This window comes from Salvelinus sp. IW2-2015, linkage group LG18 (genome assembly GCF_002910315.2).
Source record: "Salvelinus sp. IW2-2015 linkage group LG18, ASM291031v2, whole genome shotgun sequence".
NCBI lineage: Eukaryota > Metazoa > Chordata > Actinopteri > Salmoniformes > Salmonidae > Salvelinus > Salvelinus sp. IW2-2015.
This window is the reverse complement of record NC_036858.1, coordinates 68,136,748-68,207,581: the sequence shown is the minus strand read 5'-3', so window position 1 is coordinate 68,207,581 and position 70,834 is coordinate 68,136,748. Positions and strand designations below refer to the sequence as shown.

General features: G+C 40.6%; 5 protein-coding genes and 3 long non-coding RNA genes across 13 annotated transcripts; 5 read left to right on the top strand and 3 right to left on the bottom strand.

Moving 5' to 3' along the window:
* Positions 1–13,179: 13,179 nt before the first annotated feature.
* LOC139029189 (uncharacterized) lies at positions 13,180–15,264 on the top strand. Of its 2 annotated transcripts, none has more exons than XR_011481486.1 (3): positions 13,180–14,447; positions 14,758–14,813; positions 15,172–15,264. It is a non-coding gene; the product is annotated as an uncharacterized lncRNA (long non-coding RNA). The 2 variants fall into 2 exon arrangements; XR_011481485.1 differs by lacking the exon at positions 13,180–14,447 and adding an exon at positions 14,530–14,553 and having other exon boundaries at positions 14,708–14,813.
* Positions 15,265–15,275: 11 nt separating this feature from the next.
* On the bottom strand, positions 15,276–21,037 carry LOC111978793 (rho-related GTP-binding protein RhoU). Its single transcript, XM_024009035.2, has 3 exons — positions 20,388–21,037; positions 19,953–20,011; positions 15,276–16,540 (listed from the first exon to the last, which is right to left on the bottom strand). The coding sequence occupies exons 1-3, from the start codon at positions 20,635–20,637 to the stop codon at positions 16,085–16,087; spliced, it is 765 nt and encodes a 254-aa protein (XP_023864803.1). The 5' UTR covers positions 20,638–21,037; the 3' UTR covers positions 15,276–16,084.
* A 1,271-nt stretch (positions 21,038–22,308) lies between these two features.
* On the top strand, positions 22,309–26,415 carry pdcd2 (programmed cell death 2). The gene is made up of 6 exons (XM_024009031.2): positions 22,309–22,691; positions 24,322–24,561; positions 24,667–24,807; positions 24,974–25,074; positions 25,539–25,652; positions 25,933–26,415. The coding sequence occupies exons 1-6, from the start codon at positions 22,403–22,405 to the stop codon at positions 26,089–26,091; spliced, it is 1,044 nt and encodes a 347-aa protein (XP_023864799.1). The 5' UTR covers positions 22,309–22,402; the 3' UTR covers positions 26,092–26,415.
* On the bottom strand, positions 26,262–35,304 carry tbp (TATA box binding protein). Of its 2 annotated transcripts, none has more exons than XM_024009032.2 (8): positions 34,724–35,304; positions 34,048–34,255; positions 33,614–33,939; positions 33,341–33,428; positions 29,702–29,793; positions 29,448–29,615; positions 29,176–29,270; positions 26,262–27,587 (listed from the first exon to the last, which is right to left on the bottom strand). In XM_024009032.2, exons 2-8 carry the CDS (start codon positions 34,096–34,098, stop codon positions 27,508–27,510), a joined length of 900 nt encoding a protein of 299 aa, XP_023864800.1. In that variant the 5' UTR covers positions 34,099–34,255; positions 34,724–35,304; the 3' UTR covers positions 26,262–27,507. The 2 variants fall into 2 exon arrangements, with proteins under 2 accessions (XP_023864800.1, XP_023864801.1); XM_024009033.2 differs by having other exon boundaries at positions 34,048–34,159.
* Positions 35,305–39,776: 4,472 nt separating this feature from the next.
* LOC111978239 (proteasome subunit beta type-1) lies at positions 39,777–41,978 on the bottom strand. Its single transcript, XM_024008188.2, has 6 exons — positions 41,756–41,978; positions 41,259–41,366; positions 40,859–40,940; positions 40,584–40,713; positions 40,334–40,440; positions 39,777–40,089 (listed from the first exon to the last, which is right to left on the bottom strand). Exons 1-6 carry the CDS (start codon positions 41,854–41,856, stop codon positions 39,904–39,906), a joined length of 714 nt encoding a protein of 237 aa, XP_023863956.1. The 5' UTR covers positions 41,857–41,978; the 3' UTR covers positions 39,777–39,903.
* A 450-nt stretch (positions 41,979–42,428) lies between these two features.
* On the top strand, positions 42,429–45,316 carry LOC111978240 (uncharacterized). Of its 3 annotated transcripts, none has more exons than XR_002879127.2 (3): positions 42,429–42,589; positions 44,835–45,003; positions 45,111–45,253. It is a non-coding gene; the product is annotated as an uncharacterized lncRNA (long non-coding RNA). The 3 variants fall into 3 exon arrangements; XR_002879125.2 differs by lacking the exon at positions 42,429–42,589 and adding an exon at positions 42,598–42,882 and having other exon boundaries at positions 45,111–45,316; XR_002879124.2 differs by lacking the exon at positions 42,429–42,589 and adding an exon at positions 43,611–43,837.
* A 174-nt stretch (positions 45,317–45,490) lies between these two features.
* Positions 45,491–47,963, top strand: LOC139029188 (uncharacterized). The gene is made up of 4 exons (XR_011481484.1): positions 45,491–45,600; positions 46,474–46,665; positions 46,987–47,146; positions 47,625–47,963. It is a non-coding gene; the product is annotated as an uncharacterized lncRNA (long non-coding RNA).
* Positions 47,964–50,329: 2,366 nt separating this feature from the next.
* LOC111978243 (PHD finger protein 10) lies at positions 50,330–68,506 on the top strand. 2 transcript variants are annotated; one of them, XM_024008190.2, is made up of 12 exons: positions 50,332–50,495; positions 57,177–57,283; positions 57,597–57,727; positions 57,988–58,071; positions 58,222–58,346; positions 61,611–61,760; positions 62,470–62,579; positions 62,680–62,824; positions 63,000–63,143; positions 67,182–67,290; positions 67,475–67,663; positions 68,245–68,506. In XM_024008190.2, the coding sequence occupies exons 1-12, from the start codon at positions 50,427–50,429 to the stop codon at positions 68,340–68,342; spliced, it is 1,461 nt and encodes a 486-aa protein (XP_023863958.1). In that variant the 5' UTR covers positions 50,332–50,426; the 3' UTR covers positions 68,343–68,506. The 2 variants fall into 2 exon arrangements, with proteins under 2 accessions (XP_070304765.1, XP_023863958.1); XM_070448664.1 differs by lacking the exon at positions 57,988–58,071 and having other exon boundaries at positions 50,330–50,495.
* Positions 68,507–70,834: the final 2,328 nt, after the last annotated feature.

Here is a 70,834-nt window from a genome sequence, read left to right as displayed (position 1 = left end):
TTTATGACCTGCAGAAAAATCTAAGTATTTTCATGTGAAACTATTGTTGAAAATATGTGTTTGGAACACTTTACCACGTGATCGCATTGTAGTTTCTGTTATCAAAATCTGTTTGCTTTAACATGTTGTCAAATATTATCACATTTAACTGTGTAATTTATTTGTATTGACAAATGTACAAAAGAATGCTACTTTGACTAAAAGTTTCAAGTTCACTCAATAAGTCATTAAATCCAAACGTTGTAGTTTCTCTTATTATACTAGTTGGAAACTTTAGATGAAGTTAAACTCAACATGAAATTCAAATTGGACTTGACTCAAGGTAGCAGGGGTAACAATATTTTTTACAGTTGTGATCTGTTCTAATACAAAAACATTTGTGATTTCTCCATTTATGATGTAAGTGTAAACAATGACTTAACAATGCAATTTGTTAAGACTGATCATGAGACAACCTAGGGGCTAACAGTGAGTTTTGAATGAGTATGAATATTCACTGGCAATGAAGAACATTCAACTTGTGGGATTCCCCTTGTTTTAAAAATTCCCTTTAGCAAAACAGACAGACTGTTGCACAACTGATTCCAGAATATAATCCACAGACATATGTATTATACAATTCAAGTGGTTTTGACTGAGATGTAGATGGTTTCAGTAAAACCATACAATTCATTTGACATGTTCCTCCCTCTCCTAAATTCAATCACATTTGACAAATATCCCTTTCAAACAGAGATGAAAACCGGCCAACTTTAGCATTCCCTCCAACTTTTTGCCAACTTTTCTTATATCTGATAAGGTATTGCGACAACAAAGCCTGTACTTTTATTTCAGCCAACCGAACCTATTCATGATTATGGTAATGCATTTTAAAAGACCTGCTAAACCCCTCAGTATAAACATTGGCCTTTTAATCTTATTGTCTTTGTACATGTAATCTGTTACTCCCCAACCCGTCATACAGAGGGGGGTTGTTCGCACCAGAGGCCTGTCTAATGCACACTGGTGACAAGCATATCTGTCTTCCAACAAGATGGAGCAGAAACTTCCCTTTATTGTGTCAAATCACATGCTGTGACAGCAGCAGTGCTCTCTGCTCTTTCCCTACAACATTTATCTGGTAGAAGAGGGTATCTGTGTGTTTATAATCAGTCTAGTGCATGGTGATACACCCCTGGGCTCACCTCAATGCATCATCATCACAACTGAGACTCTCTAATTCCATTTAAAGTGGGTTAATGAAGTCTTAACGTTGTTTATAGTTACATAAAAGAGATGCCCCAGCAGGTTTTTCACCCCACAGGTCATATTGGATCAATGTTCATAAAACCGGGAGGTGTAAAGGGTTTTTGAAAATGTATATTGAATAAAAATGTTGTCGAATAAATGTAGACACACAGATTTACAGCAGAAACATGAAATAGACAACTAGAATAAAAAATCCAGGTTGGATTTGATTGGTCCACCAGGTTCGAGGCATCTCTTTATTTTGCTGTAACAAACTACCACCAGATAATAATTTTCCAAATTAGAGGGGAAAGACAGTGGAATGACTGTATTAGCCACCTCATTGCAGATAACAGATTGGGTCCTGTGAACAGTGTTGGAAACATGCTGCTGCAGCCCCCAGACACTGTCTGTGTCCAGGTCAGCAGCCGCCCCTGCCGCCCAACCGTGGCCCCATCACAGTTCTCCTGGTTAGGTCATTGCACTATCTATGACAGAGAAAACAGCTGCCTGCAGCTCCCTTCCCCTGACACTGTGCTGGGCAAAATCACCAAAATAGAGGAACTGGGTGCAGCCCATGGAAAACAATGATACTTGTGCCAACTCATAGGAATTGAAAAATTCATGGTTTTAGAGGGTCAAAATTCCAGTAAATGTTGCCAGTGACGTGGAAATTGTTAAATGGTATTGCTTTAGTAAATGTCTGTTTCTGTGTGCATCCGTATACAAACCATACTTACAGTGCCTTCGGAAAGTATTCAGACCCCTTGACTTTTTCCACATTTTGTTAGGTTACAGGCCTTATTCAAAAATGTATTAAATATTTATATCCCTCATCAATCTACACACAATACCCCATAAGTTTGCTAATTTATTAAAAAATTAAAACAGAAAAATGATGTGGCCCAGCTAGAGCCCGGACTTTAAACCTGATCAAACATCTTAGGAGAGACCTGGAAAATAGCTGATGCAGCAAACGCTCCTCATCCAACCTGACAGAGCTTTGAGAGGATCTGCAGAGAAGAATGGGAGAAACTCCCCAAATACAGGTGTGCCAAGATTGTAGAGTCTTACCCAAGATGACTCGGGGCTGTAATAGCTGCCAAAGGCGCTTCAACAAAATACTGAGTAAAGTGTCTGAATACTTATGTAAATAAGGTATTTTTTTTTTATAAATTAGTGAAAAATTATTATCAACCTGTTTTTCACTTTGTCATATGGGTATTTGTGTGGAGATGCTGAGGATATTTTATTTAAATTAATTTATTAAAAGAATGGCTGTAACGTAACAAAATTGTGGAAAAGTCAACAGATATAAAAACTTTTCGAAGGCACGTATCTGCATGGAAAATATCGAAATGATGCATATACATTTCAGTGTGTTTTATTGACCCCAGTACTAATGTGCTTTGAGTAATCCATTGATTCAAAAAAAAATCATACTTCATTTCTTAGTGGTCAGGCCCAGATTATCAGGTTTGATCCTTTGATCTGACGTTGATCACATCAGTTCATTGAATGTGTTCAAATGGAACTAACCGGTATAGAAAACTGAACTAAACATGTTGATGTCAGGCATCTCCAGGAGGTTGTAACGTATTCCTCCCAATCTTGGGGTCAAAATTCAGCTTAACCTGTAAATCAACTCACATTGTTCCATCATGTCTTAACCCCTTTACAATGCCTGCCTTTCATCAGCACAAGATCAGTCACTCAATACCAGGTCATCAGATCCCAACTGACAGTTTATTGGAGCTCAGTGGCTTAAAGTATTAGCCAGTAAGACATGGGGCAACCGATTGTAAACACTTGCTGGTCTATGGGGTAAACGGATCAGATAGAGTTTAAGACAAAACACCTCAGTCTCAGTCAGCATTATACTGTAATTCAATGTGTTTAATGCAGTTTGGGATTTCATTACACCAATGTTCCTAGCAGTGTGTGAGATTGTGTCAAACTCTCTCCAATAATCTTTCATTTAAATTAATTTCCTGCTGAAATATGGAGATATGGTCATCTTATGTCGTGGAAAAACTATATTCATAGGATGCAAATAGGATTGCCTATTTTATCTCATCTTGTTTGTTTGCTGCAGAGCCTATTCTTTGAGGATGTGAGAGCCATAAGCTATGAGTTACCAGGAGGAGAATGTAGGTGTTGTTTTTTCCTCAAAAGCCTTGCCTGTTGTCTCGTTGCGTTCAGCTCACAAATTTGGGAAAAACAAGACAAAGGTTCTGGTCCAGTGCCATGACTTGACTCTGGTCATGCATGACTGGTTCTGGCCAAGTGCCATGACTGACTGGTTCTGGCCAAGCGCAATGAATCTGACTGTGTTCTGGTCCAGTGCCATGACTCTGACTGGTTCTTGCCCATTGCCATGACTCTGACTAGGTTCTTGCCCATTGCCATGACTCTGACTGTTTCTGCCCATTGCCATGACTCGACTGGTTCTTGCCATTCCATGACTCTGACAGTGGCATAGAGGAGGGGTGGAGGGGCGCGACCTGATGGTGGCTACATCTGGTTCTAGGCCACAACTTAATAAAAACACCAGAGGGAGGCTGTTTTTTCCCTCCCTCTTCCCCTCTCTTAATATCATTTTTTGTCTTCTTTCCCAGCAGCACGTTGTGTCCACCACACTCTGCTGCTTTACCAATTTCAAAAGGATGAATATGTCAGAAATCCTCACCTCATTTTTCTGGGAAGATATAATATAACAAGCGTACAGAAGTTCTATTTGGATGACTGCTGAGACAGTGTGACAAGAGGACAGGTTTAAGATAAAGTACAGTGGTAGTGACATCTTAAAGCAAGGTACGCTGTTGAAAAAGGGTTTGGACACTTTCCAACTGTTCCGCCAACACAGTAAATATGCACACGTCACACAGAAATAAACAAACCTCTCGTCTATGTAATCATCCCATCCAAGAAAAACAACATTTGATGTTCCCCACAGTTGCTGCAACCTGGTCTCAGAGCATTTCATATCATTTTGTATTAAATCCGAGACACTACATTTAGTATGATATGATATGTTTCGTATAGTATGTATTAATTTGTGGATGTCCATACTTCCATTTCGACAATATGTTACAATTGAAATTCCTACAATATGTTATGAATTTTGCAAACGTACAATATGTCACGAATTTGCTAAACATTATGATATATTACGAATTCCAATTTGTGGCTAACGTTAACTAGGTCTATAGGTTGCTAACGCTAGCTAGCTAGGGGTTAGGACTAGGGTTAGGGTTAAGGCTTAGGGTTAAGGTTAGGAGTTAGGTTAAAGGGGTAAGTTGGAGGTTAAGGGAAGGTTAGCTAAATGCAAATCAAATCAAATTATTTATATAGCCCTTCGTTACATCAGCTGATATCTCAAAGTGCTTGTACATAAACCCAGCCTAAAACCCCAAACAGCAAGCATGCAATGCTTCTGACTTAGACAAACTAACTCTGGTTTACTGGTATGATAATTAAGCTCTGACTAGCCAACCAAACCCCTGGTTACTGTATGATAATTAAGTTCTGACTAGACAAACCAACCCTGGTTACTGTATGATAATTAGCTCTGACTAGACAAACCAACCCCTGGTTACTGTATGATAATTAGTTCTGACTAGGACAAACCAACCACTGGTTACTGTATGAAATTAGTTTCTGACTAGACAACCAAACTGCTGGTTACTGTATGATAATAGTTCTGACTAGACAAACTAACTGGTGGTTACTGTATGACAATAGTTCTACTAGACAAACCAATTCCTGGTTACTGTATGATAATTAGTTCTGACTAGACAAACAACTGCTGGTTACTGTATTGATAATTAGTTGACTAGGCAAACCAACCCCTGGTTACGTGGATATGATAATTAGGGCTCAGTTTAACGGACCATTTACCCCTTTTGATTTGATGTGACTGACTGATCAGTCTGTGAAGGTCCGCTGGGTTTTAAAGTAAAGCATCTGGACATTGAAAAGAGAGAGGAGTTCTAGCCTCAAATCAGCTGGTTGCAGTCATTTTGACTTTGCCAATACATTACTTTGTTGCACAGAGCATGGTTTTCAAGAAAGCAGTGATCAATCTTAAAACGGCACTAATAATTGTGCTGACTGGGGAACCTGATATGGTTCCAATCAGAGACAGCTGTTTATCGTTGTCTCTGATTGGGGATCATATTAAGGTAGCCATTTCCCGTTTGTGTTGTGGGATCTTGTTCATGTTTAGTTGCTTGTCTGCACTATTCGTATAGCTTCACGTTTTCATTCAGTGTTTGTTGTATTGTTAGGTGAGTTTCAGTTGATTTAAATATGTGGGAACTCTACTCACGCTGCACTTGGTCTCTCTTTACAACGATCGTGACAAGCATACTGAGTTAAACGACTGGTATAAAGTGTACAAACATACCGAGTTTAAACGACTGGTATGAAGTGTACAAGCATACTGAGTTTAAACGACGGGTATGAAGTGTAAAAACATACTGAGTTTGAACGACTGGTATGAAGTGTCAAGCATACTGAGTTTAAATGTCTGTATGAAGTGTAAACATACTGAGTTTAAATGACTGGTATGAAGTGTAAAACATACTGAGTTTAAATGACTGGTATGAAGTGAAAAACATACTGAGTTTGTGTTCAAGGAATTTGATGTTGTGATAATTGGAATCGCCTTTTCTTTTCCCGCCTGCTGCATACATGAAATGTTTGCCTTTTTGAAACATGCAAGGTGCTAGTACTTGTTTACTATCTTACAGTAATTCTTACCACATTTAAGCACAGCTGTAGGCCTCAAAGCATAACAAACTGTTCAAACAATGTTCAAACAAGTTTGATCAACACCACAGTTTGTAAAGCTCCTTTCATCATCACAAAGGGTTGACAATAGCCTACACGATATTTAGTGCGTGAGAGCCATTGGCTTTGCTTACATACTCAAACCACAACAATGCAATTGTGTTAGAGTAATGAAAAAAACCTGAAGTGAAAGTAAGATGGCGTAATTATGAGGACTAATATGTCTATAAGGCCCTTAATCATTCTAGTAAAGCAAGCTACATTAGCCTCACTTCTGAGAAGATCTAGATGGTAACTTAATAAACACATTATTGTTGTGTGGTTAATTGTTTGTTAAATGGAATTATTAAGGACAGTGTACTCAAGGAGGACAGGGCAATTCTAAGGCCTTTCTTTCATGATTTCAAGTGGATACTGTCCACACAATTGAAAAGCCTGGACCCAATTATGTTGGTGGTGGTTGAAAGAGATGGCAGTTTGCAAGGCCAGTACAAATGATCTGCTGCCAGTTCCCTGGGCTAGGTCTTTGGACCTGTTCATTTAACACACACACACACACACACACACACACACACACCACACCCACCACACACACACACACACACACACACCACACACACACACACGTTCCATAAACCAAAACAATAAAACATTGTTACATAAGCTATTACATCTTCAGTGTTCTCTTTACTCCCTCCAGATGACATGGCAACACATGTATTACACTATCTTCAAAACTGGGGTGCCTTGCAATTGTGAGTTATATCTGGCCGATATCATTTTTTTTTGTTCCTCGGTCATAAAAAACAATTTCTGTGAACATTCTGGTTCCTCCCTTGGTTATATAACATCATATGACTGGTTGAGTTGTAATTGTGCCTGAAACCATAATGGTCTGCAATGCCCTCCTTTTTGGCCTGTGTCAGAATGCATGTTGCCCTGGCCGGTGCTGGTCATTACAGTTTACAGAGTACGCAGCAAATTCATTCTGTAATTCTAGGAGGAAGAAAGAGAGCAGTTGGAAATTTTCTGAAAATACCCTTTCTCTACGGGAATGGGTCTATATCTAGACTACTTGTTACTGTGGCTTAGTTTAGAGGCAAAACATGCCTGCATTAATTAAAGGGGAATGATGAGGGAATGATGAGCAGCCCATCTGTTACATCTGTTACTCTGTACACTTCCTCCTTCATGGAAATTGGGTATGAACAAGCCATCTCTGTTACTCTCCTACTCAGGGAATGATGAACAGCCATTCTTGCTTCTCTGTTTACCTCCTACTCAGGGAAATGATGACAGCCATCTTACTCTTTCCTTACTCAGCGGAAATTATGAGCAGGAATTATGTTACTCTGTTACACTCCTCCTCATGGAAATGATGAACAGCCATCTGTTACTCTCCTCTGGGAAATGATGAACAGCCATCTGTTACTCTGTTACTCTCCTACTCAGGGAAATTATGAACAGGGCCTTTTTCTCATCCAACATTTGGAATTGATTATTAAAGGAGCGCACACACACAACCTGTTTTGTGGTTATTCCAACCACTATTAACTTTAACACCCCAAACATTGCCTCTCAGATCCAATAACTAGCTGTGCTAACTCCCCATAAACAAATCACATATGGTGACATTGTTTGCCACAACTAAGGGTCCTGTCTCTTGAACAGCACACACTGTGTATATGCAGAATTTCAGGGTCGGGTTTTGAGGATAACCAGACATGTCTGATGTGGACCCATTTAAAGACGTCATGGGGGTGTCTTGTTTGCTCTTATGTAGACTTCTACCAGAGTGATCTGATAGTGGACTCAAGAGATATCTATTTTTGTAAATAACAGCTGGTGCAAGATATCTAAGGAAGTCTCGAGCTATTGCTCGCCTGAGGAAGAGTATCTCAAAAAGCTGTAGACCACACTACCTACCTAGAGAGTTTTCATCTGTATTTTTCGTAGCTGTTTACCACCACAGTCAGAGGCTGGCACTAAGACAGCATTGAATGAGCTGTATTCCGCTGTAAGCAAACAAGAAAACGCTCACCCAGAGGCGGCGCTCCTAGTAGCTGGCGACTTTAATGCAGGGAAACTTAAATCCGTTTTACCAAATTTCTATCTGCGTGTTAAATGTACAACCAGAGGGAAAAAAACTCTGGACCACCATTACTCCACAAACAGAGACGCATACAAAGCTCTCCCTTGCCCTCCTTTTGACAAATCTGACCATAATTCTATCTCCAGATTCCTGCTTACAAGCAAAAATTTAAGCAGGAAGCACCAGTGACTAGATCAATAAAAAAGTGGTCAGARGAAGCAGATGCTAAGCTTCAGGACTGTTTTGCTAGCACAGACTGGAACATGTTCCGGGATTCTTCRGATGGCATTGAGGAGTACACCACATCAGTCATTGGCTTCATCAAMAAGTGCATTGATGACGTCGCCCCCACAGTGACCGTACGTACATACCCCAACCAGAAGTCATGGATTACAGGCAACATCTGCACTGAGCTAAAGGCTAGAGCTGCCACTTTCAAAAAGCGGGACTCTAACCCGGAAGCTTATAAGAAATCCCGCTATGCCCTCCGACGAGCCATCAAACAGGCAAAGCATCAATACAGGACTAAGATCAAATCGTACCACACCGGCTCCGATGCTCGTCGGATGTGGCGCAGCTTGCAAACCATTAAAGACTACAAAGGGAAGCACAGCTGCTCAGTGACACAAGCCTACCAGACGAGCCAAACTACTTCTATGCTCGCTTCGAGGCAAATAACACTGAAACATGCATGAGAGCACCAGCTGTACCGGAAGACTGTGTGATCACGCTCTCTGCAGCCGAAGTGAGTAAGACTTTTAAACAGGTCAACATTCACAAGGCCGCAGYGCCAGATGGATTACCATGACGTGTACTGTGAGCATGRGCTGACCAACTGGCAAATGTATTCACCAACAGTTTCAACCTCTCCGTGTCCGAGTCTGTAATACCAACATGTTTTAAGCAGACCACCATAGTGCCTGTGCCCAAGAACACTAAGGTAACCTGCCTTAATGACTACCGACCCGTAGCACTCACGTCTGTAGTCATGAAGTGCTTTGAAAGGCTGGTCATGGCTCACATCAACACCATTAACACCAAACCCTAGACCCACTCCAATTTGCATACCGCCCCAACAGATCCACAGATGATGCAGTCTCTATTGCACTCCACACTGCCCTTTCCCACCTGAACAAAAGGAACACCTATGTGAGAATGCTATTCATAGACTACAGCTCAGCGTTCAACACCATAGCACCCTCAAAGCTCATCAATAAGCTAAGGACCCTGGGACTAAACACCTCCCTCTGCAACTGGATCCTGGACTTCCTGACAGGCCAACCCCAGGTGGTAAGGGTAGGTAACAACACATCCGCCACGCTGAWCCTCAACACAGGGGCCCCTCAGGGGTGCATGCTCAGCCCCCTCCTGTACTCCCTGTTCACTCATGACTGCACGGCCAGGCACGACTCCAACACCATCATTAAATTTGCCGATAACACAACAATGGTAGGCCTGATCCCCGACAACGACGAGACKGCCTATAGGGAGGAGGTCAGAGACCTGGCCGTGTGGTGCCAGGACAACAATCTCTCCCTCAACGTGATCAAGACAAAGGAGATGATTGTGGACTACAGGAAAAAGAGGACCAAGCATGCCCCCATTCTCATCGACGGGGCTGCAGTTGAGGAGGTTGAGAGCTTCAAGTTCCTTGGTGTCCACATCACCAACAAACTAACATGGTTGAAGTACACCAAGACAGTCGTGAAGAGGGCACAAAAAGCAGTATCGTAGCGCCAAGTCTAGGTCCAAGAGGCTTCTTAACAGCTTCTACCCCCAAGCCATAAGACTCTTGAACACCTAATCAAATGGCTACCCAACGTTTTGCTTCCCCCCCCTATTTTACACTGCTGCTACTCTCTGTTGTTYCCATCTATGCATAGTCACTTTAATAACTCTACCTACATGTACATATTACCTCAACTAACCGGTGCCCCCACACATTGACTCTGTACCAGTACACCCCTGTATATAGTCTCGCTATTGTTATTTTACTGCTTAATTACTTGTTACTTTTATTTCTTATTCTTATCCGTATTTTTTTTAACTGCATTTTTGGTTAGGGGCTCGTAAGTAAGCATTTCACTGTAAGGTCTACCTACACCTGTTGTATTCGGCGCATGTGACTAATAAAATTTTATTTGATATGTTTTCCTCATTTCACCCATCTTGTATTTATACACTGTATTCAAAGAAGAGCATTAGTAGGTCTCGGGTATTCAGACTAAGTCATCACTGTTMCCTTTCTCTGTCACGCATAGAGAAACAAGTGGATCATAACTTCCTGCTAGTGACGACCTGGCCAGCAGCCCAATTACTTTTCAACATCCATCCAGACTTGAGCCTCTTAGAAGTCACAGCTTTACTTGATCTGCCAAGTCCCTCTGTTCTGCTTACAGTTCTATGCACCACGTTTGCAACTCTGGGATACCGTTGGCTTTTCTGCAGCTGTGCTGTACAGCTACTCTAGCAAATCTAGCAGGCCACCGGTATCTCTCCCCCACTCTTTAGGAAGTTATGGAACTTGTCTTGCGGGACATTCTTCATAGGTGAGTGTGGGCATCAGTGTGCATACATCAAAACATGTTATCTGTACCATCTAGACATCTGTCACATTTATTCTGTTCTAAGTTGAGGCAGTTATTTGTCATGTGGTTTTGTATGGTTGGGCAAGACCTCTACACATTGCACCGCCAAGACCTCTACACATTGCACCGCCAAGACCTCTACACATTGCACCGCCAACACCTCTACACATTGCACCGCCAACACCTCTACACATTGCACTGCCAACACCTCTACACATTGCACTGCCAACACCTCTACACATTGCACGTCCAACAAACACACATTTTTGCAATATGAAACAATCACAGAAAAGTGGCCTTAAAATGTCTCAGTCATTCAGCAGGGCCAGCTGCGGGCTGAGAAAAAAAAGAGCAGGCTGTCAGACTACAGAACGTTTGAGTGACTCACACAGACACCAGATGAATTGGCCTAACGGCTCATAGAGTTGTGACTACAAGTGAAAGCATAAGAGGGCTTCCAAATCAACTTGTTTCTTCATATTTCCATTTCAACTGCATAAACTCTCCTTATTGAACTACATTTCTACAATATTGACAACCTTGGCATTTGTACAACCTTGGCATTCTCTCAACCAGCTTCACCTGGAATGCTTTTCCAAAAGTCTTGGAGGAGTTCCCACATATGCTGAGCACTTGTTGGCTGCATTTCCTTCACTCTGCAGTCCAACTCATGGCACACCATCTCAATTTGGTTGAGGTCMGGTGATTGTGGAGGCCAGGTCATCTGATGCAGCACTCCATCACTGTCATTCTTGGTCAAATAGCCCATACACAGCCTGGAGGTGTGTTGAGTCATTGTCCTGTTAAAAACAAATGATAGTCCCACTAAACGCAAAACAGATGGGATGGTGTATCGCTTCAAAATGCTGTGGCAGCCATTCTGGTTAAGTGTGCCTTGAATTCTAAATAAATCACAGACAGTGTCACCAGCAAAGCACCCTCACACCATCACACCTCCTCCTCCATGCTTCACAGTGGGAACCACACATGCGGAGATCATCCGTTCACCTACTCTGCATCTCACAAAGACACAACGGATGGATCCAAAAACCTCCAATTTGCACTCATCAGACCAAAGGACAGATTTCCACCTGTCTAATGTCCATTGCTTGTGTTTCTTGGCCCAAATAAGCCTCTTATTATTATTGGTGTCCTTTAATAGTGGTTTCTTTGCAGCAATTCGATCTCCTCTGAACAGTTGAGGTGTGTCTGTTACTTGAACTCTTCTGTGAAGCATTTATTTGCTGAATTTCTAAGCTGTTAACTCTACTGAACTTACTCCTCTGCAGCAGAGGTAACTCGGTCTTCCTTTCCTGTGGGGTCCTCGTGAGAGCCAGTTTCACCATAGCGCTTGATGGTTTTTGCGATGCACTTGAAGAAACCTTCAAAGTTCTTGAAATGTTCGGTATTGACTGACCTTCATGTCTTAAAGTAATGATGGACTGTTGTTTATCTTTGCTTATTTGAGCTGTTCTTGCCATAATATGACTTGGTCTTTTACCAAAATAGGGCTATCCTTTGTATACCACCCCCTACCTTGTCACAACAACTGATGGCTCAAACACATTAATTAACTTTAACAAGGCACACCTGTATCATCCGGCCGTGATTGGAGTCCCATAGGTCGGCGCACAATTGGCCCAGCGGCGTCCAGGTTTGGCCGGGTATGCCGTCAATTGTAAATAAGAATTAGTTCTAACTGAACTTGCAGTTAATATAAAATAAATAAATGTGTAATTTAAATGCATTCCAGATGACTACTCATAAAGCTGGTGTAAAAGCTGTCATCAAGGCAAAGGGTGGCTACTTTGAAGAATCTCAAATATAAAATACATTTTGATTTGTTTAACACTTTTTTGGTTACTACATGATTCCATATGTGTTATTTCATAGTTTAGATGTCTTCACTACTATTCTACAATGTAGAAAATAGTCKAAATAAAGAAAAACCCTTGAATGAGTAGGTGTGTCCACATTTTTGACTGGTACTCTAATCCCTGCAATACTGAGAAACTGGACATTGGAAGAAGTTTGAAAATGTATACCTTGTATTTCATAAGGAGATAAAATCCCTAGCTGTATATATTATTTATTCATGGTTATGATTAACATTGAACTGACCGTTGATGCAACATGGTCGACTAAGAGTGATCCAGTAAAACATTAACTTCCCCATTGTCTGTCTTCCATTATTATTCCCTTTCAGAGGTCCATCATACATCTAAGGAGGTGAACCTGATCACACATGAAACTGTATTGTTTAGCCCAAGGTTTAGTTTGGCATTCTACTGGAAGAGCTARTACAAGGCTTGAGTTACAATGCTTGAAAAACAAATCTCTGAAAGAGGTGACAGTTATCACCATAGAGATCCTATTACATTACTACAGGGGCTATGTCATAAAACCTCAAAGCTACAGAATGGGGTCAAAATGGCAGCCATATTGGTCAGGGAGAAATTCAAAACCTGTAATGGGTGCGTGCTGGTGGCAGGGAAGGCGCAGGAGAACGAACTTGGTATAAACGGAGTCGTTTAATAAATGCTCACAAACTCCGAAAACCAACATATACAAATTAAAAAAAGTGAGTACAAAACCCGTCGCACACCAGAACATAACTTGCACCTAACATACAATCAAACAATCCCCGACAAGGACAATGAGGGGTAACAGAGGGTTAAATACACAACATGTAATTGATGGGATTGGAACCAGGAAGACAAGACAAAACTAATGGAAAATGAAAAATGGATCAGCGATGGCTAGAAGGTCGGTGACGTCGACCGCCGAACACRGCCCGAACAAGGAGAGGGACCGACTTCGGCGGAAGTCGTGACAAAACCAGTGTAATTAGAATTAATGGCAGTAGAGGCATAGGAGATGCATGTATCAGAAATAGAATTATAATCAACAAAAYATATTMTCATATAATTATAAATACAGTTTATACAGGTTTTATACCAACTTTCTGTATAAATAGCCTCTAAAATATATGTAAACAGACCATAAATGTCTCAGATTTTATTTTCTTGGAAAGTTGTGAGTGCTTTTATGATACAGTATCAGTAGTTGTTGCATTTACAAGTTGTCTCAGTCCTATCATCAACTGATTTCGGCCAGTGTACGGCTGTGGWTTGACTGCWTTGTTTGAATGGAAATGTTGGCATATTGGCATTTAATTTGAACAATTAATGGAAAAAWTCCTCTAAAACTGGCTGGCTAYCTAGCTAACYAACACACAGTACAGATAKATTCTACACATTCATTGTTTCACACCATATCTTATCACAGCACTGTCAAACCATAGTTGCCCAACTCCCTGAACAAAATGGCTGACCTTTGGACCATCTTAAGAATGTTCATGTCCATTTTAGTATTCTAATTCCTAATTCTATGGTTATCATTTTGAAATTCTAATAAACTCATCTCTATAGGTTAAATCAGAACACTGTATTGACAGAGATAGACATCACATATGCCACAGTGATAGGAAAATAGGTATTGACAACTTTTTTTCAACATAATACAAGATTATGGTATTGTTAAGGTTGCTTGGGACAATTAACATACTCTTTCCATGGTATTGGTTTCAGAAAGATATTGAATTATTTGCTCATAGTCATTAATAACTACCTTACTCTGCTAGCTGTTAAGAGTTAACGTTGACTCAGCTGCAGTCAGCCCTGTACAAAGTAAGGTAGTTAAGAGTTAACGTTGACTCAGCTGCAGTCAGCCCTGTACAAAGTAAGGTAGTTAATAGTTAACGTTGATCAGCTTGCAGTCAGACCGCTGTACAAGTAAGGTAGTTCAAGAGTTAATTGGACTCAGCTTGCAGTCAGCCCTGTACAGAGTAGGGTAGTTTAAGAGTAACTTATTGACTAGCTGCAGTCGCCTGTACAGTAAGGGTAGTTAAGAGTTAACGTTGACTCAGCTGCAGTCAGCCCTGTAAACAAAGTAAGGTAGTTAAGAGTTAACGTTGACTCAGCTGCAGTCAGCCCTGTAAAGTAAGGGTAGTTAGAGTTAACATTGACTCAGCTGCAGTCAGCCCTGTAAAGTAAGGTAGTTAAGAGTTAACATTGACTCAGCTGCGAGTCAGCCCTGTACAGAGTAAGGTAGTTAAGAGTTAACATTGACTGCTGCAGTCAGCCCTGTAAGAGTATCGGTTAGTTAAGAGTTAACTGACTCAGCCTGCGTACGCCTGTACAGAGTCAGGTAGTTAAGAGTTAACATTGCTCAGCTGCAGTCAGCCTGTAACAGAGTAACGGTTAGTTTAAGAGTTAACTTGACTCAGCTGCAGTCAGCCTGTACAAAGTAAGGTAGTTAAGATTAACGTTGACTCAGCTGCAGCAGCCCTGTACAAAGTAAGGTGTTAAGAGTTAAACGTTGACCAGCTGCCAGTCAGCCTGTCAAGAGTAAGGTAGTTAAGAGTTAACGTTGACTCAGCTGCAGTCAGCCTGTACAAAGTAAGGGTAGTTTAAGAGTTACGGTTGACTCAGCTGCAGTCAGCCCTGTACAGAGTAAGGTAGTTAAGAGTTAACGTTGACTCAGCTGCAGTCAGCCCTGTACAGAGTAAGGTGTTTGTTTAAAACTCCTCAGGTGGTGCTATGGTGAAGTGAACCAAAGGTCAACAAGTCTAGTTAGAATTCCAGCACATAGCTAGAGACTGTGACCCTCATATGAGCTTGGACAGAACACATGTCCTAATGTAAACAACAGTTAGAAATTCTGAAAAAATATTTTGGGAGAAAATAAAATCTATGTTTCGGTGTGGTTTGTACATTAGACAACAAGCCAAATGAGGCTCTCCAATATGGGCTGAAAGAACACGCATTAAAATAATGAACGTTACACAGTACTCTCCTCGCATTATCTGATTACTGCACAGATTTTTTTTTTTTACCATAGGCACTGCTAAATCGAAGAGATGGTAAATCCCACATCGGAAAGTTGACTCAATCTCATATGCTAAATGAATCTGAGTTTACATACTGTACACTTARCATGCGAAAGGTCAGAGTAAACCAGGTTAATAAAACAATGATATAACAACATAAGCCCTCCTGGTTATCAAGAGGGCTTCATCTTCCACAGTAGTCCATGTAGAAGCTGTCCCCCCCCTAGGATCATGGATATAAGGCAGTGGAAAGTCAATGAGTAGTCTTTGAGGGAAGTCAGCTCTGTCTCCAGTGCAGCTCACGTTGGTAAAGCAAAAATAGCATGGGGTCATTGAGGCCTAACCTACACATAACTCAGATACTTCAGACCAGACCTTCGTCCATATTCCAGTCACTGTTTTCCTTACTGKCCCTGAAGTCTGTTAACGTGCTGACATGGAAGCAAAATTGGAACCTATGCGTCCGTCCTGTCACACACACACAGATAGAGGCTAAACCACGCAACAGTACTTCTTCCACCATGACTTAGAAAGCTTCTTCATCTTGTCTGGAGTCCGTTTTGTCAGTTGATGCTGCTGCTGCTGACTGTCAGAGTGCTGGATGCTGGCCACGATGGCTGCGTCAAACACCTCTTTGAGATTCTTCTGGGTGAGTGATGAGCACTCCATGTATGACACGGCCCTCATGTCCTCGGCACACTGCTGGGCCTCCTGGGGCACCACAGGCCTCTCTTTGTACTTGGCCAGCTCAATCAGAACATTAACATCCTCCCGCAGGTCTGACTGGGTGCCCACCAGAACCACCGGTGCCTGCGGGCAGTGCCGGCGAATCTCTGGCACCCATTTCTCTGTTACGTTCTGGAAGGAGGAGGGGCTGACGACACTGAAGCACAGCAGGAAGATGTCTGCGTTGGTGTAGCAGAGCGGACGCAGCTTGTCAAACTCATCCTGCAGGGAGGAAWGGAGAGGAGAGGGGGGTTCATGGCACGACCTGATAACAAGTAGAACCGAGAATGGGCAAGCTCAACTCAATAGCCCTRCTTGTGAAAAGGTCTTTGAYTACACTTAGAAAAAAAGGTGCCATCTAGAACCTAAAAGGGTTATTTGGCTGTCCCATAGGAGAATCCTTTGAAACACCTTTTTTCGTTCCAGGTAGAACCCTTTCCACAGAGGGTTCTACATGGAACCCAAAAGGGTTCTACCTTAAACCGAAAAGGGTTCTACCTGGAACCAAAAAGGGTTCTCCTATGGGGACAGCCGAATAACCCTTTTTTCTAAGAGTGTAGAGGGTTGACAAGGGCATAGTCATAGCCAAGAGAAGGAAAATCCTGCCCTCATTGGATATGTCACCATGTGCATGGCTGTAACTAGTGGTGCCTCAGCCTCATGACAAAGTGTCTGTGGCAGGCAGGAACACACAATCTGTGTCCACAACCTGACAACCCATGACACCTGTATCAGTTTCAGTTAGCGTGACATGCCGTAGTGTGTCTGATTAGGGACAGCTTTTTCAGCGTAGCCTACAGTTGATTTTAATTTCTTCTAATGTTGCTGACTGACATGCCATTTAGTAATGAAGGTACTGTTCATGCCGACCAGCATATAATACACTAGCACGAATGCTAAATAGAAAAACTACCAATAGCTAAATTGTTGAGAGAGAGAGCATTGTTAAATTGCTAGAACATGACTATATTATAGATTTAAATAATTATCCTGAACATAAAATATAAACGCAACATGCAACAATTTCAAAGATTTTACTGAGTTACAGTTCATATTAGGAAATTAGGCCCTAATCTATGGATTTGACATGACTGGGCAGGGGTGCAGCCATGGGTGGGCCTTGGAGGGCATAGGGCAACCAACTAGAAAGCCAGGTCCAGCCAATCAGAATCGGTTTTCCCCCACAAAAGGGCTTTATTACAGACAGAAATACTCCTTAGCACCCCCCCAACCAATCCTGCAGGTGAAGAAGCCGGATGTGGAGGTACTGGGCTGGCGTGGTTACACGTGGTCTGTGGTTGTGAGGCCGGGAGGACATACTGCCAAATTCTCTAAAATGACGGAGGCAGCTTATGGTAGAGAAATTAACATTCAAATATCTGGCAACAGCTCTGGTAGAAATTCCTGCAGTCATCATGCCAATTGCACACTCCCTCAAAACTTGAGACATCTGTGGCATTGTGTTGTGTAACAAAACTGCATATGGCCTTTTATTGTCCCTAGCACAAGGTGCACCTGTGTAATGATCATGCTGTTTAATCAGCATCTTGATATGCAACACCTGTCAGGTGGATGGATTATCTTGGCAAAGGAGAAATGCTCACTAACAGGGATGTAAACAAATTAGTGCACAAAATTAGAGAAACAAGCTTTTTGTGCGTATGGGAAATATCTGGGATTTTTTATTTCAGCTCATGAAAACAACACTTTATATTTTTGTTTAGTATACATAAGACCATGACCCATAGTCCACACTTTTTCTGCCCCTGGAGCGGTGACATCATTTATATCACCAGCAAAAGAGTCCCTGAGTGGAGCGGTGACATCATTTATATCACCAGTTAAAGAGCCCGAGTGGAGTGGTGACATAATTTACATCACCAGCTAAAGAGCCCATGAGTAGAGCGGTGACATAATTTACATTACCAGTTAAAGAGCCCCTGAACAGAGCGGTGACATCATTTATATCACCAGCTAAAGAGCCCCTGAGTGGATAGGTGACATCCTTTATATCACTAGCTAAAGAGCCCAAGTGGAGCGATGACATCATTTATATCACCAGCTAAAGAGCCCCTGAGCAGAGCGGTGACATAATTTATATCCCATCTAAAGAGCCCCTGAGCAGAGCGGTGACATAATTTATATCCCATCTAAAGAGCCCCTGAGTGGAGCGGTGACATCTTTTATATCAGGTATAAGTGGCAGCTGGGCCATTGCACTGACGCCAATATGTGTGCTTATCTTCGCTAATGTGTGTTTAGTCATTTTATCTGGCAAACTTATTACACAACGTTCATATTACGTTTGCATATCTCCAATACATCTTGTTCTATAGGAGGGAAGATAACGGTGGCATTCCACTGCGATTATATTTTGGTGTTAATTGACAAACGTGCATTCTATCACTCATCTGTTTCTCTGATACACCCAGCTTGTGTGTACCCATTTCTTCCTGAGATTTTAATAGTGCATTTCCCTCCTCAGAGAGTAGCAGCAAAGGGTCTCCAGATCATTTCTGATTGGCTGGGAGTTAATTAGCGGTATCAGGAACCCAATGAGGTCAACAACATCCCCAGGAAGAGTAGCTGCTGCTTCAGCAACAGCTAATGGGGATCCCAATAAAATACTAAAACATTGACAGTGAGGGATTCTGTATTTGGTATTCAGGCAGTCTTCTGCATGCTTAGTACGCTAAATACATGGACTCAGTTATGCCCAGAGGAGCAGGCTGACATTGAGCATTGAAAAGGTAATAACTATTATTTTGTTGAATTGGCTCAGCCATTATCTCATATTTGTAGCACATCATAGGGTTGGGCGGGTGGTGCATGTGCTTTCACAATTATTTTGGTCTGTTTCATGAAAGCAAAATATTCATGCAAACGGAAATGTCATCTTGATTATTTTTCAATGTAACCAAGGTTGAACTATGTTATAACTAAGTTATAACTATGATATTGCTTGCATTGTCTTGTAAAACATTATTTCAAAACAATTGAAAAGATAATTGGTGTCTAATGAAAAGCCCATCGTCTCAGAGCCTCGCTGCTCTTTCTGCAGAGACAAAGCAGAACCCTATGAACCCACCGAGCTCAGCCTCCAGCCAGGGGCTCTCTCTGTGTCTAGACAGAACCGCTCTGGATCTCTCTTTGCCTGCTTTCATGGGCTGTTTTCCACTGCCGACTCTCTCCAGCCTGCTCTGCTCCTCAGAAACAGACCCATCTCGCGTTTCCTCTGACCAGCCCCAGCTGTGCCGAAGATACGTTTCCTTTCCAGGCTCAGATTCAATTCATTACACTTATAAAGTTTCCTATCTGTAATCGCCCCAAGCCTGTTACCCCCTCACATGTGGGGAAGACAGCATTTATCTGAGTAACCTCATTTCTGGTGCAGACTCATGACTGGACAAAAACACTACTGGAGCGCATCAATTTAGACAGATCCCTTATCTTCCCTACACTAGTAGACCATTTGAACCCATTCCGTACGTGTAGTTGCCTAGGGGGTTAGAAGAAGTTTGAGACATTTAGGAACAGCAAAAATGTCAACTTGTTTATTTTTAACGAATCCTTTACACTTCCAGGATTGTAGCGATCATATGAAACTGTTCTATAGGTGTATTTGAATTACAAACCTGTCCAGCTGTGTCACAAAGCTGCAGTTTCACTGGCTTGCCATCAACTGCCACGACCGCTGAAATAAAAAATACAACAAAGTATACATTTAATCAGCCAATATAACAAAGAATAAATTGGTAACCACAACGCAATTAAATACTGTTAAGGCCAGAATAGTGTTTTTATGGACAAACTATTGAGTATAACAATTACCATAGTCTTCCTGTTGCCAATGTACGGCAACAGACAGTTGACAGAAATTTTACACAAAAAAACCCGTTAGATTGTTGTAAGTCTGAGGCTGTTCAAAAATAGAATTCATAGAAAACAAGGTAAGGTAACACCTGTGCTGTTAAAAGTGCCAGATAAAAACAATTAATTGCATAGCCGTTGGACCACAATAGGTCCTAATAGCCTACCCGACTTAAAAAGGCACATATTTGTTAAGTTACCTGAAAAATTATCAAAGGCAGTTGGGACATATTTAGTTGGATATCCATTTGTGGTGTAGCTGACAATCAAGCTCGTCTTCCCAACTGCGCCGTCACCGACAAGCACACACTTCACTTTGCGCTCTCCGCCACCGGGCCGACACTTGGAGCCCGAAAACGACTCTCTGCTCCGAACCCTCGGAGGAGGAACCGGTGGGACCGCCGCCGACACCGCTACAGGTTTATAATCTCCGTCGTCCTGGGGTGGCATCGCCTTGTGGTATCGCCAATGGAACTGTCCAGCAACCAGTTAATCCTAGTTACSCCAAACCAGTAGTTTCCTAGATCTGACATCAACGGGACTTTCACAAGAACTGTCCCTTATCTTCTGTGGAGTTCCATGGCTGGAAAAAGTGTTGCCTTTCTACAAAGACGATGTAGACACCTTGATGTAAATCCCCCATTGTACAGAAATAAATTCCTCAAGCAATAAATCCAATAGGTGAAAATGTTTCCACCCTGTATGATTAGAAATGTATTTCCTGAATCTTTTCCAAAGTTGTAGTTTGCACTCCCCTCACCTACTCAGCCCTATGACTGTAAAAAAAGCTCAGCCTTCTACTCGTGAGCAACATGACATCATCAAACACCAGAGTCAGAAAAAACATTGCACCATTGACCAATAGCAACAAGCAAGCCCCCGTAGATTGCAAATATATCCTACTCTGTATGGGGTAGAATTMGATTATTTTTGTATAAAAATATTTTTTTATGAACTCATTTGTAAGGCTTCGTATGTTCAATGGTTTCCAATGCTCTACTATTGATGGTTAAATTGGACACAATTCTTACATTTGTATCCCTCAGCCTGTTTGATCTCACCAACAATACTTCTCTCGGATGAAATGACTGAGCGATGATACAGCAGCTCAAGTCTGCCATCTTGTGGACTGTGACATGAAAGACACTGTATTGAAAATCTCTAAGAACAAATTCGTATGTACATTGACAGCCTACACCGGGCAAACCCTCCCCTAACCCGGACGACGCTGGGCCAATTGTGCGCCGCTCTATGGGACTCTCAATCCCTGGTATCTTTCAAAAAGAGGGTGGTGTCATCTGCAAGCTGACATGATAATATCTGTCAACAATAGAGATCCCTTTTATATCGCTGGATTTTTAAAAACTTGTAAYAAGTTGGGCTTGAAGCAGGAAGAGGTAAATCGAAATTGGGCATCCTTGCCTAATTCCTCTTTTCAAATCAAATCTAGGAGAAGTGCCATGCTTTAATTGAACGGACCTGGTTCCATTCATATAAAGAATTTTAATAGTACTACAAAATAATTCCCCAAAACCAAATGTCTCAAGGGAGAGAAATATAAACTCAAATTCCACTTCCAAGGCTTTATAAAAGTTTAAGAATACAATAAAGCTATCTTGGAAGTTTAGATCAGAATAGTTAATAAGGTCTAACACCAGTCAGATATTGTTAGATATATGTCTATTCCTCATGAAGCCAGATTGGGTATGTTCTATAATTGAGCACAATACTGCCTTCATTCATTTTGCAAGAGGCTAATATTTTGTAGTCGTAATTGAGCAGACAGATTGGACGCCAATTATCGAGAAGCAAATATGTATTGGGTTTAGGTATTAATGTAATCAGACCTTGAGTCAAACTGGGAGGGAGAGCATTATTTGCAATGCTTTCAGAAAAGACCTCCAACAGAAATGGGGCTAACTGTTGATAAAACGTTTGTAAAACTCAGCAGATATACCATCAGTCCATCAGTTTTAAGTTGTTCATTTATTCTATTGATCTCTTCAACTATAATAAGGTCATCACACTGTTCCCTCTCTAAAGTGTTTTAATTGCAAATAGGCGATATGGCAGGAGCGCGAATTACAAGGAACGTTTGCCTCCTAAAAGTATTGTTCCACTCCGGACATATTTTAAAGTTACAACAGTGACGCACGTTGGAATTTGTTGACAGACAGCTAGCCAGCGATTGAAGGAATACGATCAAATCAACACTATGGCACAAACAGGGGTTGCTCTTGGCTTTTTGGAGGAGGCTGAACACTGGCAACTACAGAGTTATCAGTTCCCCAGCAAAGTTGGAGGCAAACCTGCATGGTTGAGTCAGTTGGACATCCCAGGTCTTCCTGAGTTAGCATGTGGGAAATGCCAACTTCCTACCGCATTTCTCATGCAAGTTTACGCTCCAATAACTGGACAGGATAGAAGTTTTCACCGAACTCTTTTTGTATTCTGCTGCAAGACACCAGACTGCTATTCACGAAACGACAGCCGTTGTCTGAAAGGTAAATAGCAGTTAGCAAACTAGCTATTGCATTTCTATCAACATCACACCTATAGTCACATGGTCAGGGAAGGAGAGGCTGGGATTATCCACCGCTCCCACCAGTGTAACGTTAGCTACTGCGGTGCAACAGTTGGGAGTGGGGTTTGAATTTGCAAACCTGTTAGAGGGCAAGCACATTACCACAAGATGAAACAATGAGCCAGATATTTCACCGATTGGATAAGTGTGAAGCATCCGGTTGGCGTTTCCACTCACTACCAAATATGGTGAGAGGAAGCCCAGTGGTCGGCAGTGGAAGATGGAGCCAGATGGATTTTGCCCGACATAATGGCAATTTACTCATTGATGAAACGTTTGACGTTTTCTGTTCTCAAAACTATAATCAAACAGAGTGGACTAAGTTTTGTAGATTTTACCAAAGTAAAAAAAAAAGTGGTTTAGAAGTAGTGCAACGGCAAATTGAGTTATTTCACACGTGCACTTCAGAGTAGGCGTTCCCTAACAGAAAAATGGAAATACATGCTACAACGCACCAATAGGATCTCGCTAGCTCTGCCCCCTCTGACTAATTTGCTCCCTTTTACAATACCAGGCTTTAGTCTTAGGTTAGTTATACAAATCTTTGACACTACCAAAGGTCCATGTCCATTCCTTGGCAAGAGGAAGCTGTTTGGTAGTTGCAAAAAGCTGCTGGGATTCATAGTGAGCTCTCCTTGTCCAGCTGAGCCTTGAGTGTTGTTATGATGTGCAACATTAATGATTATATTAATCAGAGGCAGGAATAAGCCCCGATCCACATCAACAGGACTGCAGTAGAGTCAGCAATTTTAAGTTCCTTGGCGTCCACATCACCAAGGACTTGACATGGACCAACACCACAACCCGTGTCAATATTTCCGAAGGCGGCTGATGAAATTTGGCATGCCACCCCGGATCCTCTCCAAATACTGCTGCACCATCGAGAGCGTCCTGACCGGTTACATCACAGCCTGGGACAGGGAATTGCTCTGTCCGCGACAGCAAGGCCTTCCAGCAGGTGGTGAAGACGGCCCAGTACATCACTGGGGCCGTGTTCCCACCCATCGAGGACATCTACTTGAAACAATGKCTGAGGAAGTCCCACAGCATCATCAAGGACCCCACACACCTCAGCCATGAGCTGTTCATTCCCTTACAGTATTGTAGAATGAGGTCTGATAGAAACTGTCTCTGAGTCTGTTAGTATCTACAAGCCATTAGAGCAGAGACTGCTGAACACTTGAACTGGACTGACCACCTGCTCTGACTCTCTGCACCTTATTACACACACCACAATGGCTGCTAGCAAACTCTTATTTACTATTGCTAATACTGCACAATTTAAACACTTATCCCCCAATACACATTAATATTGGACTAAAAATGGTCCCTTCCTGTATTATACTTATGCTAAAATGTTTATTCTATTGAGACATTTACTTTATGTTCATATTTTTATTTCTTGTTGCATTGTTTAAGGAACCTGCAAGCGTTTCGTTAGACGGTGTATACCATGTTTATCCTGTACATACGACTAATAAAACTTGAAACMAATTATGTTCCTCTGCTTTTATTCTGCTCAAGCTGACATTGAGATTACTCTTTTCCAGTATTTCGTAGCCAGTTGCCAAGGAGAAACGACTTTTATCCCTACGATCCTCCATCTGATGAAGACCCCAATTGGACTGAGCGTGACCCCTGTGTCCACGGTTCAGGGGTTAAACTATGCAAGCTATGTGGCTGTCCTGGTCAAAAAGTTTGCTCTAAATGCCATGCAGTGTCCTACTGCAGCAAAGAACACCAGACCATAGACTGGAAACACTGTCACAAGAAAGAGTGTTGCAAACAAGGTAATTATACTGCTACCATAAACTGTCATTCTATTTGTAATAATGATGAAATTGTGTTTTCTTGCCGCCTGAAAGATAAACATTCAACTTTCAATACATGTTTAGTGCCGTCCAGTGCAGTGCCTTCCCCATTCCTGTTCCCCGAGTTGGAATTGGTCACAGAGCCTGAGGAACATCAGAAAGAAGAGTCTAGTCAACTGGTGGGGGATGAACAGAATAATGTGGAATGCTCCTCCTTAGTTGACGGTAAGAAGTTAGACTGCATTGCATTTACATGCCTAGTCTTTTCAGATCCATTAAGACACCAAAAGGAGAAGGATGGGAGAAAATGTTGGCATTGGACCCAGCCTAAATAGGAGTCTATACATGATTACAATTTCTGTTGTAGAAAAGCATGCTTTCTATTCCACAGATTTGGCAGAGGCAGAACTTGAAAACATGGCCATGCATGAAACCGAAGATGGCAAAGTGTTCCAAAAGTTTAAACGGAGGATTGCATCAGAGCCACATCAGGTAACATAACTCTTCAGGCAGAATCCTCAGACATGAAGAGCATCAGAATTACTCAAATATATATTTGGCCATCGTGTAGATTACTCTGAAATTTTTATTTTTACTCTTAACAAATCGCTCGTGGACAGACGCACATCATTTAGGATGGTATCGTAGCTTCTGTCAAGACTGGGATGCAAAGACTTAACAGGAACTTGGTTCCTGTGCTCATATTTTTTTCTGTCACTGATCATTTGGACAAATCACGATTTCGCAAGTGTTCACATCTTTCGAATTTCATAAGGGGAGGTGACATTCGGCGAATGCTCTGGCTGAGAGTTTCCATGTAGCCGGGTGGAGACTTATTAGTATATTTTCATACATGTCCCCCAGAACTTAATCGAGCACCTGATGCAATTACACACGATTTTAGTTCTGGGTTTCCCTAGATTACTGAAGACCATAATATTGTGTTATTATTGTAGGTTTTGCGATATTTCAGAGATGGCTCTCCTCTTTGGGTTTCGTCTGAACATGTTCCTGTGGAGAAGTGCATCCCGCATTGTTCCTGTGGTTCCAGGCGTATCTTTGAATTRCAGGTATTTGCAACAGAAACAGAAACAGTTTCTATTAAACAAATTCAGGTAGGTCCCTCAATTTCTTTGTTTAGATCCTAGAGTAAATGTTTTGCAGCGGTCTGCGACTAATGAATACACCCCATATTAAGCCTAATCCTGGACTAAACCACACTTTCAGTGGAGATCTTTGATCCAGGACAGAACTTAATCTGGGTCCGGAAAACCAGACCTTAATGTTTCAACGTCTAAGGCTTGCTGTTTATAAATGACAATGTGCTGATAGTGTTTTGCATCGCAACAGGTCATGCCCCAGCTACTGAATGATCTGAAAGTGGACAGCCCTGATGCCAGTATAGACTGGGGAACCTTGGCTGTCTACACATGTGCTGACAGCTGTGACAAAGGCAACAAGTACTCTTCTGAATTCATCTGGAAACAAGATTTCACAGAACAGAAATAATTGTATTAAAATCCAAATGTACCTAGTTAAGAAAATATTTTGTGGGGTTTTTGCATAGTTATACTGTCATACTTTCATCTCAGTTTCTCTAGGAAAGGAAATAGCCACTATGCATAAACAGCCACAATCTGTTCCATTTCCAATCACRCATACATTTTGAGGAATATGACTTCAGGTTGTTACATTCTTACTTTATCACCATAAGCAAAAGACATGTCATTTGTTTTGCCATAGGACTAACAGTTTGCATAGCTTCAACAGGTTTAAAAACATTTCTGTAATGCAATGTCATTTTTTAAGCATTAAAGCTCAAATTAAAACACACTTAGCATGTTAATGTCATGTGACATTGAGTCCATTCATTAAACTGGTCATGCCATCTCAAATCCATGTACAGTCATTCCCTGGATTGTTGTAAATCTTGCCATACCCTGAAGACAAAGCTTTTTAAACTAAAGGAGGGAGATCAATTGGTAAGGAAACATTTAACTGCACAAGGTAGCAAAATAACATTTAAAACTAGAACAAATTACTGACAGGGCTTTCATGGTAGACCAAAAATACAGTGTGTGAATTAGGCTAGTTAGTCCATTATAGCATTAAAACATGAGGGTTCTTCAGTCATGACCAAAAACTGAATGAGAAATAAGACATGAGGTACATACAGATATGACTAACATTCCTAAGATGCAGACTAAGGTTGCATGATTAATGTTCCATTTTCTTGCCTTCAGTACCAGTCATCCAAACAATGTTCAAATAATGACAAATTGGGTAGTTAAGCCTTGCTGCGATACAATCCCAAGTGAGATTCTTCATACAACAATGAAAAAGACTAAACACCATTTAAAGAATCTTAATGTCTATAGGGAATGTGTGGACAAAGACGCACAGAAACTGTAGGTTAACAATAAAACCTACTTTAGAAAAATTAAAAGAGCCAGCCAAGACTGCCTCATTTAATAACAAGCAAGAGTCACTTAAAAATAAATAAAACTGCTAAAATACAGCATTTCTCCTAGTATCACCTTTATCTACTCCCCCAGATTCAGATCTACTCGTGAATACCATGTGTGTCCAGCATGAAGGAAGTTAGAGGTAGTTTCGCGASCCAATGCTAACTAGCATTAGCGCAGTGACTGGAAGTCTAGCATTAACTCACAAAACTACCTTTAACTTCCTTCATACTGGAAACAGACATAAAAATGGTATCCACGAGTTCATCTGACTAAGTAGATAAAAAGGCCTCATTGCCAAAATCTCAGAAGTATCCCTTTAAGGTGAATAGGAGGGGTCCCTGATTTGTTGATTAAACTGTACAGGTCCAATCAGAGTCCCAAAGTAACGGGTCACAACATAGGACAAGTGTCCCTGTGACTATTAAAACAAATTTAAAAAATAATGTCAGACAAATATTTACGTCGTCTTCCTGAATCCTTTCAAGATGGGGTAGATGTTTTCAAATGCTTCATAAATTTCTCCTCTCACCTTTGCACCTTGAAATAAGCAGCAACAATAGTAAAATACACAAGTTACATTTGACAAATTAAGGACAACAAATTCCCTTTTTCTACAGTGGCTTCCTAAAGTATTCACCCCCTTGGCATTTTTCCTATTTTGTTGCCTTACAACCTGGAATTAAAATGAATTTTTTGGGGGTTTGTATCATTTGATTTACACAACATGCCTACCACTTTGAAGATGCAAAATATTTTGAAATATGAAACAAGAAATAAGAAAAAAACAGAACTTATGTGCATAACTATTCACCCCCCCAAAGTCAATACTTTGTAGAGCCACCTTCTGCAGCAATTCCAGCTGCAAGTCTCTTGGGGTATGTCTCTATAAGCTTGGCACATCTAGCCAATGGGATTTTTGCCCATTCTTCAAGGCAAAACTGCTCGAGCTCCTTCAAGTTGGATGGGTTCTCAATTGGATTGAGGTCTGGGTGTTGACTAGGCCATTCCAAGACATTTAAATGTTTCCCCTTAACCCACTCAAGTGTTGCTTTAGCAGTATGCTTAGGGTCATTGTCCTGCATGGAAGGTGAACCTCGATCCCAGTCTCAAATCTCTGGAAGACTGAAACAGGTTTCCCTCAAGAATGTCCCTGTATTTAGCGCCATCCTTCAATTCTGAAAAGTTTCCCAGTCCCTGCCGATGAAAAACATCCCCACCACCATGCTTCACTGTGGGGATGGTATTCTCGGGGTGATGAGGTGTTAGGTTTGCGCCAGACATAGTGTTTTCCTTGATGGCCAAAAAGCTAAATTTTAGTCTCATCTGACCAGAGTACCTTCTTCCATATGTTTCGGGAGTCTCCCACATGCCTTTTAGCAAACACCAATGGCTTTTTTTCTGGACACTCTTCTGTAAAGCCCAGCTCTGTGGAGTGTATGGCTTAAAGTGGTCCAATGGACAGATACTCCAACTCCAATCTACACTGTGGAGTTTTGCAGCTCCTGCATGGTTATCTTTGTTGCCTCTGATTAATGCCCTCCTTGCCTGGTCCGTGAGTTTTGGTGGGCGGCCCTCTCTTGGCAGGTTTGTTGTGCCATATTCTTTCCATTTTTTAATAATGGATTTAATGGTGCTCCATGGGATGTTCAAAGTTTCAGATATTTTTTTATAACCAACTCTGAACTGTACTTCTCCACAACTTTGTCCCTGACTGGTTTGGAGAGCTCCTTGGTCTTCATACTGCCCCTTGCTTAGTGGTGTTGCAGACTCTGGGGCCTTTCAGAACAGAGATCATGTGACACTTAAATAAAGTCCACCTGTGTGCAATCGAACTTATTATGTGACTTCTGAAGGTAATTGGTTACCCCATTTCTTATTTAGGGGCTTCATAGCAAAGGGGGTGAATACATATGCACGCACCACTTTTCCATATATATATATATATATATATTTTTTTTTTTTCCCCCCTTCGTTTTTTCGTTGCACTTCACCAATTGACTGTTTGTCCATTACATGAAATCCAAATCTATTTAAATTACAGTTTGTAATGCAACAAGATAAAGACAAACGCCAAGGGGGTGAATACTTTTGCAAGGCACTGTATGTCATTAGGAGAAAAACTCACCTGTTAATACAACTTTCCCTGAAACGAATATCAACAGGACAATTCTGGGTTTGATCATTCTATAGATTAGCCCAGGGAATAACTCCGGTTCATAACTGAAAAACAAGAAAACGATTAGGCCTAGTTCTGATATTTGCTCTCAGTACTAAATCACTTTAGGAATACCAATCGCAGTATTATAAATAATGAACAAAATGACAGAATTCCAAGTATGACAATGCATCTCCTCAGATATTATAGACTTTAGTATTGCAGTAGTGAATTTTACAAACCTGCTGAACTGCTGGTGAGTTAGTACAAGTCCCTCTAACCGAATGGGGAATTTGACATCACAGCTGCCCACCATGTTCTGTATCTTGAAATCAAGGAATTTGGCTGGGAAGCCCAACTTCTGCACGACTCTGGCATATTTCCTGGCCGCTAGGCGGGACTGCTCTTCGCTAGAGGGGGAAGAGGGAGCATGAGGCCTTTAAATAGATGTTCTCATACATTTTGTGTTTTTTCTTTGTTGAAAGAAGATACTAACCTTTTGGCTCCTGTGCACACCATTTTCCCAGAGCTGAAGATAAGTGCAGTTGTTCTTGGCTCTCGTATTCTCATGATAACAGCAGCAAATCGCTGTAAGACAAAGTTGTGAATTTTTCAATAGAACAGTGTCTTGGTGGGACATTCTCAGACCAGAAGCAACATGCCTTTCAGGCCCACTCTAGTTAGCATTTTAGCTTGGTCCCATTTCACCTTTCCCTGGGCCCTGACAATGATTTGGAAAAGGTATGTACAGCACTAGTTATTATATAGGATGAGCTGTGTATTCTTGACATGGGTCTGAATACTTTGCGAATTCCCTTTCCCACATTTTTAGAATAAGGCTGTAACGTAACATTGATTAAATTGTCTCTTAATCTACACACAATACCCCATATTGACAAAGCAAAAACTGCTTTTTAGAAATGTTTCCAAATATGAAGAAAAAAACTGAAATCACATTTACATAAGTATTCAGGCCTTTTCCTCAGTACTTTGTTGAAGCACCTTTGGCAGCGTTTACAGCCTCGAGTTTTCTAGGGTGACACAACAAGCTTGGGGCACCTSTATTTGGGGAGTTTCTCCCATTCTTCATTGTAGATCCTCAAGCTCGTCAGGATCGATGGGAAGCGTCGCTGCACAGCTATTTTCAGGTCTCTCCGAASATGTTAGATCGGGTTCAAGTCCGGGCTCTGGCTGTGCCACTCAAGGACATTCAGGGACTTGTCCCGAAGCCACTCCTGCATCGTCTTGGCTGTGTGCTTAGGGTCGTTGTCCTGCTGGAAGATGAACCTTCACCCCAGTCTGAGGTTTTCATCAAGGACCTCTGTACTTTGCTCCGTTCATCTTTCCTTTGATCCCGATTAGTCTCCCAGTCCCTGAAAATCATCCCCACAGCATGATGCTGCCACCACCATGCTTTACCGTAGAGATGCTATTGGCCAGGTGATGAGCGGTGTCTGGTTTCCTCCAGACTTGACGCTTGGCATTCAGGCCAAAGTTTAATCACGGTTTCATCAGACCAGAGAATCTTGTCAGAGTCCTTTAGGTGCCTTTTTGGCAAACTCCGGGGCTATCATGTGCCTTTTACTGAGGAGTTGCTTCTCTTCACCAAAGGCCTGCAGATATGGTTGTCGTTCTGGAAGGTTTTCCCTTCTCCACAGAGGAACTCTGGAGTTCTGTCATAGTGACCATTGAGTTCTTTGTCACCTCCCTGACCAAGGTCCAGGTCCTTCTCCCCTGATTGCTCAGTTTGCCCAGGCAGCCAGCTCCAGGAAGAGTCTTGGTGGTTCCAAACTTCTTCGATTTAAGAATGATGGAGGACACTGCATTCTTGGGGGCCTTCAATGCTGCATTAATTCTTTGGTACCCTTCCCTAGATCTGTGCCTAGACACAATCCTGTCTCTGAGCTCTACGGACAATTCCTTCGACCTCATGGCTTGGTTTTTGCTCCGACTTGCACGGTCAACTTTGGGACCTTATATAGACTGATGTGTGCCTTTCCAAATCATGTCCAATTAATTGAATTTACCACAGGTGGACTCCAATCAAATTGGAGAAACATCAATGATGATCAATGGTAACAGGATGCACCTGAGCTCAATTTTGAGTCTCATAAATACTTATGTAAATAAGGTATCTTTTTTATTTGTAATAAATTTGCTTAAAAAACGGAAACGTTTGTGTGTAGATGAGGGAAAAATCGAATATAACCCATTTTAGAATAAGGCTGTAACAAAATGTGGATAAAGTGAAGGGGTCTGAATACTTTATGAATGCACTAACTACATTTAAATAATTTAGCAGACAAACTTATCCAGAGTGACTTACAGGAGCAATTAGGGTTAAGTGCCTTGCTGAAGGGCACAGACAGATTTTTCATCTAGTCAGCTCTGGGATTTGAACCAGCAACCTTTCGGTTACTGGCACAACACTCTTAACCARCAGGCTACTGATGTACATACCCATTACTTATATATTGTCCATACTAACCACACACACAACCCATATTTATATTACGGACTGACATTGCTTCTTCTGATATTTCTTGTTTCTTTTTTTGTGGGGGCCGGGGGGGTTTATTAGCATTGTACTGTTGGACACACCCTGCTGGAGCTAGAATCAAGCATTTCGCTGCACCTGCTTTAACTTATCACTCGTACCCATATACGGGTTGAAAACAGAAGATTTGAGCACTGATAAACAGCTAAATTCTAATGCGGTGGCTGTAGAGTAAAATGCCATACATGATGTCAGAGCTCTGGCTTTGCGCTTCACAGCACTGTATGGGTTCAGAGCTTGAGCATTTCGCACGACAAGACGTTGCCCCCATTCCTCCCGCAACTTTTGCACAAAAAAAAAAATGTCTGAGAGGTAAATGCTGTAAATTAAGAGGACTCAATGTATTTTGAAATATGAGATGTTGAGAACTATAATAAAAACCTTTGATGTCATACATCAATATATACATATCTTGCATTACTCATCATATGTATATACTGTATTCTATGCTATCTATTGCATCTTAGCTTATGCTGCTCTCACATATATTTATACATTGTTATTCCTTTCACTTAGACGTGTGTGTATTAGGTTTTTGTTGTGGAACTGTTATATTACTTTAGATATTGCTGCACTGTTGAAAATAGAAGCACAAGCATTTCGCTACACTCGCAATAACATCTTCTAACCATGTGTATTGTGACCAATAAAATTTGATCCAAGCAAGCCAAACGTGCACTTCACATTTCCATATAAAAAAAACTCATATACAGTGTCAACGTTTATGATCACCATGTTTGAGGTACAGTTACAAGACGGCATGACAACATACCCTTGGTTGTTCTGAACAGAATGAGTGTCTGTTGTGAAGAAAATTCACCACGGCACACACATCTGAATGCACTCATGACCCCTATGCGCACCAAAATGATGATCCGTTTCCTTGAATTGCGAAAGCCTAACACTGTTGTGTCCTATATTATAACTTAGCTAGTCATGTTGACAATAGAACAGGTTTTCAAATGATGCCCATCTGACCCAGATTGCAATTTATAATGGACGACTTTTGGATTGCGTTAACAACAGCAGTAATTGTGTGATGGTGGGGATGCAGGGCTGTGTTCCAAACAAAACAACCACAAGTGTACTGCTCTAGTTCCTCAACGGCACAGCCAGGAGAGCAAAAAAAAAAGCACTTTATAGTTGATGACTCTCTTTGAGTCATAAAAGTACATTGAGATTACTTAGGAATTGTGTACATTGGAGAGGTGTGTGGCCACTTGGACACCAGTTAGTCCTCTCAAACAAACCCTTGTCATTTTTTATGTTGCACTTACCCCACATTCTCCAGAAATAGTCTTATGTTACTGAATGTATCCAGAGTATTTTCAGATTTCGTTATCAAATAATGCGGCGAATAGTACAGTAAATGTAAAATGCACATCAAATCAACAGTGTAATGTTTAGATTCAGTCATGAGTCAGATGAACTGTTGCCAAAATTTCCATAACCTCTAAACTGTTCCCTTTCCATTGCTACCATGGTCAATTCACATGACGGTAAATGGTTAGCATCTGCTAATCTGTGTAAGCAACAAATTAATTTTGATTTGCAAATGAATAATAACAATATGCTTACCTTTGGATTGTACTCAGCATTTCTAGCTCGGAGTGCTATTGTTTTTAAGTCAAGTTTGCAGCCCAAGTTCACAGTGGATACGATATTCCTAGAGGGAAGGAAATAAATCATGCAATCAGGATGGGAGATTCTCCTTTTTGATATGGTCACATCACTATAAAAATCCAATTCAAACCATCACTATTCACCTTAATCTTTTAGCTTCTTGTGTTTCAGCTTTATAGCAGTACCTACATAGTGGTTGAGACTAACACATTATTCAAGAACACTTACTGTAGTTGTGGGACAATCCCAGAGCTCTCAGAGGCAGGTGTGGCAGGTGTGATGGGTGTCATGGGGGTTAGCGGTGTAGTGGTGTAGAGAGGGGTGTTTCCCGGCAGTGTGGTGGTGGTGACCGTTTGGGAGTGATAAAGCTGTGGCGTCTGTCCCGAGCCCCCTGACACCCCACCCTGCTGAGTCGAAGCCTGCTGCTGCTGTTGTTGCCGATGCTGCTCCTCCAGGAGAGACAGGCTGTTGGTGTTGGTCACAGGTTGGGGAGTCAGACCACTGCCATAGGGCATCATGGGGCTGAAGATGGGCATTCCAGGCGTCATTGCCCCCTTTAAAAGATGTGAGAACAAGCCCTCCATTAGGCTAACAGCTGTGTTGTGTGCTGTGCTGACAACAAAAACATCTCACTGAAATTTATTAATAGTCTAATTAGTTACCTGAGGGGAGGCAAGACCCTGGAAAGGAGGCAAACTGTTGTTCTGCTCCATGTCTTCAAATTATGAAGCGGGACAGTTGGTTGACCGTCTCAAAGGAAATAAATTCAGAGACCTAGGACTAGGAGCAATTCTGTATTTGAAAATGTCGACAAAAGTCATGTGTTGGAACAGAGCGTAGCAGCGAACCCCTTATCTAGATTATTTTGACCTGAAAGAATATAAGAAAAAAAACAAAGTTAGCTAATCATTGAGACCGGTGAAATTGATACCAAGTAACACTGCTGTCAAGAAACTTGATCATGACTCAACTATACCACATTGTAGCAAGCGAAAAACTATTGACCGCTAACGTTAGCTAGCTAGTTAACAAACTTAGCCTTTGCATACCTTCAGCTAGCTACAGACAGCAGTAGTGGCGKACGAAATCCCTCTTAATATAGCTAGCACATGTTACAATGTATGCAGTTGTTCACAGAACGCGTGTGTGAGTAAAATTTGTTTGGTGCAAAAATCGCACCTGAATTGATGATTGGCAGAGCTGGCCAGTCTAACGTTAGCGTAGTATTTACGCTAGCTAGCTACTCCCATGTCAACACTCATGTGGTCATAAGTGTTTTGCACACTAAGTGGTGAAGTTGTGAGCTGTTGAGATATGACAACATTTTCAAATACTCACCACGTCTCTAAAACTGCACTTAAAATGTCACATTAAAAATCTAGCCGCTGTTTTCACTGGTTCATGCGCTCACTGGCTCAAAACAGTTATATCCGGTATGTTACTTGAACACTTCCGGTGTCAAAGTTCACATAACATTTTGGGTTATTTTATCTGGCAGGAGCAAAGGCAAAAGTTATCCAAAATTCAAAACAGAAAGTGCCGTTCAAGAAAAAAGGGTTGGCATTATGCATTTTCTTTCGTGATTTTCTTTGGTTCAAACCCTGTTTCAGCAGTTCCCCTCAACCCTTACATATGTGGCAGRAGAAAGATAATCCCTGGTTTCTGGCCTTTGTCAGAAGCGTTACCCTTGGTTGCATAGGGGCAGTGGCGATTTTAGCATGTAAATCTTGGTGGAGCAAAAAAATAATAAGTGGGATGCATGCCAGCAAAGACACTACACAACACGAAATAGGACCATCGTTAAATCTCCGAGCTGTATACCAAAACCATCATTATTAACGTTGCACGTGAAAACGCTCGTAATCTAACGCTTGCCTCAGACCACTCGTAGAACAGCTACACGCATCGGCCGATTATTTTTCGCCCTCCCGTGTAACTTTATACACATGAGATATTCGCTGAACAGAATCACGTGGTGATTCTACGTGGTGAATCAGCCTCTGTTCCCGCCGATAACTTTAGAACAAAATTGACTACAAATAAAGTTGCCAATGTCTTTACAAATAATACAAGCCAGCGACGTATAAAAAATGCTTCAAATTAAAACCGAGATGACTGCAATAAAATATAAATACAGTAGGTTATAGGCATATTTACATTAAATTGACAAGTTTCATGCTCAATCAATTGAGTTATATTTTGCTACTTGTAGGCTCTGTTGGCTAATGTTTCATGTGTAGCCTAACGTACGCAATGATCTTGATTTAGTGCATTATTTTAGGTTAAGCGTTAGAATAAACCGACTCAATATTTGCAGCCATTGGTGATATCTTTCTAGGAGCTGATCCGTCCTCAGTATTGTGGAATAATTCTAGTGGTATGGTAATTGGTAAGATTTGAATGGAGAAAGCTGATTCGAGAGCAGCATTGTTGTTCTATCGATCCTATCAGTATCGACAAATGCTTCACAAATGCTCCACCAACTTGCTGATTAATTGAACGCGGCACGTGTATAACAACCAGTTAGCAAGTCTGAAATGTCAGTTTCCTAGTTCCGACTAGCATCTGAATGCGGCATTACAACTTCGGCTGGTGAAGGAAAGATGCATGGTTAAAAAGCTCGTAAACCTAAATTCCATTGCTATCGACAACCGCCCCCTGGTCAATTATGGCACAGGTGGTAGTAGATTCAGTTCCGGCTTTCCAACCTCAATCTCTAAACACCCCTATTTGGCTAAAAGTATTATTGCAAGCCTTAACCAATTCTCGTCTAAGGAGACACTTCCAATCTTTGGACCGATGGCATATACAGTGGCAAGAAAAAGTATGTGAACCCTTTGGAATTACCTGGATTTCGCCATTAATGCAAATTTGTTCTGATCTTCATCTAAGTCACAACAATAGACAAACATAGTGTGCTTAAACTAATAAAACACGAATTATTGTATTTTTCTTGTCAATATTGAATACATCATTTAAACATTCACAGTGTAGGTTGGGAAAAGTATGTGAACCCCAAAGCCAATGACTTCTCCAAAAGCTAATTGGAGTCAGGAGTCAGCTAACCTGGAGTCCAATCAATGAGACAAGATTGGAGATGTTGGATTGAGCTGCATTGCCCAATACAAAATACTCACAAAATTTTTGTTTGCTATTCACAAAAAGCATTGCCTGATGTGAACCATGCCTCGAACAAAAGAGATCCCAGAAGACCTAAGATGAAGAATTTTTGACTTGCATTAAGCTGGAAAGGGTTACAAAAGTATCTCTAAAAGCCTTTATGTTCATCAGTCCACTGTAAGACAAATTGTRTATAAATGGAGAAAGTTCAGCACGGTTGCTACACTCCCTAGGAGTGGCCATCCTGCAAAGATGACTGCAAGAGCACAGCGCAGAATGCTCAATGAGGTTAAGAAGAATCCTAGTGTCAGCTAAAGACTTACAGAAATCTCTGGAACATGCCAGCATCTCTGTTGACGAGTCTACGATACGTAAAACACTAAACAAGAATGGTGTTCATGGGAGGACACCACGGAAGAAGCCACTGCTGTCCAAAAAAAACATCGCTGCATGTCTGAAGTTTGCTAAAGTTCACCTGGATGTTCCACAGCGCAAAATATTCTGTGGACAGATGAAACTACAATTGAGTTGTTTGGTAGGAACACACAACACTATGTGTGGAGAAAAAAAGGCACAGCACACCAACATAAAAACCTCATCCCAACTGTAATGCTGGAGGGTGCGTCATGGTTTGCGAATGTTTTGCTGCCTCAGGGCCTGGACAGCTTGCTATCATCGATGGAAAAATGAATTCCTAAGTTTATCAAGACATTTTGCAGGAGAATGTAAGGCTATCTGTCCGCCAATTGAAGCTCAACAGAAGGTGGGTGATGCAACAGGACATTGAGCCAAAACACAGAAGTAAATCAACAACAGAATGGGTTCAACAGAAGAAAATACACCTTCGGGAGTAGCCTAGTCGGAGTTCTGACCTCAACCCGGTTGAGATGCTGTGGCATGACCTCGAGAGCAGTTCACACCAAACATCCCAAGTATATTGCTGAACTGAAACAGTTTTGTAAAGAGGAATGGTCCAAAATTCCTCCTGARCATAGAGAGAACGTTTAGTTGAGGTTATTGCTGCCAAAGGAGGCAGCAAATCCAATGGTTCACATACTTTTCCCACCCTGCACTGTGAATGTTTACACACRGTGTTCAATAAAGACATGAAAATGTATAATTGTTTGTGTGTTATTAGTTTAAGGAGACTGTGTTTGTCTATTGTTGTGACCTAGATGAAGTTCAGATCAAATTTTATGACCAATTTATGCAGAAATCCATGTATTTCCAAAGGGTTCACGTACTTTTTCTTGCCACTGTACACTACTGGTCAGTTTTAGAACACCTATTCATTCAAGGGTTTTTCTTTATTTTTACTATTTTCTACATTGTAGAATAATAGTGAAGACAACAAAACTATATAATAACACATATGGAATCATGTAGTAACCAAAAAAGTGTTAAATCAAAATATATTTTATTTTTGAGATTCTTCAAATAGCCACCTTTGCTTTGATGACAGCGTTGCACACTTGGCATTCTCTAAACCAGCTTCACCTGGAATGCTTTTCCTTACAGTCTTGAAGGAGTTCCCACATATGCTGAGCACTTGTTGGCTGCTTTTCCTTCACTCTGTAGTCCAACTAATCCCACACCATCTCAATTGGGTTGAGGTCAGGGGATTGTGGAGGCCAGGTCACCTGATGCAGCACTCCATCACTCTCTTTCTTGGTAAAATACCCCTTGCACAGCCTGGAGGTGTGTTGGGTCATTGTCCTGTTGAAAAACAAATTATAGTCCCACTAAGCCCAAATCAGATGGGATGGCATATCGCTGCATTTACCTTGCAAAAGTATTCACACCCTTGGCGTTTTTCCTATTTTGTTGCATTACAACCTGTAATTTAAATAGATTTTTATTTGGATTTCATGTAATGGACATAAACAGTCCAAACTGGTGAAGTGAAATGAAAAAAATAACTTTTCACTTCACCAAACTGGTGAAGTGAAAAAAAAAAAAATGGAAAAGTGGTGCGTGCATATATATTCACCCCCTTTGCTAAGAAGCCCCTAAATAAGATCTGGCACAACCAATTACCTTCAGAAGTTACATAATTAGTTAAATAAAGTCCACCTGTGTGCAATCTAAGTGTCACATGATCTCAGTATATATACACCTGTTTAGAAAGGCCCCAGAGTCTGCAACACCACTAAGCAAGTGGCATGATGAAGACCAAGGAGTGCTCCAAACAGGTCAGGGACAAAGTTGTGGAGAAGTACAGATCAGAGTTGGTTATAAAGAAATATCTGAAACTTTGAACATCCCATGGAGCACCATTAAATCCATTATTAAAAAATGGAAAGAATATGGCACCACAACAAACCTGCCAAGAGAGGGCCACCCACCAAAACTGTGAAGCATTTATTTGGGCTGGAATTTATGAGGCTGGTAGCTAATGAACTTATACTCTGCAGCAGAGGTAACTCTGGGTCTTCCATGTCTGTGGTGGTCCTCATGAGAGCCAGTTTCATCGTAGCACTTGATTTAAAAAATAAGTCCGTTAAGGACAAATTCTTATTTCCAATGATGGCCTATACCAGCCAAACTCTGACAATTGTGCACCACCCTATGATACATCCAATCACAGCTGGTTGTGACAGTCTGGATTCGAACCAGTTTCTCACTAGTCACGCCTCTAGCACTGAGATGCAGCGTCTTGCGCCACTTGGGAGCCCCAAGTGTGACTGCACTTGAAGAAACTTTCAAAGCTCTTGAAATTATCCGTACTGACTGACATTGACTCAAAGTAATAGACTGTCATTTCTCTTTGCTTATTTGAGCTGTTCTTGCCATAATATGGATTTGGTCTTTTACCAAATAGGGCTATCTTCTGTATACCACCCCTACCTTGTCACAACACAACTGATTTGCTCAAACACATTAAGGGAAGAAACTCCACAAATGAATTTATGGCACACATTATTTGTAATGCATTGCTGGTTGAGAATGCCAAGTGTGTGCGCAAAGCTGGCATGAAGGCATAATGTGAATATTTGAAGAATCTCAAATATATTTTAATTTGTTTAACACTTTTGGTTACTACATGTTTCCATGTGTGTTATTTCATAGTTTTGATGTCTTCACTATTATTCTACAATGTAGAAAATAAAAATAAAGACCCTAGAATGAGTAGGTGTTCTAAACTTTTGACCGGTAGTGTATGTTGAGCAAGAATTTTCTTGATACATTTGAAAACGTTTCAGACTTCATTGTAATCAAATACATTTAACATGTCATGTTTCTTTAAAAAAAAWTGATACTGACAACAGGAGAAAATTAACTACAGGGAACATTTTTATTCTTCAGCCAGAATGTAAAGAGAAAAGCAGGAGTAGGGTCCAAAATATGAAAAATCCAGACAAAAGCAGTAGCTTGAAATGGTGGCAGAAATAAGTTGTTCAGTCCTTCCTGAGTGGGACTGTCTCTTCTTTGATGCCCTCCTTGGTGACGATGCAGATCCTGAGGGCATCTCCGGTGTACACGTCTCTCTCAGCAGCAGAGATGAAGACATCTTTGACCAGCTGCACAGCCTTCTCCTGGTTCAGGGGCAGGTGCTGCACACCCTCCATGTTCTTGAATCCAATCTAGTTGTAAATTAAGAATAAAAGACAGACTAAGGGGCAATACAGAAACAAAGAGATGTTTGTCCCGAACCAAAGATATCTTGGTCACTAGAATGTCTAGGGTTTCCTTGCCACTGCTAAATTCTACATACACATTTGGCATACAAACATTCAAGTCATATTGGACAGAGGTGCTTTGAGGGGGAACAAAGCCCTCAAAAGCTAATAGCAATGCTCAACTTATACCACTTTTTGGTTTCTTTACCTGGTTGTCAAGCAGAGGTTGCAGCATGGCACTCGCTGAGCCACCAGCTTTGTATGTGTCTCTCTGATAGGATCCCACAGGGTCAAAACTGTAAACAGCTCCTTTACCTGAAAAGCAAAAACAAACCAGTTCAGTTTAGAGAGTCATAAATAGTGGACTAGACTTAAAAGAACACATGCAGTGAATACCTTACACATATGGAACCAAGCATCTGATAATAGTAACAGCAGCAATAGAGCAGGAGTCATACCCTCCTCATCCAAGCCACCGATGATGTTGTAAACGTAGTAGGGGAAGAATCTTCTACCGTACAGGATTGTTGACAGCATGGCTGCGATGGCTCCACTTGTCATGCTCTTGTTGTTTGAGTGCTTGTACATCTAAAAATACATTTCCCCATCAGATATTGGCTGATGTTAGAAAATTATACATTTACAAATGTTAACTTATTGTGTACGGCCATATGCCATAACTTTCAGCTCAACTAACAATTTTGAAAGTGAAACAGTCTCAAGATGATCTCACCTTTAATCTTGCATCAATGATTTTGGTAAGAGTCAAGCAATCCCCATGGAATCCACTGCAGCCTATGACAGTTGTATTTGTTCTGTGAGAAATTAAACATGTATTAGTAACAGCACCGTAACTTAGTGGTGAAATATTTAACATAATTTATTATGATGTTCACAAACATAGACAGGATGKTTAATTATGATTTCTCCAGGACTAATTGTTTTTTTGTTCAGCTCAGAAAAATATCTGTGATTGACCTGATTGGTCAAATGACCAATTTGTGAAAAAATACCAGAATTGAGCTGCCTGTCTAAACACAGCAATAGTGAGGCAGTAAATGGGGTTAAACCACACCATCTGACAATTTGCCTTCGGTCATCCTTGGAAATACAGTTGTGTGCACTTGACTTACAACTTGTAACATTTTGGAGAGTCACGACTGTGGATTGAATAGCCTTCACTCAAACGGGTGTCTGAGGCCACAATTGCAAAGTCTTCACCTGCAACAGCAAGCACAGTCCTGGAAACACAAAAATATGTCAAGTGTCAGTTGACATGATGCCCTAACAAACAAGTTGACGTTAGTTTTGACAAAGCTGAATTTAAGGTTATCAGACAAATGTAGATAACTAATTAACGTTAGCTACTGTAGCTAGCTGAAATCGAAACCAGATAAACAACATGTATTGTTGTTCACGTAGTTAGCTAACGTTACTTAACTACGAACATCTATTGAGTAAGTGTTAGCCATTTGCACCATGACACATTACTAGTCAGACGCTATCTCCAGTCAGTGTCCATTCTGCAGAACACAATTATGTACAGCATTAACGTTAGCTAGGTAACGTTAATGTAGCTTGCTATCATTTGGGCTACCAAAACGATTGTTAGTTGGATATTGACGCTTACCCTCCGTTGAAGGAATATGGAGAGAATCGGTGCTCTACTGGTCCAGTATAGTGATACTCCTTCATTTTCCCATTATCTCCATAAACTTGTGTAGTAAACATTATGCCAGTTAGCGAGGAAACTCGAACTCTTCAACTTGCTGAGACAAATGGGAAATCTCGCTGTATCACTGCAATATGGCGGACGGAAATGCTTCTTCTTCATCATCATCAACAACCGACAAAACAAAAAAAGTTGTCTTTCCTACCACCCAGTGGCTGGAGTCATGGAGGGAGTTCGAAAAAGCGGTGAGGGAGGAGCGCTCTCAAATCGAACAGTAATCTGCGCAGCTCAACAATGTTACCAACAAATCAGCAGAAACAATGTCCAGAAACAATTTTCAAACATACTTTAATTGGGAAAGCAGATAAAGCAGTTTTTAAATAAAAAAACATCACTTTAGCATATGAAAATACAGATTCCTACTAATTACGTAACTTTGTATTGTGCCGACTTCGCCGTAGGACATAAAGGGGCACCTTACTCACGCACCGGAGGCATCCCGGTTACAAGTGGGTGTATGGAAAGCGAACAGCTAATTGGGAAAATGTGTTGCCACAAGACTGTTTTGCGTTGCTGCTTGGGCTGGGGTGTATTCATCACGTCTTACAACGGAAACCGTTAAGAACAAAACGGAAGCAAACGGTAACGAAACGGCGAGGGACCTACCTGAATTTGTCCAATAGAATCTCGTTTTCATTGCAAAACTTTTTCCTTTCGGAGTAAACGTAATGTAAGCGTAATGAATACAGCCCTGTTGTGTCTTTCAGTGTGTCTTCGTCCGCAGAGATGAGGGTAAGCCATTGCATTTAGGCTAACATTTTGTAACAAATTTGCGATTCACTTTGAGCTGCGCCTTTGGTGTAGCTACCGGTATCTACGTTTTTCGTAGATGTATACACTAGATTTTTATTGCTGTATAACTATAACGTATCAGTCTACCAAGCTAGCTCGCCTTTACCTTAGCTAGCTAGGTAAGTTACCCTGGGGACAAGACAAGGAGTTTGGGCTATTCCTAGCTTTGGGACACTACATCGGGAGTCTGTGTATTCAGCCTGATCTCATAGACAAGACGTAACATAATAAACGTAAATCTGGAACAATCATTTGTATTACATGTTACGTTTGGTATGTATGGTTCAATGCTTCATTTGTTAATCGGGAGGTGCCGGAACAAAAAGTGAGAGGGGGGTGATCTGGAGAGCTCTGCGGTACCAGGAACGCATTACTTACTTTTTCTCACCTTCATAATAATGCATTGCATGCATATCATTGCATTTGCTTTGTGGCATAGAGCAGTAGAGTAGAGGCACTTAGTCGCACACATGGGGAACATTTTAGTAGCCTAAAGCCGTGTTTAAGGGTCAGGAAAAATGTGGCTTTTATAAATGGATTTCATGCTCTGTCATTTTACATGACTGGAGACTTTGGCAGATTATTTTTAATACTGTAAATAATTGAAATGACAGGCTCCTTTGACACAAACTGAAAATCTGAGATCAATGAAAACGACCATGTGTTGAATCCATCAATAGACTAGGCCTAAGTGTGTGGAGACATATGTTGTAGGCTACAAAATGAGGAGGAAATTATAGTCCTAAAAATACTTTCCAGTTTCAGACTCGCCCAATGATGTGCAGCTCACTCACCGGTGATGGCCGACGCTTTCGTGCCAAAAGCCTATATCTCTCGTGTGGATAGGTGATTTATATTTGTGGATTGGTGATTTTATATTTGTGAATATATTTGGCATGATATTGATCCCATACAGCAGCTCCACAATAGTTTTGAGCTAATATTCTATAAGCGGTGCAGGAGTTCAAGTAGAAGAACATTTGAGGTGCCGGAACTTGGCTCCGGTGAGCTTCTGCCAAAGTCGAGCACTGGTCGCAACTAGGGTTGCAAATTCAGGGAAAATCTTGGTTGGAGGTTCTGGATTTCCTGCTTATTCCCCTCTTGATTCAAGGAATCCTCCAACCAGGATTCCGGGAAAACCAGGGAATTTGCAACCATAGTCGTAACACAGAACAAAGTAAAGTTCAGGTAAATTTTTCCAGCTTTTCTCAAAAACTAGTTGTCCATTACCATGTCAATTAAAGCTTGAAAATAAGCGTAGACAATTCCCCGGATGTTGATGCTAACACATTAGCTGTAGGCGCTCGCTGCTCCCCCGGGACTGCCACGCAGAGCGCAGAAGAAATATCAGCCCATGGAGAGATGCACGAGATTGAACTTCACTCAACTTTCTAATTTTCCCTGTTAACACTATCAACGTTTCCCTTTCCTGTAGCAATTGTTATTGAATCAACGCAATATTAGCCACTTTCAGTGCAACATATCAAAACAAAACAAACTATGCAAGAGGTTTTGTTTTAGGCAGAAGTCATCGGAGTAGGATTCTATTGCGCACAACTCATCTGGTACTCTACACATACTAGTGCGGCATAACCAATCAGAGCTGCAGTAAGCCTGTATGCAAATAAATCATTGCCATATATGGATCTGTGCCATTTACTTTGAACTGGACTGTGTTTACAGCTTTGGCTTTGAGTATATGCTCACAGAATTTTCACAACTGTGAAGTTTGCGCTCAGCAGACCTGAAATTTCCTCAGTGTCTAATTGTTTTTGAGGGAACATTGGCTTTAGGCCCATTCGTTGCACTATGCTGCACCGCCCTGTGGGGGTCATGGCRGGTTGTAACACAGCCTGGGAACGAACCCGGGTCTGTAGTGACGCCTTATTAAGCACTGCAATGCAGTGCTTTAGACCGCTGCGCCACTCGGGAGGCTGCCTAGGAGTATTTCTGTCTGTAATAATGCCCTTTTGTGGGGAAAAACTCATTCTGATTAGCTGGGCCTGGCTTCCAAGTGGGTGGGTCTATGCCCACCCATGGCTGCACCCCTGCCCATTCATGTGAAATCCATAGATTGGGGCCTAATGAATTTATTTAAATCTTCTATGAACTGTAACTCAGTAAAATCTTTGAAATTGTTGTGTTTATATTTTTGTTCAGTATATTTGTCGTTTGTGTTTGACAGCATATCACAGTGCGGAAAGCAGCTGATGGCCGTGTTGTTTTATCCAAGTTCCAGAAGTACCAATTGTATCATTGCCCCTTCTGCCAGCCCTCCATTTTCAAGCCCCGAGACTATGCCAGTGTGTCGGCACACATTGAGTCTCACAGATTGAAGGCTGTGCTGCATAGAGGTAATCTCATCCATTCATAATGCTGGTTTAGCACATGATACCATGCTTTTTATCAATTGGGGAACTTTGGGTCCTGGATGCTGATTGTTTTTCCCCCCCCATTTCAGAGTTCACAATATTCATATGCCATTTGGAGTGCAGAGCAGCAAAGCATTTTCACTGCCCATACTGCCCCAAGACCTATGTAAATAGGAGTGATTTTACCAAACACATTCCACAATGTGAGTCAGTATGTGGGCGAGACCCAGGTGCAACTGCGAGAGGCCCAGATGTAACCAGTGCAACTGCGAGAGGCCCAGGTGTAACCAGTGCAACTGCGAGAGGCCCAGATGTAACCAGTGCAGATGTAACCAGTGCAACTGCGAGAGGCCCAGGTTCAGCGGGTCCAGCTATGAGACCTGCAAGCAAGAGGAAAATCAAATGTCGTAACTGCAGTTTATGGCTTAACAAAAATAATTGATGTTTCTTCAGGCTAAGGCAGCATACATCTGCTGAGAAGTACATTACTGCTCACTCCAATCTCAAAAGACAGTGCTTTGACCAGGACAATTGGGTGTTTGCAGAGGATCAACACATTTTCCCTGTCTCCTTCTCCTGGTGAGCAGCAATACATAATATATACACTGAGTGTACCACCATTATGAACACCTTCCTAATATTGAGTTGCACATCCCCCTTTTCCCTCATCCTCAATTCGTCGGGCCATTGACTCCACAAGGTGTCGAAAGCGTTCCACAGGGATGCTGGCCCATGTTGACTCCAATGTTTCCTACAGTTGTGTCAAGTTGGCTGGAGGACCATTCTTGATGCACACGGGAAACTGTTAAGCGTAAAAAATCCAGCAGGGTTGCCGTTCTTGACACACAAACCGGTGCGCCTGGCACGTACTACCATACCCTGTTCAAAGGCACTTAAATATTTTATCTTGCCCATTCACCCTCTGAATGGCACACATACACAATCCATGTCTCAATTGTGTCAAGGATTAAAAATCCTTCTTTAACCTGTCTCCCCCCCTTCATCTACACTGATTGAAGTGGATTTAACAAGTGACATCAATAAGGGATCATAGCTTTTACCTGGTCAGTATGTCATGGAAAGAGCCGTTCCTAATGTTTTGTAAAATCTGTATATGATGATAATAAAATATATAATGTATTCCATTTACATATGCCAATACCGCATTCATATTTCAGTACCAGCGGTGGGGTGAGTGATGGGAAGGATGTGCCCATTCTACGCCGAGGTTACCCACTGGGCACAGACGTCAATTCAACGTCAATTCCACGTTGATTCAGCATAATTTCATTGAAATGACATGCAAACAACGTTGATTCAARCAGTGTGTGCCCAGTGGGTAGACACATCTTCCATGTCTCCCCTGCTCCTGGTGGGCAGCAATATACACTTACCTCATTCTTGTCCACCTTGTTGTGTTATAGATGAAATGCCCCTTAAAATGTCTTTCAGCGTTCATTCGGGAAATGCTTACCAAGCAAGAGGTGATACTGGAACAACAGACACTCATCCTACGACTTACAAACAGGACAGCAGAATGGAGCAGAATATGCGATTGAAAATGGCCTTCTGCCATTGAAGGATCAGCAAGGTCTTCAGAGCCTGGAAACTGATCTTCAGGGGGCTGACTTCAAACTTAAAATGGTGAGTTTCATTCCACTTTGAATCTTATGCTCTTTTTGAGATTCAATGGGAGTTTATGGGAATAAAATAATTGTTCAGTTAAATCACACTTTTTTTGTCTTGCTTATATCCACAAAATATTTTTTATGTAAAGGCATCTCACTCCCCTGTAAAAACGTTTCAACTTGATGTAGGATAAAAGCATAATGTTTTGATGCTCAGAATAAGCATATGTGTTTCTTAGAACCATATATGCATCTCTCACCTGGGGAAAAGCGGCAGTCACTTGTGGCTTAAAGTTTTATGTCAATTGATACATTTTTCAAWTTTTTTTCCCTTTAGATTAACCACTTGATACTAATTGGGGGATGCGACGTGAAAGATGCTGTGTGGCGTTTAATGATGCGCACAATTTCCAACACGCTAGCAAAAAACATGAATCGGAGAGGAGTAAATAGAAAAATCTCTCTTGCATCCCTTCGACTGTGGGAGGTTTTGATTGGTAAGGATTTCTCATATTTACAAATGTCTCATCACGACACATTATATTTTGTGTTTTAAGTTATCATTTCAGTTTTACTTGGTGTTATCATTGTTACACACAATAAAAAATAAAAAATTGTTAACCGCTAAAACCAATTGTTAAAATCACTTTAGCAATGAGATGAACTGAGCAGTGGGTCTGCAAATGTACCGGATGTCACTCAGTCAGGCACTGTTGTGTGATACCTCAAAGTATGTGTGGGTAAAACACACACACACACACACACACACACACGAGGGTAAGGATGTTTTGAATCATTCTCACAGAAATGTAAGAACATAAGATGTAGTTCACAATGAAAGTTTCACACAGTGAAAATATGAGTGCCACACTGCAGAAGTAAAATGCAATTAGCATGGCATTTTACAGTATTTCGTTCTCCCTGTTGCAACTGCCTTTTCACATCTTTGCAACCACTTGTGCTCTTGTTCATTAGCTGTTGTCTGGAAGAATCGGTTAACATCTAGAGCGTCTGAAAGCGATGCGGAGTCGGTCATGAAAAAGTGGTTGCAGCTGGCAGCATACCGGGAAGGAGTGAGAAGCAGACGAGACAGGAGTGTGGTGGCCCCTGTGCCATGATGGACTTGGGAAAGGGGTGTATTTAAGTGATAATGCCCAAGAAGCCGTGGTCTGGAGATTATATACGTCAAGGGCCGGCAAACCGTGCTAATATAACCTCCAACAGCTTGGAGGGCATTATCACTTTTATACAACGGTTACCGACATATTCAAATAATGATTGACATATTTTCATTAAAAACGTTATTTTGATTAATTGATTCATACTATTTCCTTCCTTACATAAGATATAGTCCCAACACAAATCTAAGGTTCTTGTTACCAGCCAAGCCAACTGGTTGTTGGTTCTATGCGTTCAATTTCACGCTATCTAAGCTAAATGACTATAGTAGACAAAATAAAGACATAACGATGCTCTGACAAAGACACAACCCCTTTTCGTTCCCTTGCATGAATTGCGCAAGGGAACAGTGAAAAAGACAGTGATGTGTAAGTTAGAAGTTAATATATTAATGCATAATTCGTATAGCCTATATATAAGTGTCCAGTGCCTTCAAAAAGTACTCAGACCCCTTGACTTATTCCACATTTTGTTAAAGTCTGAAATCAAAATCGATTCAATATATTTTCTCACATCTACACAATACCCCATAATGACAAAGTGAAAACATGTTTTTAGAAATGTTTGCAAATGTATTAATTTACAGAAATATCTAATTTACTTAAATAAGTATTCACACCCCTAAGTCGATACATGTTAGAATCAACTTTGGCAGTGACTACAGCTGTGAGTCTTTCTGGGTAAGTCTCTAAGAGCTTTGCACACCTGGATTGTACAATATTTGCACATTCTTTTAAAAATTCTATGAGCTCTGTCAAGTTGGTTGATTTGTTAAATACTACTGCACTGTTGGAGCTAGGAACACAAGCATTTCGCTACATCTGCAATAACATCTGCTAAATAAGCCGATTTGTAAAAACTGTAACTAGGCCACATGAACAGTTAATGTCATCTTGGTAAGAGACTCCAGTGTATATTTGGCCTTGTGTATTAAGTTATAGTCCTGTTGAAAGTTGAATTTGTCTCCCAGTGTGTTGGAAAGCAGACTTAACCAGGTTTTCCTCTAGGATTTTGCCTGTGCTTAGCTCTATTCCGTTTATTTTTATCCCAAGAAAATCCCAAGTCCTTGCCGATGACAAGCATACCCATAACATCATGCAGCCACCACCATGCTTGAAAATATGGAGTGGGTCTCAGTGATGTGTTGGATTGGCCCCAACCATAACGCTTTTGTATTCAGGACAGTTCATTTCTTTGCCACATTTTTTTGTAGTTTCAGTTTAGTGCCTTATTGCAAACAGGATGCGTGTTTTGGAAAATGTTTATTCTGTACAGGCTTCCTCCTTTTCACTTTGTAGTTACTCCACAATACTAACCTAAATTACAATGTTGTGAGCCATCCTCYGTTCTCCCATCACAGCCATTAAACTCTAATTGTTTTCAAGTCGCCATTGGCCTCACAGTGAAATCCCTGAGCGGTTTCCTTCCTCTCCGGCAACTGAGTTAAGAAGGACGCCAGTATCTTGGTACATCCAAAGTGTAGTTAATAACTTCACCATGCTCAGAGATATATTCAATGTCTGCTTTTTTTACCCATCTACCAATAGGTGACCTTTGCGAGGCATTGTAAAATCTCCCTTGTCTTTGTGGTTGAGTCTGTTAGAAATTCACTGCTCGACGGAGGGGACCTTACAATTATCTGTATGTGGGGTACAGAGATGAGGTAGTCATTCAAAAATCATGTTAAACACTTATTGCACACAGTGAGTCCATACAACTTATGTGACTTGTTATGCACATTTGTACTCCTTTACTTTGACTCTGTGACAATTGAGTACTTTTTCTAGCATTGATGAAACAGACCTTTTCTGAAGTAGTTCTAAAATCCCCTATAGGGAAAATGAATGGTGAAAAAACGATTGGAACCATTTAAGTGTTTTACCAAACACACACATGTATACACTCATGCTACACACACATCACAACTGCTGCTACAGGAGTGTTATGATTGCTAAATACTGCACAATTTAAAAAACACTTGCCACCCAATCCCCCTTCCCCAAAACACGTGTTAATATTGGACTATAAATTGTGCCTTCCTGTATTATACTTATGCTAAAATGTTTATTCTATTCTACTGAGCTATTTACTTTTTTTTGCATTGTCGAGAAGGAACCTGCAAGTTAAGCATTTCGTTGGACGTGTATACCATGTGCATCCTGACTAATAAAACAAAAAYCACAATTTGAATCAATCAAAACCTTTTAACCAATCACAGAGCGCTGATGATGCACCCATTTATTTCGCCACGCCCACTTTCCGCGTGTGCCGTTACACATACTTGGTTGTCACTAGTTACCAAGTCATAATTATGGATAAACCCCGCTAATTAATACAATTTATTTTCTCAAATTCATATTTTAAACATAACCTCAACCACACTGCAAACCTTGTGCCGAACCCTTAAATGAACACATAAAAGCAACATTTTATTTTCATGAATTTGTACGACGTAGCCAATGTTGGCAAACATGTATTCCCCGTCCAAAGACTTGCTTTACCGCCACTTGAAGATTTGTTCCTTGTCTCTGTTTCCAGTCGGTAACATTATTATCCTAGTGTGCATCTCTGAAGCTAACAGCACAGTAACCGCTAAACATGGCTACTGTTCTCCCAACCAGACCTTGCGATAGCAACCCTGCAACCCCGGGAGCTCAGTCTGTAAAGGTAAACTTGGCAAAGATATCGGATCAGAAATACTAGTATAACGTTACACATTGCTGGKCACATACATATTGTGTTGAAGACACAACAGGCTAAGGTAGTTAACGTTAGTTAGCTGACAACACAACTGTTTAATTCAACCTACTGCCGTTTCGCTAGTTAAATACAATTGATAGCAATCTAGCTGTTGTGGGTSGATGTGTTCTAACTTTTGTGTCGTCGTTAGTTAACGACTAGACAGTTTACGTTACTAGCTAGCCAGCCATCCATAACGTTACTTGAAGTTACTTAGCTAGCATAGCATCTAGGCAGTTAACTACGGTAACGTTAGCTGTTTAGTAGTGTCAGCGTATCATTGTTTACTGAGGTAAAGACAGTTTTAAGTTGGATATTCGTGCTTTCAAACCTCCAAATAAGTGTCATGATGTTGGAAAAATTGCGCACAACATTGCACAGGAATTATTTTCACGATTTGGACATTAATTCGCTTTCCAAAGCTAATAAACATGTGGAAATGTGAGCAGCATTCTGTATTCCTAGTTGAATTAGTTATTTATTTACATTTTTGAATTTCAATAGCTCCTTAGTCATGTGACAACTTGACTCAAACAAGGTTCAGAATGTCCACTGACTACCCTTCTACATTGCACACCCTCTAGTTTGTCCATTTTCATCTCACACGATTTTACATGAATTTTTCAAAATTAAACATGTCAATAGCTCCTTGGTCATGTGACCTACTGACTTCAAACAAGGTGCATAATGTACACTGACTACCCTTCTATATTGCACACTCTTGTTTGTGTACTGTAAAATCACTCGGTGTAATGTACATTTTTCATAGTTTTAAATTTCAATAGCTCCTTGGTCATGTCAATTACACACCTAAGAAGCGTGCAGTGGATATACACCCATATTGCATAACCTCTAGTTATGTATCTTCTATATTGTTGTACATGAATATTAGTTTGACAATTAGGGGGTTCAGTCCAGTGTTGTGTTTACCCTTTTCTTTAATATTTATCTATAATAATTGGTAGTTCTAAGTACTTATTTTCCCTGGTTTTTAAAATATTTTTCCACAGTATTTAACAGCGGTACACAATAGGAGAGAGACAGATAATATCTCCTTTCATCGTTACTATCAACCATAAAGGGCAAAGTACGAGATTCATGCTATTCATTGTCCAAAGCAGGGATGAGAGTGAGCTAGTAAGGTAGGCTGTAGTGGGTTTGCTGGTCAATACATATACTGAACATGTAACCACAGTAATGGTGGCCAGTAAATCAATGAATAAATATTTAATATTGACAAATTAAACAGAAATTGTATACCTTTCATCTTTTCCAACATGTCAACAGACACTTTACTTCAAATAAGTACGAAACATTTCAGTGGTAACTTTCTCTTTATCCCTGGTTGATGTACATTTCAGAGCCTCTTCAGTGTGGATGGGGTATAGCATACATTTTCAACAACAAAGACAGCACTTCCAGTTTGTTGGTCTTTACTCTGTTGAACTCTTTTCTCTTCATTCCTAGGCACAGCACATGGAACCACCGTTGCCATGCAAAACATTCAATCTAAAACAAAACAAGCGTAACACGTTATAAATAATATCAATATGAATGCAGTATGACGAATTAGCCATCCATTGTTATATCATAGATTGTCTTACATGCCGTCACTGTTGTCAAAGATTATAAACATGTTAAATAAAGTTACTAACCCAGTCAGTCTTTTGGCCACATCCAGGTTCTTATCAGTGGCACACATGAAGCAGTTGTTTGGCTTTGTTGAACTCTGAAATCATAGGCATGAACTGAACATATGGCTGTCCCACACAACTACATCCACTAAGTTGACTGTGCCTTTAAACAGCTTGGAAAATTCCAGGAAATGATGTCATGGCTTTAGAAGCTTCTGATAGGCTAATTGACATAATTTGACCTGTACCTGTGGATATATTTCAAGGCTACTTCAAACTCAGTACCTCTTTGCGTGACATCATGGGAAAATCAAAAGAAATCAGCCAAGACCTCAAAAAAATTGTAGCCTCCACAAGTCTTGTTCATCCTTGGGAGCAATTTCCAAACCCCTGAAGATACCACGTTCATCTGTACAAAACAATATTACGCAAGTTATAAACGCCATGGGACCACGCAGCCATCATACCACTCAGGAAGGAGACGGGTTCTGTCTCCTAGAGATGAACGTACTTTGGTGCAAAAAAGTGCAAATCATTCCCAGAACAACAGCAAAGGACCGTGTGAAGATGCTGGAGGAAACGGGTACAGAAGTATCTATATCCACAGTAAAACGAGTCCTATATCGCAATAACCTGAAAGGCCGCTCAGCAAGGAAGAAGCCACTGCTCTAAAACACCATTTTAAAAATCCAGACTACGGTTTGCAACTCCACTTGGGGACAAATATCATACTTTTGGAGAAATGTCCTCTGGTCTGATGAAACAAAAATAGAACTGTTTGGCCATAATGACCATCGTTATGTTTGGAGGAAAAGGGGGTAGGCTTGCAAGCTGAAAAACACCATCCCAACCGTGAAGCACGGGATGGGCAGCATCATCTTGTGGGGGTGCTTTGCTGCAGGAGGGACTGGTGCACTTCACAAATTTTTCCTCCCATGATGCCATCTATTATGTGGATATATTGAAGCGACATCTCAAGAACATCAGTAAGGAATTTAAAGCTTGGTCGCAAATTCGTCTTCCAAATAGACAATGACCCAAGCATACTTCCAAAGTTGTGGCAAAATGGCTTAAGGACAACAAAGTCAAGGTATGGAGTGGCCTTACAAAGCACTGACCTCAATCCTATAGAAAATTTGTGGGCAGAACTGAAAAAGTGTGTGCGAGCAAGGAGGCCTAATAACCTGACTCAGTTACACCAGCTCTGTCAGGAAGACTGGGCCAAATTCACCCAACTTATTGTGGGAAGCTTGTGGAAGGCTACCAGCAACGTTTGACCCAAGTAAAAACAATTTTAATGGGAATGCTACCAAAATACTAATTGAGTGTATGTAAGCTTCTGACTAACTGGAATGTGATGAAAGAGAATAAAAGCTGAAATAAATAATTCTCTCTACTATTATTCTGACATTTCACGTACTTAAAATAAAGTGGTGATCCTAACTGACCTAAGACAGGGACTTTTTACTAGGATTAAATGTCAGGAATTGTGAAAAACTGAGTTTAAATGTATTAGGCTGAGGTGTATGTAAACTTCCGACTTCAACTGTATATATGCCTTGTTAGGGAGATTAAGTATCATACATAAGGTGTTATGTAGTCAGTGTCTTATTGCTGACAATACTGTGTTTACGTGATGACACATCTTCACTATTTACTTTGAAGTGACATAAGGGCCATAAATATTCAGGTGTACGTCATCAGAAACATTCAACTCCAATTCCAGTTATCTACATAAGGATATTACATGTCCTTAGACTTGGTTAGGTGCACATCTAATGTACTTCTATGTTCATCCTTCCTACTGTATGASATTTTTTACACTATTTTAAAATTGTGATTTAAAAAATGCTTATTGTCATGTTATGACTATTTATTACCTCACCCACAAGCATTTGTGGGGCTGCAGAGTTTTAAACTGAATGATGGAGAAGGAAAGAGGACTTTTTGTCTGTAGACCTCAGAACAGCAACCACCACCTCGCAATTGTTTCTTCGCCACAGTGCTGTGACCAGCTTAATGGACAACATGACAACTAATGTCACAGTACCATGCAGCTGCATGCCAACGACAAAGGACAGTTATACGTATTTCCAAACAAATGTGGACAAAAACATGACAATAACTATTACAAACAACAGCAAGTATTGCATGGAGTGCATAAGGATGACCAGTGTACAAGCAAACATAACTTTATTTTCTATTTTAGAGGCCAGCCTCAGGCAAATGAGTCCGGTACATCTGGACCAGAACCAGGTTATTCTCCAGTGCTCTGACCCTCATCAAAAGAAAAGTCCTGAGAATAGTGATGACTCTACTGTCAGTACAACAGCATCCCCCTCTACTGTCCATATCCCACAGCTGACTTAACATTTACCATTGCACTGAGCTGTAGTATTTCTTTATTAACATACAGCTGTGAATGTGTTTTTCAGCTCCCATGAAGATTTTTATGCTGCATAGTCAAAATAAACAAAACTAGTTAGTAGTATACATTTTTGAAATGACTTACCAGAGTCACACAATAAGCTTAGTCTTTGATAGTTCAACAAAGTAAGGACAATAATGCTTTTAGGCCTACAAGCTAAGAAGGCTATGGATATGGTAATCTCAGTTGTCATGGTTCTTGGGGCGTCTACAGCTAGAGGGCTCTCATGGTTCTTGGAGTGTAGACAAATGGTAGAAGGTGAGAGGGTGTTATGAAATGGGAGTGGGTTGGGGTGGTGCTTATAACATAATGACACCTGACTGGAGCTAGACTGAAAAGGCATCAATACCGTCCACTCAGCAGGACCTGAGAAAGCAAGAAACTGGAGACAACATTTTATGCCCGACCATAAGACTTACTAAAATGATAACGTTAWCTCTGAATTTCAACCGTTACACAGTCATTGACTATCCTATTGAAGCTTGAGGACTGTTAGAAAGGAGTCTAGGGACCATCAAATGTCCTGCGTTGTGAGATTGTAATGTCCTGGAAGGGTTTGAGGGTACAAGGGGGTCAGACAGATAATAGTAATCACTGTTAACTACTCTATCAGTCAGATACACTCTTTTTCTCCAAATGACTTCTGAGTGTGGGTCTCAGGCTTACAGATTTAAGTCTTAATAGCATGAGATGAAAGTAGACAAACATCAAAGTGTGCGATTKTGAAGGCATAGTCAGTGGACATTCCAAACCTTTTTTGAGACCAAGGAGCTATTGACATGTTAAATTTTTTTAAATTCATGTAAAATCGTGAGATGAAAATGGACAAACTAAAGGGTGTGCAATGTGTAGGCCCACTGAGTGGACACTCTGAAACTTGTTTGAAGTCAGTAGGTCACATGACCATGGAGCTATTGAAGTTTTACATTTGGAAAAATGTATGTAAAATCTTGTGAGATGAAAATGGACAAGCTAAAGGGTGCGTAATATAGAAGGGTAGTCAGTGGACATTCTGAACCTTGTTTGAAGTCAGTAGGTCATATGACCAATGAGCTATTGAAATTCAAAAATGTAAATAAATAATTTAAAATGGTGCGAGACGTAAATCAGATTGTGTGTCTATGCCATCGCGTTAGCTACAACCAGTTTTGAACGTTTTTTAGGAGTAATGGTTAAAGAGCTATTGAAACTTGAAAAATGTGATTTGTCACTATGTTGACGGTCCCTAACTGCTGTTGGTGGACGTAAGGAAAACTACAGGCGAATATCTGGCGAATATCCAACCTGAAACTGTCTTTACCTCTGTTCATTGTTTTTGTTTACATCGTGCATGTGTTGTTAGACCACAGTCCAAATCCAATGCTCTCTGTTTTGCCTCTAGGAATGCCTAAATCAGGTTGTGATAACAAGTATTGGTATACAGTCTGAAACAAAACACAGCAAAAACTTGAAGTGTCCTTTATTTTTTATTTAACTAGACAAGTCAGTTAAGAACAAATTATTACTTACAATGACGACCTACCAAAAAGCAAAAGTCCTCCTGCGCTGACGGGGGCTGGGATTAAATATATAGGACAAAACACACATCACGACAAGAGACACCACACCACTACATAAAGAGACATAAGACAACAACATAGCATGGCAGCAACACATGACAACACAGCATGGTAGCAACACAATGCAGCAGCACAAAACATGGTAGAAACATTATTGGGCACAGACAACAYCAAGGGCAAGAAGGTAGAGAGAACAATACATCACGTGAACGAGCTACAACTGTCAGAGTGTCCATGATTGAGTCTTTGAATGAAGAGATGGAGATAAAACAGTCCCGTTTGAGTGTTTTTTGCAGCTAACGTTAGCTGTAGTGAACTGAAAATAGGAGAGACCCAGGGATGGGGTTACAATGCAGAATGTTTAATACAAGTACATTTGAATTTACTCTTCCTGTGCTGTTGGTACTTCATTTGGTCGAAATTAGAGACAAAATATCCGCAGGAAAGTGTTATTTACCCGACTTTGTGCCATGGCACATAAGCAAAACCATGTAAACACCTCCAATACTTCGGTTAGTATGCATTTGTCGCGTGCATGTACTTCCATCTTGTGCATTGTGTCATAAGCAAACAAATCTTGTTTGCCACAAACTCGCATTTTGAATTCGTTTAATAATGATTTCCTGTGGATATTTTGTCTTACATTTTGACCAGCTGAAGGACCAACCCCTTGGACAATCGGCAGAGTAAGTTGAAATATAATTTTATTCAACATTTGTGACAAACAAGCGATGTTTAGGGGTTTCTATGTAAGTGTGCATGCCTTTTGCTGTACACAGTGGAAGGCAATCAGGCTACCTCTAGGCCAGCTTTATGTAATGAGAGTGGGAATGGTGCTTGCTGGATCGACACAACAGAGGAAATTAACTCACCCCTTGAGATCTGAAAACGTCCCAAAAACATTATTTTTTGAGAAAACTATTAACTTTAACAAGTAGTAATAGTTCAGGTGTTTTGTGTATCCTAACTGTATTGGCTATCATTTTAGGATGACATCGAGGAAGTGTCCAATGATGGCAGTCAAGCTCCAAAAAGACAGCGCATGGGTTCAGGTGACAGTTCCAGAAGTTGCGACACCTCCTGCCAGGAACTTGGGTATGTGGTCAGTTCGTATCTGAAGGCGTAGTTTGAAATATTTTCATCACTACTTCCTAATAGACCATGTCCAATCCCCATTACAAACACTTAGGCTGCGTTTACACAGGCAACGCAATTCTGATATTTTTTCCACTAATTGGTCTTTTGACAAATCAGATAATTTCACATCAGATCTGCTTGGTCAAAAATATCATAATTGGGCTGCCTGTCTAAACGCAGCCTACGTGTCCAATAACATTTAGTCCGTCTTTCAAACAGGCTTAATACTTCTACCCTGCTCTTAACCTTTCAGTCATATGTGTTTCCCCAGGCCCACATACTTCTCAGCAGAAAATCTGACCGAGTACAGGTGGCCATCAGACGGTAGTGGGGAGTACTATATGTTACAAGAACAAGTCAGTGAATATCTGGGAGTCACTTCATTTAAGCGAAAATATCCAGGTAATGTGACTGAATGTTCGGCTTGTATGGTGTAGTAGGATCATTGCGTGTCAATTTGATGATTAGGCTAATAGTCTTGTTATAGCCTATCTGTAGATCATACTGGTCAATCTCTGACTAACCACGCCTTATCTCAATGGAAATAAGCCTCCAGGTTTGATTTGTTTTTATCSTTAATCATTAATGTTGTCTCTGGCTGGAGCAGTCTACTACTTTTAATTACCTAATCAATTCAATCAATCAATAAATTCTTATTTTAGATTTGGAAAGGAGAGACCTCTCCCACAAGGAGAAGCTATATCTGAGGGAGCAAAATGTCATCACAGAGACACAGTGCACCTTGGGTGAGAAGTGAAAAACATGGAATTGTTGCATAATCAGGAAGAGCTTAGAGTTCAGCATAAACCACCAGGGCCTCAAGCCTTCCCAAGAGTTGTTTTGGGGAATTAGGCTACTCGTGGATACAATAATTAATTGTGAATATTGTTTTCCAGGCTTGACTGCTTTACGAAGTGATGAAGTCATTGATTTGATGATCAAGGAGTACCCAGGAAAACATGCTGAGTATTCTGTCATCCTCCAAGAGAGGGAGCGCCAGAGGATAACAGAAGAGTACTCTGTAAGCACTCTGTTCAGAGAGTATCACTATGTTAGTACTCTGTTCAGAGTACCACTAACGTTAGTACTCTCAGTTCAGTGAGTATTACTAAAGTTAGTATGCTCAGCAACATTGACACATTTTAATTGATGCGAAGTTAGCTTTGTGTTTGCTGATTTCTAGATCTTGTTACAGACTTGGACTTGAGTTCCCKAAATATTTTTTTATATAAAAATAAATTAATAATATTTGGGGAACTCAAGTCCAATTTATTTTTTGTATACTCTACCGTTCAAAAGTTTGGGGTCACTTAGAAATGTCCTTGTTTTTGAAAGAAAAGCTTTTTTTTGTCCATTAAAATAACATCAAATTGATCAGAAATACAGTGTAGACATTGTTCATGTTGTAAATGGATATTGTAGCTGGAAATGGCAGATTCTTTTATTTTTATGGAATATCTACATAGGTGTACAGAGGCCCATTATCAGCAACCATCACTCCTGTGTTCCAATGGCACGTTGTGTTAGCTAATCCAAGTTTATCATTTTAAAACGCTAATTGATCATTAGAAAACCCTTTTGCAATTATGTTAGCACAGCTGAAGACTGTTGTCATGATTAATGAAGCAATAAAACTGTCCTTCTTTAGACTAGTTGAGTATCTGGAGCATCAGCATTTGTGGGTTCCATTACAGGCTTAAAATGACCAGAAACCAATAACTTTCTTCTGAAACTCGTCAGTCTATTCTTGTTCTGAGAGATGAAGGCTATTCCATGTGAGAAATTGCCAAGAAACTGAAGATCTCGTACAACGCTGTGTAATACTCCCTTAACAGAACAGCGCAAACTGGCTCTAACCAGAATAGAAAGAGGAGTGGGAGGCCCCGGTGCACAACTGAGCAAGAGGACAAGTACATTAGAGTGTCTAGTTTGAAAAACAGATGCCTCACAAGTCCTCAACTGGCAGCTTCATTAAATAGTACCCGCAAAACACCAATCTCAACGTCAACAGTGAAGAGGCGACTCTGGGGTGCTGGCCTTCTAGGCAGAGTTGCAAAGAAAAAGCCAAATRTCAGACTGGCCAATAAAAAGAAAAGATTAAGATGTGCGAAAGAACACAGKCACTGGACAGAGGAACTCTGCCTAGAAGGACAGCATCCCGGAGTCGCCTCTTCACTGTTGATGTTGAGATTGGTGTTTTGCGGGTACTATTTAATGAAGCTGCCAAGGGTGATGGTTGCTGATAATGGGCCTATGTAGATATTCCATTAAAAAATCAGCCGTTTCCAGCTACAATAGTCATTTACAACATTGACAATGTCTACACTGTATTTCTGATCAATTTGATGCTATTTTAATGGACAAAAAATTAGCTTTTCTTTCAAAAACAAGATGAGGGAAAAAGGAAACTGCACACAGCTCTTGATAGTATCACTGATCTTTAATAAGCTTATGTAACGGCCTCACGGCCTTCGTCAGAGCTTTTGTGAGTTAAAAAACAATTCCACCCTTATGTAGACCTAGCCCCACCCACATCCGTTCCACGCAACAAAAGGGGTTGGAGGCGAAGGAAAACAAATAAGTGCTACCAAATATAACAATATGCATTTCATAAATATTAAATTAAAGTGGGTAAATAAGACGTATTAAACACGTCTGTTAAACCACAATGAGGACAAAGACCTACCGAGCAAGTGTCCATTAATCATTGGGTACATCGTACGAAAAACATCAGAGTKATCTGAAATAGGGGCATAATTCATGTTAAAATTTACAACATAACACACTTAGGCATTTCATCATTAAGACCTTTAGGAAATAATGTCTGGAGGGTGAAAATCACAAAACATTCTCTTTTGCTCAGAGTATTATTTATATCACCTCCCATGTCTGATATCTTAACTTTCTCTATGCCTCAAATCTAAAGGTAGAAATGTCATGTTTTAGATCATTAAAATGTACTGCGACTGGATAATCCCTGTCGTTTCTCCTAATTGAACTTTATATTCACATATTCTCTGTTTGAGAGAACGAGAGGTTTTACCTACATAGCACAGCCCACATGGACATTTAATAATGTAAATAACATGGGTGGTGGAGGACCTAATAATGTAATTTATTTGGAACCGTTTTCCTGTATGTGGGTGGCAGGAATATTCACACTTCATTATATTGTTGCACTGTGCGCATCCTCTGCATTTATAGCTACCATTTGGAAGAGGGTGTAAAATAACCTGGCTGATTTTCTTTTTTGGTGGCAGTTGGCATGAACCAATTTATTGTGTAAATTGCGACCTCTCCTATACACAATAAGTGGTGGATTTTTAAATTCAGCCGCCAAAACTGGGTCCGATGATAAAATATGCCAGTGTTTTTTGACCGCATCTTCCACTTTTCGCGAGTTCAAAGTATGTTGTTGTGAACATTACGGAGTGTTCTTTAGCGGGTCTTTTTTGTAGCAGTTCATCTTGTGTTTTTCCCAATGCCAAATTAAGAGCTTCATCCACACACTGTGGCGAATAGCCTCTTAGAAACCTAACGTGCATCTCCGCTGCTTTTTCTAGATAATCCTCTGTGGAGTGGTATACACGGCGCAGTCTGAAAAACTGTCTTCTTGGAAGTCCTCTTTAATGGCTCAGGATGGAAGCTGTCACCCTGTAATAGAGTATTGCTGTCCGTTTCTTTTCTATACAGAGTTGTAAACAGGGTTCCATTTGATTTCTCAATCCACGTATCGAGGTAATGAACACGTTGAGTGTCACATTCAGTAGTGAATTTGAGATTGGGGTCAATGTCATTGAGTAGTACCATAAAYTCTGACAGCTCTTTTTCCGTTCCTTCCTATATGCAAAAATTTTTTTTCAATATATCGATACCACTTCAGGACTTTATTCAAAGATGGATTTTCGTTTTCATTATTAACAAAACGTTCAAAAAGACCCACATAAAGGTTAGCATAGCTCGGAGCGAATGTGGAGCCCATCGATGTTCCATTCGTTTGGAGGTAGTATTCATCATCAAACCTGAAATAGTTATACGTCAAAACATATTCAGCCAGCTCTAGAATAAAGTTTGTTGGTGGATATTRGTTAGTATCTCTGTCTCCCAAATAGTGAGCTAGGGCTGCCAGCCCCCCCACATGCGGAATGTGACCAAAAACAAGGACATTTCTAAGTGACCCCAAATGCCTGAACTGTATTTTCCTGAACTGTATTTTCATTTAAAGTTGACATGGTTATTCAATATGTTGTTGGTAAGTTTTTATTCAAAACATTTTATCTCCTAGAAAATGCAGCAACAAAAGCCTCAGAAGGTTGAAGCCAGTAAAGTGCCAGAGTACATACAGAAAGCTGCCAAGAAAGCTGCTGAGTTCAACAGTAACTTCAACAGGGAAAGGATGGAAGAGAGAAGGGCCTATTTTGACCTTCAGACACACGTACGTTAATTCCTTGAAAAAAMACATATAGCTCCATTAGTCTTTTGTGTTTATAAGAACTCACTTGCCATGTTTGAGTAGATCCACTGAGTGTACAAGGCATTAGGAACACTTGCTCTTTCCTGGACATAGACTAACCAGGTGAATCCATGTGAAAGCTATAATCCCTTATTGTTGTCACTTGTTAAATCCACTTCAATCAGTGCAGATGAAGGGGAGGAGACATGTTGAAGAAGGATTTTTAAGCCTTGACACAATTGAGACATGGATTGTGTATGTGTGCCATTCAGAGGGTGAATGGACTAGACAAAATATTTAAGAGCCTTTGAACGGGGTATGGTAGCAGGTACCAGGCACACTGGTTTGTGTCAACTGCAATGCTGCTGGATTTTTCACACTCAACAGTTTCCCGTGTGTTTCAAGAATGGTCCACCACCCAAAGGACATCCTACCAACTTGACACAACTGTGGGAATCATTGGAGTCAACATGGGCCGGCAACTCTGTGGAACATTTTCGACAGTTTGTGGAGTCCATGCCCGACAGATTGAGACTGTTCTGAGGGGAAAAGGGGGTGTAACTCAATATTAGGAAGGTGTTCCTGATGTTTTGTACACTCAGTGTTGATCGGTACATTCATAAACTGTATTATCTATGTGGAGTTGAACGTGCAATTGAAGGAGTAAAAGTTTCAACTAACTTTCTAACAGATTATCCAAGTACCCCAAGGGAGGTATAAAGTCCTTCCTCCAGAGAGAACCAAGACTGGACCCTATCCAGTGGCCCTCATCCCTGGGCAGTTCCAGGACTACTACAAAAGGTAAGGTTCACTAACCAAAAAACTAGTCTCATGAATGCAGGTCCTGACCTCTAAAGATATTTGAGTAGCTGATAAATTGATGTTCCTGTGTTTGATACAGGTACTCTCCCAACGAGCTGCGCTACTTGCCCCTGAACACAGCCCTGTTCGAGCCCCCCCTGGACCCGGAGCTGCCTGCCCTGGACAGTGATGGGGACTCGGACGATGCAAATGACAACAAGGGAGAAGAGGGCAAGAAYAATTCAGTAAGGAACTGGATCCTTGAACTGGTTTTACACAATTCACTTGATTTCAGAGCTAGAGATGCAAAGACATGTTGTATTGTATTAACAGTAAATGCCTAGAGATGCTCTGTAAGTTGATTCAATGTAAGCTCTTTTGCAGCTTGCTTGAATAGTAAGAACTGAATTGTGTCTACAGGACAGCTCATCTGGAAACACCTCAGATGGGGACAGTCAGGACAGTGGAGTGCAGTCAAAGGGCAAGGCCAAGGACAGGACTACCACCCCGGCTAAAGATGCCACCCCACGCCCCAACCAACACAAATCTGTCCCTGGGTACAAGGTAGAAGAAAAAAGCCCCTGACTTTCTCCAACAGCACTTCCCTTTCCCCTTCTTTACTACCCCTTCCAGCTTCTTCAGCACTTTCAATAGAGAGACTCTCCTTTGTTTTTCTGGCCCTGTCACTCCTCACACATACACTCCACCAGGTGGCAATAGTTCTTATTTGGGGCAACACTCAAGTCTGTGGACTTGTTCTGCCTTCCCTCTTTCACTTGGTCCAGTTTGCTACTGATGGTTCCATATCAATCATATGGTTAAAATACTGATGGTTCTAGATCAACCATATGGTTAAAACCAATGATTTATATACAGTATATACACTAGATGACTTAACATAAAAATAAGTATAAAAACATTGTCCTTAAAGCTAGAATCCTTAATTGAAACAATAAATAAACATACACCCCGTCTCTGTTTTGGTAAAAATCTGAGGGATGGGCCTGGAGAAATGTAACTACTCTCAAATTCATAGACAGAACTATGGATGCAAGGACTGACCATCCATTATACCAAACGTATAGTTTTAACCATTTTGAGGCTATACAGTGTTCAAGTCAAATTGTATTGGTCACATACACATATTTAGCAGATGTTATTGCAGGAGTAGCGAAATGCTTGTGTTCCTAATTCCAACAATGCAGTAATAATTAACAATACACACATCTAAAAGTAAAATAATGGAATTAAGAAATATATACATATTACGACAAGCAATGTCGGAGTGGCATTGACAAAAATACAGTAGAATAGAATACAGTATGTAAACATTATTAAAGTGACCAGGGATTCCATGTCTATGTTTATAGGGSAGGATCCTCTAAGGTGCAGGGTTGAGTAACCGGGTGGTACCCGGCTAGTGATGGCTTTTTAACTGTCTGATGGCCTTGAGATAGAAGCTGTTTTTCAGTCTCTTGGTCACAGTTACTTTGTTTACAATTTACTTTGTTTACAAACATTGGAGTTAAACAAGCTTCTATTTTGGGTATTGATGGTGTACAACAGTTGAACTAAGCTCATGAGGCATTTATAAATTATATTCTTCAAGAATCAATGGGTATAGATCATTAATTTAAATCCCAAAATTGATGTATCTACTAAGGATTCTAGCTTTAAGGTATTATTTTGCGAAAGTACTGTTACTGTCCCTGCTACTACAACAACAACATATTTACATGTAATTTTGTCCTTGAAACATTTTAATTGAAATACTGTGGAATTCCTATGGAAGACTGCTTCTTCTGGGCAGTGCCAATATGGTTGACTGGTGACTTCAAAGCCTCTCATTGGCCAAAACATAGCATCAGCAATCCAGGGTCTATATACATCATTGGTTGAAACACTGATGGTTCCATATCAGACTTTATAAGCAATAACAGTTTGGAGTAGTTCTTTCACATCTGGAACTTTTTCTTCACAGCACTTTCGATTGGTCCTGAAGACTTGTACATTTTTCACCGTATTCTTTGAATGTCTTAATATACCTCTTTTCTGTCTACTTGGCAACATACTAATTAAAGGGATAGTTCACCCAAATTACAAAATGACATTGGTTTCCTTACCCTGTAAGCAGTATATGGACAAGGTATGACAGCGATCCGTGCTTTGATTTAGTTTCCATGGTATTGTTTCCAGATTTTAGCATTTGTGGCACATATCCATTTAAAGTCATGAGACCGATTTTATTAGCTTTTTCATGTTCAAATAATTTATAAGTGACTTCATGGAACTTCACAATACATTTCTGATACTTTTGGATGATTTGGACGTGATGTGTGAAAAAATGCTAATATCAGTCCCATGACTTGAAGCAACTTTGTGTCACAAATGCTAAAACATTAGCATTTGTAAACGGTTCCTTTGGAAACGAAACCAAAGCATGGATTGTTGTCATACCTTATCCATAGACTGTTTACAGGGTAAGGAAACTAATATGTCATTTGGATGAACTATCCCTTTGAGACATGTGAGCAGATATATTTGGCTGCTAGATTAATTGTTTTTAAACAACATACAGTATTTCTTGTTATGATACAGACTTTATAAGATGCATCCATTTGATTTAGTAGTAGCACTTCAACTACGGTAATACTTGAGTGTTTTGAACGTTTTATATTTCAAGTTGTCAATACTTTTAATGCAGTATTCTACGGTTGTTTGAAATAACCTTACATACTGTTCTTTGTTTGAGACTGGAGAACACAATGTTACTGTGCCAGAGGCCTGTTAATACATCTTCTCTATGTTGGCTTTTTTTTTTTTACTTTCGATTGCCTCTGAAAGTTATTGTTGTGTTCAGTTAGGAGTATGGCTTTTCTGGGATCAACATGATCAACCTTCTGGCAATTTACGCTCTGTCTTACTGCAAGGCTACATGGGAGATTAATAAAAGTTAGTTTGCTAAAAATGACAGCAAGAGCAGTAAGCCCAAATGTGGCATGACTGGTATTACTACACTACATCCGGATTTGATCATTGGTCATTGATTGCTGTGGAGTGTTCATAACTTTCCACAGGGATTGATTTGTCTGTTAACTTTCCAATCAGCATGTTTCCAAAGGGAATTTGAATCATTTACTTTGAGTATAAACCAAACTTTAGAAGTTTAAAAATGTTTCACTACTTACTTTTCATTTATTGTTGGTATGTAATGCATACATTACATTATATATCTTAGATGTGTTCGGAATTTATCACTAACTTTCTAATATCGGCGCTCATTGAATTTAAGGCTAAAGTCAATACAGTACTTGCAGAATAATTACCTAGCTATAGATAACATGGCCTTAAAGTTGACTTTATTATAATTTTAATGCAAGTTAAGAGTTCAGGAGCTGTACAAAAAATGTATTCTTTTCATACTGATAATGATATGAATATCCTTAGTTGGCACTACACTGCAGGGGTAGCCATCTGAAGCCTAACAGAAAATATGTAGCCTTTTCTTCTTGTTTTGCACCAGTCAATGGAAACATTTCAGGATGGCAACACCAAACGTTTGACATTTTGAAAACTGATTATATTTCCACGAACACATAGAAACCTACTTCATACTCATGGGCTATATCCTCCTAACTGATTGCACACTTGTCATTCCCAATATTTGTGCAGACTGTCTGCCTAAGTAGGTACAGTTTGTGTTCAATTTGTTCCTGACTTGTACACTTCTCTCTCTTAGAATGTCATGTCTTACATTTTTTATTTGAGTGTAATGGCAAAGGTGTCATACCTTCCTTTGGATAAATATTTCTCCTAGTTTAGCTGGCACCCCTCTTTCTGTGGAAAGGGTGCCAGCTAAATTAGCTGTCCTTTTATTAACTCAACTGTGTGTCTCTAACCTCCGGTTCACCCTCCCACAGGTTTCGTTGTTTGTTTTAGAAAGGCTTTTACTGTTCTTATCTAATCCAATACTCTTTATGTAGGAAAACCTTTATGTCAGTCTTTAGACACAGTTCACCATTGAAATAAAAATTTCAAACAAATAGACTACAGAGATGTTTTGATTGTGTTAGCAGCACAGAGACTGTAATGAGGTCATGTAATGAAATACCTGCAGGGAAAGAGTTTTCCTCCCATCAGAAATCACTTTGGCTAACTACCTTTTTATAAATGTGTGACCACACAATGTGTGGAAACAGCTTGGCGTCTACCGGAGGGACATTCAACTGTTTAACCTGTTATGAACAGCTGTGGGGGACACCGTGGCACATCGAAATGGATCTTAAATCAGCTTGACCTCTTGGTGTTTGCCTTTTGGAGATTTTGAGATCTGAGAATCATAGACTCCCATTCCCCATGACTAGAAAGGGTTTGTGGGAGGTTCTTAAAAATGACAAGGCTTTTCCTAGTCATTCTTGTTTGGGGTTGTGAAGTAAGAAGCACCTAACAAGATTGGATCTATTGTGAGTAAATTAATATAGACCTCCTATCAGGCCTTTTAGGATTTAACACCTTGTATAATGTGTGTTGCCCAGAAGCTCTGTGTCACATGGTGCACTAGGCCTTGTTGCTAAACATGATAGCATTGTTCTGTCCTTGCAGCCTAAGGTCATGCCCAATGCTATTTGTGGCATTTGCCAGAAGGGTAAGGAGTCCAACAAAGAAGGAAAGCCAGAAGCTCTCATTCACTGCTCACAGTGCAAGAACAGTGGTAAGTGGAACTGCTTGTTTTTTTTATTAAAACTGACAAATTGCACAGGCTTGTTCATAATGACCATAACGCCTCTAAGATATGAGCAACAGAACTTAATCTGAATTGTTGGGATCACAAATTGGAATTATACAGTGTGTTTTGGAGAAGTGCTGTGGTGTGTGTGTGTTTGTGTCCGTCCCAGCTCACCCATCATGCCTGGACATGAGTGAGGAGCTGGTGGGTCTGATTAAGACCTACCCGTGGCAGTGCATGGAGTGTAAGACGTGCACGGTGTGTAAGCATCCCCATCACGAGGAGGAGATGATGTTCTGTGACACGTGTGACCGGGGCTTCCACTCCTTCTGCGTGGGCCTGGACTCCATCCCTCTAGGTGAGCTCTCGCTCTGGGTCTGTTCAAATACTTTAAGGATGTATCATTCCTTCTTTCCTTGGTGAAACCTTTGTGATGGAATTGTTGCTTACGCCTATCAATATGTATTAGATCAGTGATTACTTGAAGGATGGAAGGGGGAGGGTATAAGAAAAAGAATCTCTGTCTTTCTCTCTCATTGTAGCTAATGTAGTCTTTTATGGAGTTTTGGGGTGATTTGAATTTCTGGTTTTATGTGAAAATAACATTAATTTGCATAGCCATCTGAACTTGGTGAATAATGCTAAATTAGAAATCTGTTTTTAGAGTTTTCCAAGACTGGCATTTAAGATTTTTTTTTGTGCAGTCAAGAAGGGTTGTGTGTTACCTCAACTTGCTATAATTAGCGTTGCTGCAAATGAAACACCAGAAAGTTCATGTTCGGAATCTGGTCAAAATGCTTTAGAAGTGTTGAAATCAAATGTCAGAAAGTGCTGGTCTTAAATGCCTTTTAGTCTGATGGATCCCACAATGCAGTCTGTTTTCTAGCCTTTGGGTTGATGTTACGTATTACAGCTGGTCCACATGGTTTTTCTCCTCAGGTTGCTGGGTTTGTGAGTGTTGCAACAAGGAGTCCTCAACCCCCAAGAAGAAAAGAGGAAGAAAAAAACAACAAAAGTCTAAATCTGCATATAAATAGAATGTGATCAAATCAATAAGCTAACTGTTTTGATACTTTTTGTACTTTAGAATGTGTTAAGATTAAGTTTTGTAATCCTGTGTATATATATATATGGATTTCCTTTGTCTTAATTATATTTGAAATGTCATTGCCACTGAAGTAAAACATTTTTTGCCAGTAAATGTTTAAATTATTTAACCCATGACTGCCCTGAAGTTTAATTAAAACACAGATGATGTCCCTAAAATGCCCTTCCTACCATTGTGCCCCAATAACTTCTCATCAAAGTGGTGCCACCTAATACTCTAAATTACAATAGAACTCTAAATCAATCACATGTTGTTGTTGTGACATGTCTAAGAACACAGTCAATACATCCACACATACAACAGGCACCACAATAGCTGCTCATGCGTAAGGACTGGCTTAAGTGTGACCAATTAGTCACTTGGAGAGGTGGCCTTGTGTAGCATCTTAACAGCTCTGTTCAGGTGAGAGCCAAAGAGATCAGTTTGCCTCTTATGGTCCCTTTGGGCCCTGGTGTGAAGTCTTATAGCAGCTGCCACGTGGCGACCAGGTAGACTACACTAAGAGAGAGACGTACGCAGCTCCCTGTCATCTGATAGGTGAGAGTGTGGAGTACAATAGGCAGTTGGAAGCAGGAGCAAGACACTAACGATACGCGTGTGAACGCTCGCCGCATGGCATAGAAAGGTCAGTGTTCCACTCAACAACCGCAGTTTTTTTATTTTTTTTAGGAGCCCATTCAGTTAACATATCGACGTTCAACAACTGAAGCCTGYCTTGTTCTGTTGTGAACTTGTATAAATTGCACTCTTATTTGCCATGTATATGAGCCAACAGTTGAAATTAGATACTTTCTATCATCTGGGCAAGAAGAGGAATGCCATTTTAGGCATGCTGGTCTAAACCTGGAGAGCAGTAAGAACTTGCTGTGCTTTAGCCTTAATGACCACTAGATGGAAACCAAAAGCTTTTGGTTGAGTCATCTTTGCTCTCTGTCAATATCCCTGGTTGGTATGAAGATGCTGTATAGTGAACAAATACCATATTCAATAGTGTGAAAGATTCTTGCTCTTGAAGGTTTGCACCAGAAGTTGTACCAGTTTGCGCTTTGTATTTAGGAAATAATAATAAATAATAATGTTGCTTCGATGTTCGGGAACACAACAAACCAATGTTCTGGGGAGAAGATGTGTTCCTAACCAGTGAGACAATATTCTGGGGAGAAGATGTGTTCCTAACCAGTGAGACAATATTCTGGGGAGAAGAGTGTTCCTAACCAGTGAGACATAGTCATGGGGAGAAGATGTTTCCTAACCAGTTGAGACAATATTCTGGGGAGAAGATGTGTTCCTAACCAGTGAGACAATATTCTGGGGGAAATAAATGTTCCTAACCAGTTGGTCAATGTTTGGGAGCACAGCAAACCAATGTTTTGGGGAGATGTACCTAACCAGTGAGCCAATGTTTGCAACCTTTTTGTTGGGAAATTCGATGGAACCTTTTGGAAATTAATAATTGTTCCGTTTTTATTCACTGCAGACTTCTTTATTGCTGTCAGATGTCAAAGCGATCTCTTGGGTAAATGATTTTCAGCATAACATGTGAAACTCAGATTTTTTTATTGCAGTCTTCCAGACTGTATTACCCTGGAGTCTCATTGGCCTACTGAAATAAGGACGTCCTTCACAAGTTGTCTTTATGACCAGGATTTATGGACAGACTCTGGGACACACTTTATAAAGTGGGAGTGAAAGTCCCATCTTTTTTGATAGATTGACACACTTTTATGTGTTAAAATACTTTTAAACAATGTGTCATGAAATAAAACTGATCCTCTCATAAAGCCAACAGCAGCTGTCAGAGAGATAACAGCCTGTGGCTGTCTGAGCCTTGCTGGTTGTGAGAAACTACCAGGCTGTATCACTCCTCTGGCTTGCATCTTCCTCTTGGGTCAAAGCCAACACTGGATCACTTGCTACTATGTATTTTATTTTATTTACCTTTTTTTTTAACTAGGCAAGTCAGTTAAGAACAGATTCTTATTTACAATGACAGCTTGGGAACAGTGGGTTAACTGCCTTGTTCAGGGGCAGAATGACAGATTTTTACCTTGTCAGCTCTGGGGTTTTGAACTAGCAACCTTTCGGTTACTGGCCCAACGCTCTAACCACTAGGCTACCTGCCACCCCATCAATTATTGTATCAATTATTAATCGGGTAAGCTCATGGAAAATACAAACACTTTAGGGCTTTTAAATTAAAAGGCCCCTCTGCTGTTTTGACTTGCGGTGGATAGCCAGACTGTTAAACCAGGTGTAATGGTCCTCTCTTGTTGCCAGGCTGTTAAACCAGGTGTAATGGTCCTCTCTTGTTGCCAGGCTGTTAAACCAGGTGTAAATGGTCCTCTCTTGTTGCCAGGCGTTTAAACCAGGTGTAATGGGCCTCGCTTGTTGCCAGGCTGTTAAACAGGTGTAATGGTCCTC

Excerpts from the sequence above, each read along its gene's own strand:
- LOC111978793 (XM_024009035.2), bottom strand. The coding sequence starts at position 20,637 with ATGCCACCCCAGGACGACGGAGATTATAAACCTGTAGCGGTGTCGGCG. Across the intron at positions 20,012-20,387 it reads TGCCTTTGATAATTTTTCAG|CGGTCGTGGCAGTTGATGGC; the intron begins GTAACTTAACAA and ends TTTTTATTTCAG. Across the intron at positions 16,541-19,952 it reads TTTGTGACACAGCTGGACAG|GATGAGTTTGACAAGCTGCG; the intron begins GTTTGTAATTCA and ends TCCTCCCTGCAG.
- tbp (XM_024009032.2), bottom strand. The coding sequence starts at position 34,098 with ATGGAGCAGAACAACAGTTTGCCTCCTTTCCAGGGTCTTGCCTCCCCT. Across the intron at positions 33,429-33,613 it reads GGGATTGTCCCACAACTACA|GAATATCGTATCCACTGTGA; the intron begins GTAAGTGTTCTT and ends CCTTCCCTCTAG. Across the intron at positions 29,616-29,701 it reads GTGTGCACAGGAGCCAAAAG|CGAAGAGCAGTCCCGCCTAG; the intron begins GTTAGTATCTTC and ends TTCCCCCTCTAG.
- LOC111978239 (XM_024008188.2), bottom strand. The coding sequence starts at position 41,856 with ATGTTTACTACACAAGTTTATGGAGATAATGGGAAAATGAAGGAGTAT. Across the intron at positions 41,367-41,755 it reads CCATATTCCTTCAACGGAGG|GACTGTGCTTGCTGTTGCAG; the intron begins GTAAGCGTCAAT and ends TTGTGTTTCCAG. Across the intron at positions 40,941-41,258 it reads TCTCCAAAATGTTACAAGTT|AACAAATACAACTGTCATAG; the intron begins GTAAGTCAAGTG and ends AATTTCTCACAG.